At 36.0% G+C, this 72,089-nt stretch overlaps 3 protein-coding genes across 4 annotated transcripts in view; 2 read left to right on the forward strand and 1 right to left on the reverse strand.

The window, feature by feature from the left end:
- The first annotated feature begins 10,542 nt into the window (after window positions 1–10,542).
- Window positions 10,543–27,214, forward strand: LOC117914729. 2 transcript variants are annotated; one of them, XR_004651313.1, is made up of 12 exons: window positions 10,543–10,696; window positions 10,795–10,878; window positions 13,722–13,817; window positions 13,930–14,005; window positions 14,097–14,195; window positions 14,350–14,438; window positions 14,551–14,658; window positions 14,762–14,899; window positions 22,966–23,071; window positions 23,512–23,720; window positions 26,698–26,819; window positions 26,898–27,214. XR_004651313.1 is itself a non-coding variant. In XM_034830185.1 (11 exons), the coding sequence occupies exons 1-11, from the start codon at window positions 10,628–10,630 to the stop codon at window positions 26,764–26,766; spliced, it is 1,143 nt and encodes a 380-aa protein (XP_034686076.1). In that variant the 5' UTR covers window positions 10,543–10,627; the 3' UTR covers window positions 26,767–27,214. The 2 variants fall into 2 exon arrangements, 1 of the variants encoding a protein (XP_034686076.1); XM_034830185.1 differs by having other exon boundaries at window positions 26,698–27,214.
- Window positions 27,215–50,591: 23,377 nt separating this feature from the next.
- Window positions 50,592–51,032, forward strand: LOC117915189 (vegetative cell wall protein gp1-like). Its single transcript, XM_034830756.1, has one exon. The coding sequence runs from the start codon at window positions 50,592–50,594 to the stop codon at window positions 51,030–51,032; it is 441 nt and encodes a 146-aa protein (XP_034686647.1).
- An 18,897-nt stretch (window positions 51,033–69,929) lies between these two features.
- Window positions 69,930–72,089, reverse strand: part of LOC117915049 (60S ribosomal protein L13a-4) — a 2,912-nt gene continuing 752 nt past the window's right edge. The window contains exons 3-4 of the mRNA XM_034830602.1: window positions 72,064–72,089; window positions 69,930–70,327 (exon numbers count right to left, since the gene is read on the reverse strand). The exon at window positions 72,064–72,089 is cut by the window's right edge and continues 62 nt beyond it. Coding sequence (XP_034686493.1) covers window positions 70,184–70,327; window positions 72,064–72,089 — 170 coding nt within the window. The 3' untranslated portion in view covers window positions 69,930–70,183. The remainder of the gene's footprint in view (window positions 70,328–72,063) is intronic.

Consider the following 72,089-nt stretch of genomic DNA (forward strand, 5'->3'; position numbering starts at 1 on the left):
ATGATCCATAACTGTATATAATTATTCTTGAAATCTTTAATTTAAAACTTTTATTTAAATCTTTAGTTTTGACTTTTGATGATCCACTATATAATTTTTCTCGAAATCATTTGTTTCTTATAATACTTGACTAATCCACGTTAGTGAAAAATTTTATTTAAATCATTTGATCTGAGTCGTGATGATCCATGATTGTGTAAAATTTTACTTGAAATAATCATTTGTTTCTTTTTACTTTTAACTAATTCATTAGTTAAAAAATTCATTTAAATATTTAGTTTTAACTTTTGATCTTCCACGACTATATATAATTTTTCTCAAAATCATTTGTTGCTTATAACTCTTAATTAATCCATATTATTTAAAAATTTTATTTAAATATTTAGTTTTGATTCATGATGATCTATGATTGTATATAATTATTCTTAAAATCATTTGTTGCCTATAACTCTTGATTAATCCATGTAATTTAAAATTTTTATTTAAATCTTTAGTTTTATTTCTTAATGATCCATGATTGTATGTACTTTTACTCAAAATCATTTGTTGTTTATTACTTTTGATTAAGGACTCAATTTAATTATTATTGCAAACTAATTTACAAAATATTGTAGACTTGGTAATAAAATTAAGCTTGGTTGTGTATTTCTATTCTACTGGATGACATATATGACTAAATTAGCAGAGAAGTAGCTTTTTTTAAAAGTATATCATGAAGAAAATTATTTACAAAATAATAGAATATGGTGAAGAGTATTATTTGAAACCTCATAGTTTCCAAACATGTTATTCTTTCTTTAATATATAAGTAGGGTTAAAAAAACAAAGGAGACATAAATTTGTTTATCACTTTTTAATTTCCGAGTGAAGACACAAGGAATAAAAATTATAAGTGAATAGAAATATAAGAAGAATAACACAAAAATAAAAAAAAATTAAAATTTTACTTTGTGTAATTCTTTTATTATGACTAAAATGTATGGATACTACTTTTATTGTATGAAATTTATGTGTATAATTAATATATATATATATATATATATATATATATATATATATATATATATATATATATATATATATATATATATATATATATATATATGTTATACATTGAACAAGCGTTGTTACTAATTTCTCATAATTTAGAATCTTGTTTAAGTACTAAGTATAAAAATTTATTCTAATTTAATAGAATTAAGAAAAGAAAATGAAAAGGTTGTATTTCACTTTTTTTTAATTAATCTATATATTAGAAATAAAATTCATGAACCTAAGACATTTTTCTAATAATGTTTTCTCTTAATTCTTTTCATTCATATACAGAGAGGGAAAAGGTAAATTCAAATTTTGAAATCAAAAAACGATTACAACGGTAATATTTGTTTACCTATCTCTGGCTCTTTTTCTCTCTCTTTTAAGAGAACTCTCATGCTCTCATTCTCATTTTTCTCTCTTTTCAAGGTTTGGGAATGGAGCAATCCAAGATTTCCTAAGAACTTAATCCTAGTAAGAAGCCTATAAATACTCCTCTTAGTGTTGTACCAACAAAAGTTTTGATGCAAACAAGGCTAATTCAAGAACACAAGGATAAAACAACCACACACATGGTACACAAGGTTTTAACGTGGTTCAGCCAACCATGCCTACATCCACATATGAGAGAGAATCATTTCACTATACAATAGAGAATATTATAAGGAAAATTATGTTTTGGGCCCAACTAGCCAAAAAATTAAGCTATGGTCCATATATGTTCCATATTTAAGCACAACACCCAATGAAAGAGTAAAAATTGAGAGTAAGGATATTGTCTTTAAAAAAATCCCTAAAATACCTTAACCATTAAATGAAAAAACTAACAAATCACCTCACCTTTCTCATTCTCTCTTTGACTCTTTTGTCCTTCTCTCACCTATTTAATAGTGGAACTAACTTGAATCATTTTTCTTCATCAAATATGAAATATGGTTAAAATTATTATTACCAAATGTATTTTTGAAGTGAATAACTTTTAAATACCTCATCAAATATTATTCTTTTTTTTCAAACTTACATAATATATAATAAATATTTTTTAAATATATTGAAAACTTACATAATATATAATAAATATTATTCTTTATTTCAAACTTATATTATTTCTCGTATATATTAAATAATTTTTAAACACCTCATAAAATATTAATATTATTTGTTTGTTCTAACTTGTAAATTAGATATCATCAAATATTATATTTTTTCAAATTTATAGAACATATAATAAATACTTTTTAAATATCTCATAAAATATTATTAATTTTTTTTTTCTAACTTACAAATTAAACACATGGTGTTTATTATTTTTTCGTAAATAATGTAAACACTCACATGCATATATATATATATATATATATATATATATATATATATATATATATATATATATAATATTAATCAAGAAGATAATATTTCTAAGACAAATTTACCAACCTTCCAATAATTTTGAAAGTGTAAATAGGGTAATTGGCCAAATTAAGGTCTTCAAAATGTTCAAAATTTCTCAATTCCAAAATTACTCTTCACACTAATCCTAAATATTTTTCAATAAAGATTTAAATATTTAAAACCATTAAAATAAATACTTTCTTATTAAAGCAATTTTTCAAAGTAATAAGATAAAAATCATGAAATCTTCAAAACTATAATTACAACAAAAAAATTTAACTTTAAAACTAATTTCATAATTTAAATTAATGATTTTAAAAAATAAAAATGTTATAAAAATAATTTTAGTTTATTTTTAATGCCATTTAAATATGATTTTTTTAATCTATATTGATAACAATGAAATTATATTTATAAAGGCAAAATAGTAAAAATATATATTTCATTTAGTTTACTTATAATGAACAATTCAAACATGATTGATTTTAATTTTATTTCCTATGTGTTAATTTTTGTAGAGAATGTCTTAATGACATAGTTTGGTAAAAAAAAAAAAAAAAAACTATCAATAATAGTCTTAATGTCAAATTCAAGTTGTTTAAAAATCGTACAAAACATATTAGAAGTCTTGTACACCCTTGTACACTTAGCACATTTCCCTTGTACAGTTAGTGTAATATCCTTGTACAATTAGTATAATACCCTTATACAATGACACAAATTTCATATATCTCTTAATTTATATGTCCATGTAAGTGTATTAATCATATTTTCAATGGTTTGGTTGAGAAAATGGTGGATAACTTAGGGTCAATTTTTTTTCTCCAAATATCATTATTGGGAAAAATATTGGAATTTTCATGTCAGAGTTAAATAAAGTGCATGACATAGGTGTACAATCATTGGGTGACAAGAAAAATAAAAAAGTAGTTTAGAATCAATTAAAATCATTCACAAAGGGTAATTTTGTACACCTTTGTACAATTAGCACATTTCCCTTGTACAATTAGTGTAATACTCTTATACAATGACACAAATTTTATATCTCTCCTAAGTTATGTATCCACGTAGGAGTGTTTAACCATATTTCCAATGATTTAGTTGAGAAAAAAATATATATAATTTAGGTTGCCAACCATAAAACTACACAATTAAGGATTAGGATAGTTTCCATTTTGTTCATTTTAGAAATTTAACATTGGTAATGTAATTTCTTTATTTTCTAATCTACTTACTCTAATCATTGTGATTCTTCCTAAGCCTAATTAATTAGCCTGCACAAATTGTACAAATAAGCCCAATAGATTATATTATTCATCAACCTATTTATTATTATTTCAAGCTATCTTTAGATTTTACTAATCAAATAAAACTAAATAAGCAAGGTTTCTTATTCTTCCTCTAAAAGATAGTTAAATTGAAATCAATAAAACAACAATCTAATCAACATTATTATCTTTAATTTAGAAAGAAAAAAAAACATAGTTTTAACTATTTAGAATTAGTTTTCAAACAAACTTTACCATTTTTTATTTTTTGCTTTAAGAGGTTATTTAGAATTCAAATATACCAAAACCACTTAGCTTTTGTTTTTCATCTTGTTTTCTACACTTTCTCTCTCTAATCCCACCATTTTTCTTGTAGAGATTGAGGGTTGCAAATAAAGCTTAGGAGCCCTTATATATGGTGGAAAGAAAACATGAGGTGGCAATCTTTAAGGCTACCGCCAATCAATATTTACGAATTTGCAATTTAATCCTCTTAATTGTAATTTTTATATCTTAATCCTATCAATTAGTCTCTTAACTCCTCTCAATCATAATCCCATAGGAGCTAATACACATACTCAAGTGACTATTAATCATAGTTAACATATAATTAAACTTGATTAGTATTAAACTAGTTTTAACCTCTAATTAAACATGTTTAATGTTAAGTGTGAACATATTTAATGAAAATAAAAATTCATTTCCTTGAAAAAACATTTGATTACATCTTTTAGGTTGTGTTTCGTACTTGAAAAGAGTGAGGAAAAGTGAGAGGAAAAAAAATTGATTTAAAATTATTGGAAAGTGTTTTAAATTCCTATGTAGAATATACTTCTTTTTTATAAAATGACTATTATATTAAATATTTCCTAATTTTATACATAATTATAACTAGATTTCTTATAAAATAAGGAAAGTTAGTGGGAATATTTCAATACATAGTTTAGGTCATGAGAAGAAAAGTTATGAGATATAAGAAAGAGTAAGGTGATGTTTGTTTTTTTTGGCTTTTTGCTTAAAGTAATTTGTTTTCATAATTTAGGTTGTTTGTTTTTCTACTTTTTCATGACTTATTATAAACTTTTTACTAAATAGAAAAAGTCAAAATATATAGCTTTTTCTAAATAGAAAAAATAATATATTGGATTTTTTTTTACTTTTTAATACTTAATAAAAATAAAATACTATAAAAACAAACAACCTAATATTTAACACTATTAAGTATTAAGGTTCTATTTAGAATTAAGTAAAAAAACAAACATCGCCTAAAAGATACTTCGATGGAGTGAGAGGGTTCACTATGGTGTAAATGTGAGGAGAGTGAGAAATATGCGGAGATACAAAGAAAACCAATCGTTGTATTTAATTGTTGTCCTCTATAATATTCTTTATTATATAGTAAAATGTTCTTTTTTATTCCTAAAGGTACGTATGATCGACCAAATCATATTAAAACCTGCATACCTTTTGCGTAGTTTGCTTTATTTTTATGTTCTCCCTATAATATGTTTGCATTAACGCTTCTGTGGACCTCGCATTTCGGCTCATGCGTTTCCCACTCGATGGCGAACTCGATTTTAATTTGAAAAATGAATTTTATTGATTAAGAAAAATTGACTTGGAGTCGCCACTTATTTTTGTTTTATTTTTAAAGGGTAAACAAAATAAGAAAAAAAACCTTAAGTGCGACTCCTTATTTTGGAAAAGGTGATCTACGAAAAACCGGATCGGGCTCGGGGGTCAGGTTACTTATTGGGAAGGTACGGTAAAGGACCATAGCACCCCTTTAAGTCCCTAAAGTCGGGTATCTACTAATAAAATGAAGCTGACGTGGCAATTGACGAGTAAATCAATGAATATCCTGAATGATCATGCACACATAAGAGTCGAGACATGTATAGACAACAATTAGAAGGAAAATGGGTACATACCTGGGCAACGAGCCGCCATGCGCTATCAAGAAGTGAGGTCAGTGCACAATTAAGTAATATTTTCGGGCATTCCATAGAACAAAATAAAATCAATCATGCATGACAAATAAATTAACCAATCAATCAATCAATCATCAAAATCACGTATGTAGGGCCCCCACCAAAACCCGTTCATTTTCACGTGAATTAATTCCATAAATTCCATTATTCGGAATTACGGAATTGAATTTATGCTTATTTTTGAAATATTCTTCTTTAAAAAGGAAATCAGAAGGGTTGTGATAAATGCTCGCCCGAAAGAAAAATGGCAGCAAAATCTTATTAACAAATGGGACCCTCGGGTGATTCTAAAAAAGAAACCTAAAGATGAAAATTAAAAATAAATAAATAAATAAGTAGGGAATTTGGAAAATTAAAAAGAAAACTAGAATCATGAGACTATATGGAAAACGAGAATTTTAGGATCAAAAAATGAATCTAAGGATGAGAACTTGAAAAGTAAAAATTGTTTGAAGGACTTAGGAATTGGAAAATTATTTAAGAAAACAAGAATTAAAAATAAGTAAATAAATAAATACTTGAGAACTAGGAAGGTGAGGAAATAATTTAGAAAACAGAACATGAATGAAGAATTTGGAAATTTAGAAATCGGAAAATTATTAAAGGAAATGAGAATTAAAAAAAGAATAAATAAATACTTGAGGACTACAATGTGAGAAATCAATTTAGGAAACGGAACAGGGATGAAGAGTTTAGTAATTTGACATTATTAAAAAGAAGAAAAAAAAACGGAGGAATTATTAATAATATATTAAAAAAATTACTGGAGGAAGAAGTGGGCGATAACGCGCGGCCTCAAGTTCACTGCCACTGCCACTATGCCCGCCATAATCACCAAGCTTAGTCAATGCCCCCTAGCCCTTTTTCTTTATCTGAAGGTTGCTTTTAAGAGACACACTCCTCAAAATTCCCATCGACCACAATCCTAAAAAAAATATCCCCTACGTCTCCTCACCGTGAACCACCACTGCCCCGAAGGCCCCACTTCCGATGCCACAGATCACGAGATACACGAATACCGGGGCTGCTGCCATCCCAGTCTTCCCCTTCAACAACTCATGGATCTTCTTCATCGCCGCGAACCTGTACATCGGCTTTGGTGTTCCTTCTCGGCTTCTAAAGCACCGCGGCAAGTTACACTTCCTCATATCAGTGCAAAAAACGAACCCTCACAGCACGAGGACGAATTTCACAGGGCACTCGATACAAAAACACTTTGGGTTGCCTTGTCCTTTAGGCAGCATTTCTTATAATTTGGGCAGAGAATGAACTCGGCAAATCCATAGCCATGTTCATCGCGGATGCCGTTTTTGCATTTGAACGTCATGACTACTAGGTTTCTGGATCTTTAGAGACCGAAGCTTGATCAGAGACCCTGAGACCCTCAACATAGCTTCCGGCGCTTTTTCGAGTAGCCATGCATTTTTACCTTACTCAAGTTGATGCCTAAGGAGGGCCAAACAGAAGTGAAAGAAGGTAGTAATGGAAAATCTGGCAATCACGGCTACAAAAGAGGCCTCCAGAGAATTCTTTTCAGATTTCTTATTCCATCACCTCGGCTGAATTTGTTATCACAGGTAGCTTTCCTCGGTTCTGCTCTTTGTGAGGATGTCTTGGTGGGCATAGTGGGTGGCAATGGGTATGATGGAGCATGATGAAGCACGGAGGTTATTAGAATGAGCGAAATAGTGGAACGAGCTGCCGGCTGGAGGATGACCGATGAGGAGTTATTAGGTTGACCTAGTGATAGGTGCGTTGGGCACTTAGAAAGGTGGTGAGCATGAGGGCATGAAGGGTGAGCACGGATGGTTAGATGATGAGTATGGGTATTATGAAAGTGGGCACGAGAGATGGGTACGTATGCATGTGGATAGATGGGGAAGGTGAGTAATGAGGTGATGAGGTGCATGAAGTGTAGAAAATGGGTATGAATAAGTCTAGAGAGAGAAAGGGGTGTATAGGTGTGGAATGGAAGAGGTTTAATGGACTTAGAAAGAAGTGGCGACGTGCATGGCATGGGAGATGGGTATATACGTGGGCAGGGGTGACATGAGTGAGGACGTGATGATGAACGATAGATGTGATATGGTAATGGGTATGTGGTGGTGTAACAACCATGGACGAAATGAAGCTTGCTTTGGCCACTTCAACGACAATTGAGAGGGAAGGACTCATCACCTTAAACAAGACGTAGTACCACTCTTTTGCAGGAACTGACCCAACCATACCTGCACCGATGAGGGTAAGCTTTCCGGGAGGGAGAACCACCGCCAGATATGCGTTCGCGCAGGCCGCCGCTGCATGCGGCTGCAACTAGGGCTGATCCGAGCCACTTCTGGACGCCGTTGCCACCACCCCTGTTTGTTTCCTAAGTATCGGAATCTGACATATAAGCCAATGAGAGAGAGAGCACTGAAATAAAAAATGATTGAGAGAAATTTTGGAGAGAAATAAAGTGGAAATGAAGGAGGGCATTAGAAAATAAATGGGTTCGGGTGACAGTAGAGACCCTAAGGGAGAGAGAGAGATGAGGCAGTCGCGGGTCTGTGAGGATGGAATGAGGTGGGAGTGGTCATACACACGTGGTTCATGTGCATACAAATATGAAATAGATGCGGTGGTTAGAGAGAGAAAATGGGTATCGGATTAATGGGACAGGTGGTGGTATGAATCTTACAAGGAGACTTGAGAAGGATGATAGGGGTTATATGCATGAACTACATGTATACAGGAGGATATAGGATGGTTGAATGGGGGACGAATGGTAGAGGATGAATGGCATTAGATCTTGTTCATGGGTACCGACGGTTGGAAAAGAGTGGTGAGGAAAAAGTGGCCATGCAAATAACAACTATACATGCGGGCCCGCGATTGCAAAACTGGACTGCATTACTACATCTCTTGCTGAACCCTCATCTGTATTTCGCCTCCTTGGCATGCCTTCTGAAGGGACGACAATCTTATGGTCTAACATTAGATCCTTGTTGCCCACTATGATTTCTTGGGAGCGGACAAAGGTTTTCATGCTATGCCCAGTAACGAAGATAAAACTGTTGGCTTCTGACTAAGTGTGATTCACTTCATCTATTCCGAATTTCTCAGCATGTCCTACAATGGCTTAGGCTAATGGGTGCTCATTGTCCACGTCAGTAGCTGCCATCAAATTCATGGAATTCTTGGAGTGCCATATCTCTCAAGAGCATTGTGTTAACAAGCTTCGGCTCCGCGACCAGAGGTCAACTGGGCGAAAGCTTGTCCGGGCCTCTCACTTTCATGAGCTTCTCAGCAGCCACGAACTCCTTCAAATGAATGTACAAAATGCTTCTCGAAAATACGTCAAATAAGATATCCAACCAGCAAACTATCAATCTCAATAAGCAGTCGAACCAACCGTGAATACTCAACCCCGGATCCAAAATGGCAAACTCCTCTTCACATCATTATCATTCTCCATCATCCAATCTCCTTATATTCCCAGTCTTAAAGCTTGAAAGTCTCTTTCAAAGGAAAACAGAGGAGCGAGGGGAACAAAAAAAGGAGCAGAGCAAGGAACCTTTTGACAAAATATTGCTAACCTCATTTTATTCTTTTATCCGTGAGTTTAGCAATCAGTGGGTCAAAAAGGAAGAGGTTCGCTTGGGTAAAACACGAAAACACAACCAGCTTTCCAAATATTAAACTAACAATCATAGAAACAAAGCAAATCATCAAGCCAAGCTGGAATCACCAGGGATAAGATTAGATAAATATTAAAAGATGAGGATATGCAGAAAGAAAAACCTCCATGGTCATACCTGAAAACGCACTAAATATCCTCTTTAGCTTTCTTTCTCAGCTTTTTCCTCATCTCCTCTCCATATCCGCCTCCTTGATCATTTTCTTGCTTATTTAGCTATAGAGTACCCGCTCACCCGGATGCTCTCCGCAACCCTCTGCTCTGGATGTCCCGCTTGAAGAAAAAGCCCCCCCTCCTCTGCTCTCCCCCTAACGCTTGAAGCCAAAAACCTCCTTTTTATCTCCTCCTGTTTCCATCTTCCACAGCAAGCCACTACCTGCCTCCTCCTGCTCCCCTCGTCAGCAAGGATGGCGCCCCTGACCATGAGCATGGCCGTCCATGTCTCTGCAGCTGATTTCCCGGGTATAGGGAAAAGGGGCCCCCACTTATCTCCAGTGTTGCCCTCTGCTGGTGATGAGGAAATAGCATTCCTCCCATGCTATAAAAATCCTAAAAAACTAATAGTCTTCTGGTTTCCTGAGGGGGGTCTACAGCTTCCATTAACATAACAAGTGGTATTAAAACCAATAAAAATCAATAAATTAGTTTATTTGTTTGTTCAAATTTATTTAACTTATTTTCCTTGATTATATAAAGATTAAATAATTTTAAAATGTATAAATTTCTAATTAATTTTAATTATATTTGATTTTTTTTATATATTTTTTATAATAAAACCAAATATTAGAACATTATTCTCTTTTATGTTTTTTTATTTCTTTAATACTTTCCAACAGCCAAATATAGCCTTAAATTTTTTTAAATTTTTTATAATGATCATGAGTTAGTTTTAAAAGATGTTTAACAGTGTTACTTTTGACTTGCGAAAACATTTTATAGACGGTGTATCCGTTTATTGGGCTCGGCTTGTTTTCTCCAGCAGCCTAAGTTAGGCCCGAGCCAAACCTCAACCGGAAAGGTTAGGTCTTCAAGCCCGGCCTGATGCTGTTTGTTCTAGAATGGGCCTAGTTTGGCTTGGACTGGTTTGGCCACACCTGACCGTGGCGCGTCATGTGTTATAGCTTAAACTGCACGCTCATACTGAGAGACGAAACGCCGTCGTTTAAATGAAATAACAAAACGACGTTGCTCTCTTCTTCGACCTCATTTCCTAGCCCCTTCTCCCCAGTCCCCAGAAAGCACAGATCCATCTCTTCCTATATTCAATGGATTGTTGTATCTCAAAGGGTTTCTCACTTCTTCTGATCTTCTCGCTTCTCTGTATACAATCTAGGGTATGCTCTTTCTCACTATCTAGTTATCTGTGTGTCTGGATGTTGTAAATGTGGATCTGACGATTGTGCTTTGAAATTATGTTAATTTTTATACACAGGCGGGGGCTAGCGGCTCCATTTTTTTCCTTGATTCTCCAACTCATCCGTTTCTTCGGCCTCGTTCTTCTGATGACGCCATGAAGGTAATTTTCATCATTTTCTAATGCAATTCTATTTTGAGTTAAACTATTTATTAAGTTTGATACGCATTTTTTGTACAATTGGATCCCATTTTATCCATTAGCTTCCGTATGGTTGGCCATTAAACGAAAACTTGAACTCAGATTTTCATCAAACTAACCTAATATACTGTTTGGCTTAGGCTCTTAGCTGTGGAATATTTATTTATTCTTTAATGTAAGTTTGTAGATCTTGTTTATGGAATTACTAAAGGAGGATGAATAGCTATTTAATCTTTTTAAGTCCAAATTTTTATTTGTTAATTTCTCTTTAAGAATTATAGAAGAACAAGAGAAATCAATCAAACAAGACACAACAATTTTATGTGGAAAATCACCTACAAAGTCTCTCAAAGACTTTGGGGATGTGAATACCATGTGGTCAGAGACCGGAAAGATATAATCCACTAAATATGAAGAAGTACACAGATTTACCTAGAAGTTGCTACTCCCTAGGGCTTACATCTAAGAACCTACATCTAATCTCATATCCTCGAGGTAGCACCACCATACTCCTTAGTGGACTCCTTAATGTCTTGAGAGGATGCACATCTCTCTCATGAACTCGAGAAAAGAATCATGAACTTGTTGAAAGTTTTAGGTTAAACATGAAGAGTAATGATTTAAAGCTTAGGCGCATAAGTTCCTTAGAGAATTCTCCTAATAGGCATATAGTAGAACTGTAGAATAAACATATATTAGAGAAAACCTAGCGGAGTTGGAATCAATTTGAAAATCATATTTTACTAAAAAACAATTTAGAAACTTAAGAATTTTGAAAACATTTAGAAAAATTTCATATTTTAAGTTTAAAAAGATTTGGAAAGATTTTCTTTTAAAATTCTTAATTTAAATTCCTTTCCAAACTTTTGAAGAGATTTGGGAATATTCTCTTTTCTAAATTCTCAATTATCATTTTTTCCAAATTAATTTTATTATTTGGAAAGATTTTTCTTTTTAAATTCTCAATTTAAAATTCTTTCCAAATTAATTTTATTCCTAATTTTCATGTGTCCATTCTATGTCTTTTACGTTATTATTCTCACTTAGCCATACTTATCTGTTTAATCCTAGGTTGATCTTGGGGCAACCTTAAATCTTCCAAAGAGTGTATGTAAATAACAAGAAAGTACATAGAGTTCTAAACTAGGATAGATGGAACAATATCAATTTAATCTAAATAGCCTAATGCTCTAACAATCTCCCCCTTTGACAATTTTGTGACAAAATCATGATTTCATAAACCCCCTAATACTCTTAAATGGAATTTACAAATTGCTCAATGTCACTCATCTAAACCACGCATCCTATAAACTAATTTTGAATATTTGCAACTTGTTTGGGAAATTCTTGAAGTCTAGAGCTGTGATTCTACACATACACACTTAAACAACAATACTCGTGAAAAGCAATGGACTTGAAGCTTCTTGAGAGTTTAGGGTTAAGTGCAAAGAATGACTTAAAGCTTAGGCCCATGAGCTCTTGAAAGAACTCTTCCAATGGACATACATTAGAGAAAACCTAGTGGACTCATAATCAATTTGAAATATTTTATCAAAAAACAATTTTGAAACTTAAGAACTTTAGATTCTGGATTTTATTCCTAATTTCCATAAGTACACTATGCCTTTTATGTCATTATTCTCACTTAAACTCAACTATACTCACCTGTTTAATCTTAGGTTGATTGTGTTGCAACCTTGAATCTTCAAAAGAGTGTAAATCACTGGAAAGTATGTAGAGTCTAAACTACGATGGATGAAACAAAATTGCCAACTTAATCTAAATAGCCTAATGCACTAACACTCGACGTTCTTCATGACTCAGTGGAAGGTTAGGGATTGCTTTTGCGGTCTTGTCTTGTTCAATAATGTAAGAAAATTAAAAATTGATGGATATAATTTAATATAATTGGGGTGGACGTCGATGAATATTGTGTTCTAAATAGCATTGGATTAGATATGGACTCAGCTTGTTTTCTCATGTAATTTCATTTGAAATTTCCAATTGTAAATCCTTGTTTTAGTCTTTTAACATCATATGTGGTGATGGTACCATTTCACTTAATTCCTTCTTTGTGGAGGTTGCTGCGTCATTGGATTTTACCGAAAATAATACGAGCTGATTCAATTTCTGAAGAACGCCAAACTTGGTTAGTTTTTGGCTGTTCTCCAATGACTGAAGGCCTTCCCTTTTTGAGTTTAATATTGGAAAATGCAATGCAAAATGTCAATTTGGTGGGAAATTGGAATGATGCAGACTGCCCTTCACAGTTCCAAAAGTGAAACAAGGCTAGAGTGGGACTGCGATTTTAAAACATGACTGCTTAATCATTTTATGAGTCATTATGGAGTTAATCACAAGCCCAAAGCAGTGGAATGATGAATTCTGCAATTTAGACAAAAATAGACCATTTTGGAATGAGAAAATGGATACTGTTGCCTCTTGGTTGCTTTGATATTAGCATATTCTACTGAAAGGGAAGCACAGCTTGATTCTAAAAACTAAATGGCCAACAAAACATGTTTGCATATACCAGATTGGCTAATGCTTCCTGGTTGATGTGATATTCCATGTATTGATGGGAATCTTGATTATTGGTATACTGGTTGGGCCAGTGAAAATTGAAGTATGAGCCACAAAGATGAACAGAAACTCCTTTTCACATCAAGTTCAGATAAAGGGGGCTTTTCAATCTGGTCACGTTATGGCTTGGTTTATTTGATTTTGAATGCATTGCCTGCTTTATTTATTTATTTTTGATAAGTGAGTGCATAGTTTTCTGAATCTACTTTTCATTTTCACAGGTAGATTCAGTGTTGCTCCCTGAAGTTGGTGCAGCTGTCTCAGTCTTGCTTGGTTTTGCACCATCAGCTACGCTTTCAGCTGCTAGTTCATCTAAGTTAAGTCAGATGGATCATAAGTGATGCAAAATTACCTTGTTCTAGTATTTTCTGGCTTCTGCAATTAGGACTTGGGAGGCTCTGATTCGCAGTAATGTTACTCCTTTTGCAGTTAAATGAGATTCTCCTGCCTAATCCATTTGAAAGGCCTCGTTCTGTTCTTATGCTAGAAGTCAGGGGAGTTGAAGGTATCTGAACTTAACTCTGAAATGCCTTGTAAACAAGAACTCCAGTTTCTATACGATATTAAAATGTTAGAAAATTTTATCTTGCATGCAGATCCTGAAGTTGTGGTTGAACATGATAACGCTCTGTTCCGCAGTGCCTTGAAGAGAGATTTTTTTTATGGTACTGATAAAGCAGAAATTCTACTTCCAGGTACTTGGTTTTTAATTCTTTTATTTATTTATTTTTATTACTATAACATGTACAATTGGCTGAATTGTTATATGGGCATGATAATTTTTTGCATCAAAATTTTTATCCATTACAATTTTTTTTGAGGCTTCTTTGTTATATGAGTCTGTTGCAGGTGATGACAAAGTCTCTGTGGTTTCTTTGGATGAACGCTTAAGCTTTGATTCAGACACAAATTGCACCGACAAAGAAATTAGTGATTTTGTGAGTCGTTCATGACTCATGTTATTCTTTTTCGTGGATTATTTCCTTGTTAATCTCTTTTCTATCTTTCATTTTTATCCATGTTATTGACTGGATCTTTTTAATTATTCAGGCATCTTGGATGGGTGGATTATATGTTGCTAACGCCCTAAAGCCATTGAATGGCGAGTTGACCATCCCCCTAGCTGGTGGTGCCAATTTGAATCTTCATATGTCTAAGGTTTTGGTTAAAAGATTAACCATTGATCTGAAATTATTTTTAATCATGAACTGGTCTCTCTAGTTCTCAAGTTCTTATTGGAAGAATTACATTTTATTTGCAGAAAGCAGACAGAGAATTTATAGCTAGTCTTCTGTCTCTTATCCACAATATAAAGAGGGTAATAGAGATGCGTCAAGATTTATCTGGAAGTATGCAGAGTGCAGCTGAGCTATTGACAGGTTGTTTTGATGGCATTAAGGTGATTATATCCTATTCTTAAGTCTTATTTCCTAAATTGTCTGACATGATCAGCCTCAAAAAAAGGGTTTAATTAAAAATGGAACCAGGATGGAATTATACTTCTTAATTAGATGGCAGGTCACATAAATAGAAAATAGACATACGTTGCTGACACAGTTATAAAATGAGTGTCCTGATAAAGCCCCAGAAAATGAAATACTATTTAAGTATAGCAGCAGTTACTGGTACCAGTATCAATATTTAGTTTCCTCATTAAAATCTTATATAGTCCTTTGTTCATAAAGTTCCATCACATGCTTTACAAGCAATCCATTTGTTAAGGCTATACTCAACTGAGGATATAATCCAAAAGGATCAATGTGCAAAACATTTTTTTAATAAGATTTTAAATGGCTCAAATGAGCAAGACTTCTGCTAGAGGATATGATCTGAAAGGATCAATGTCCAAAACATTCTTTTAATTAGATTTTTCATGAAGATAAAGGAATCATTCTGTTGCAAGCAGTGGATATAGCAGATGCTTGAAGTGGCTCAAACGAGCAAGACTTCTGCTGGCACATTTAATCATTTATAGGCTGCCTTTGATTTGGCTCCCAGTATTTGCTAGTGATAGTTGAATTGCTATTGGTCAATGTGGTCAAAGGCGAGCAGTTTTGATTATCTGGTTCACTCTTAGTTGTCATTTAATTTGATTGATAAATGACAATTTAATTTGGTGGCTGACCAAGAGTGTTTGGAACACTATACTAAAGTTGTAGATGGGACTCGTCTTAACTTGGTGATTTTTATTTTATTTAACATATTGATGTGAGGAGCAGCTTTTGACTTATTCTTTAAGTGGAACATATTCTGACCGACTTTGAAAACCCTAAACTGTTTATATGTTGTGACCCTGGGTTTGGATTTTGTGTGACAAGGAACCATGTTTTTGGTTTGTTTTAGTTTTCCTGGAATGTCTTAGGCCTCCAATTTGGTGAAGGTAGTAGTCCACATTGTTATTCCAACTACTTGGGGTTGGAAAAAGAAAATTTTCTTCTTGCTTCTTGTTAATTACCAGGTTCGGTTAAAAGTAAGGGAATTTATGTTGGTTTCTGTTGTTGTGGTAATCATTGGATAAAAAGTAAGTCATCAATAATTCCCCAGAAAATCCATCTCAGTGACAGCTTCTACCCCTGTCAAATTAGCTCCCATGCAATGAAAAATGATGAAATATGAATCTTTCATAGTGTTATTTGTTCCATAGGGAACAATGTTTTGTTCTGTTTTATTGTTCTTAGGGTGTCTGATTATTCTAACCATATTGGGTCAATGACATGAATCCTTCTCCATGCTTCTAGCTTGATAAAGTTTGGCATTTAATCATCATAAGATATTAGATTTTCTTGTTCTAATTTGTCCATGTCATTTTTAACTGTCTCCTTGTAGCACCTTTATCTCATAGTGATATCACAATACTAATAGGCATACAAATTGTGGTTCATGACATCTAGAATCTGATTCTAGTAATTTGTAGGCTTCATCAAACAAATTCACATCATTAGCAAATAAATTGTAAAACTATATTGCCATGGATGCTTCCTAATGAGTGCATTACCCTAGTAAAATATATTGAACATATTTTTGATAAAAAAGAAAATCTATTGAACATATCGTGACCTAAATTTCAGAGGTCCATCTATAATAATACCAATAAATTTTTTTCTTTTTGGTCTATGTTTTGCACTTACTTATATGAAGCATTGTTGGATCTATTATGCCTATGCTCTTGCATATATAAGATGCAACTTCTTGAGAAGTCAAAACTAATCCAACCTAATTATATATCCAAGTCGGGCAGTGGACTGAGCGTTGATCAAATTTTAATTGATGCTAAAAAATTAATGCAATTGTAAAACTTGAATGCAATTGCCATAAATTGAAAGACAATACAATAAGATAAGAGAAAGAGACAAACCAAAACAGAAAAGTAGTGGTTCAACAACCGCCTTTATCCTCTTTCTCTAGCTCCTTCCCAAGCTTGACGCTTTTCCACTAATCCAAGAGCTTCCTCAATTAAAGCTCTTCAAGTCTTGTACACTTGGATTTGAGGTTCTAACAGGCCTTTACAATCTTTTAAGTGTTTTCTCAAATATTTAAACAACTTCTCACAAGGCATATAGTCAATATATGTCAATAAATACAACAAGTAGCTTAGGATTGTCTATAAGAACAAATGTAGCTAGACTCAAGTTGCACTACGTGGGATTTGCAAATTTTTAAATAAATTTTTTGATAGATAAACTTTTTTTGGTCCTCATCGAGACTTGAGCTTGGAACCTCCCACAACCTTACCCCAACCACTTACCACTTGAGCAAGGTCTCTAGGGCTCTGCAAATTTTTAAATGCACTTGAGGAGTTCAAGCTCTCTTTTTAATGGTATGATTGATATGCAACAATTAGAAAGCTAATGAATGAAATCCATGAGCTTTAAGTAGGAGTTCCTTGCACGAATTAGCTGTTGGACACAAGTTCATGCACAATCAGTTGATCGTGCGGTTGACCAGAGAACTAGTCATTAAGGTTTGTAGGTGACCATTTGAGGCAAACTAGTCAACCAATTGCTCTACCTATTAACCAACCAGTCAATTGATAGGTTAATTGTTAGCCACTCCCTAGAGCACCTCATTCTAACTTGACACCCTAAGGGAATTGGTTGATTGGCCTCCCAAGCAGGGAATGCTAACTTATGTGTAGTTTTTCTCCCTTACTCCAAAAAAACTAAGGCAGTTGTAATGCCTTTTGTGCAATTTTGAGAACCCTTTTTATTTTTGAAAAATCATACGTTTTCCATTAATTTGATATTAACATCACTTTGTCCAATTTTCTTAAAACAAAATCGGAAGATCAAGACTTTTAAAGAAAAGCAAGAATTTCTTAATTCAATGCACCTTGGCCTAACTTTGAGTCCTAAAAAGATATATAATTTTTCTTGAGGATCTTCTTGGGGAATGATATATCTGCCTTTGACTTGAATTTTTTTTTTTTTTTTGATTGGAATACCTTTGACTTGAAATTGAGTCTTCGAAAATGGCATATTTCAATTTTTACCCTACTTAAAAAGGCTTAAAACACGAGATTAAACTATAGTCTCTTGTTTTATGATCATCCAAATTTGTTTTATGAAACCTTGGGGAAACACTTCTAAAATGCAACTTTGTTTGACTTATTCTATGTCTTCTTTTGGCATTAAATTCATAATTTATTATTGTGCTAGCATGTTCCGAACTCAATACTTAATGCTGACATTAGATTCCACCACAAGCTCACACCTTAATGCAACATAGAAATTAGTGCCTTATAATTTGGAGAAAAGACTTCTAAAAATTTTTTGGAGAATAGACATTTCATGGATAATTAAAGAAAATGAAAACAGCTATAGTGACTCTACCTCTTGATATTATTGAATTTTTTTTCATTTGAACAATTAAGGATATTTTTGTTTCGTAGAAAGTATTAAAGAAAGAAGAAAATGTAAAAGAAAATGATTTTTTTCTTACAATTGGACAGTGTGGAAAAATGAAAAAAAAAAAAAATTCAGGAAAAGAGGGGAGCAAATGCTAAAAGATTTTCCTCCCCACTTTCCTTGAAATAATAAATTGAACTTTTTCTTTTAAAAAGAGGTGTGGGATGTGTCGTAAAGAAAATGTGGGAAAAGTCTATTCATCAATAATTTCATCTTTTTTCCTCAACTTTCTATGAACAATTACATAAGAGAAAGTTAATATCTACATTTTTTTTTTGATAGACAAAAAGGCAATATAGATTAAGAGCCAAAAAAGGCTACACTAAGTACACAGGAAGTATACATGTATGCTCTAAAGGAAAAACAAGAAAACCCTCCCCTTATAGGCAACCTAACCAATCGATAAAATCAATCAAAGAGAAGGACTCTTGTCCTAGGCCCCCTTTAGACTAATCTAAAAAGTTACATAGAAAAGGGAATTTTAAGTCTTGATTTGAAAGCTTAACATTTTCAAAAGCTCTTCTATTTCTCTCTTTCTAAATAGTCCAAAACAAACAAAGAGGAGCAACAATACATACAAACACCTTCCTTTTCTTTTCTTTTTTTTTTTTCTCTTTTTTCTTTCCCTCGAACTTTCCAAGAATTAAAAAAAAATGATTTGAATTTCCTCATTCAAGGAATTCCTTTGTATGGTTGCTGAAGGCCCTTACTCTGTGGTGCAGTGGTGCCAAAAGTGGTTACCCTCATTCACATTATAAAGACCAAGCAAATAAGGATGAAGGTGATCTTTTAGAGGCAACTCCTATTGGACTTTCAAAAGTCCCATTCTGCCTTTTTTCTACAATAAAATTGTAACAATATATGTAAATATTGTTTGCTTTGAGCCTATGAACCTTCATAGCTCTAAAACATGTCCACAATTTTTTTTTTTTATAGGTTGTCCACACATATTAGATGAGCTGCTATTAATAAGGTGTAGAAACTTTTCTTCCTTAACTGATGTGAGAAATCACATTCACCCTTTCATACAATTATAATCTTCTTGTCATGGCTCATAGAGTTCACAAGTGGCCAAACACTATATTTTTCGTTTGAGGATTGGTTTTGATATCATTTATAAAACCTATGTAGATAATACCTGCTTTAGGCTTAAAGTTGTTTATGTCATCAATAATAAAAAAATTCCTAATTTTGCATAATTCTTGAGGCAGTTAAAGAATCTATTTAAAATCATCCAAAACTTGACAATCTTATGTATATATTCTTCAAAAGCAATGCACAACAATGTGCTTCTTACTTTCCTTGGACTAAGGTTGTGGTTCAAGCCCCCCTTGGATATTTGTTCGAGAATCTTCAATGTGATGTCTCACATTGTGGAGGGAGAAGTTCTTGATCTTTAAGGGGTGGCTCATGTGGTATACATAGCCCCAAGTGGACAATATTTAGAAAGGCATTAAAACCAATGCCCAGTTAGAAATAAGTGAATTTGACTTCCCATTGACCCCTCATGGACCACAACAAGAACATTGTATCTGCATAGGTGTACAAATGTGATATCCCACATCGTTTAGTGGAGAAGTTTATGACTCTTATAAGAAGCAAAATCATCTAGTATGCATAAGCACTTGCTAAAGTCATGAGAGCCTATAGGCTTAGAGCAAAAAAATCTATATAGGCTATCATGCATGATATGAAAGTCGATCCTTACTTGGAAATGTGCAGAGTTTAACCACCCATGAATTTTATGAACCATGATGACAATGCCATGTCTTCATGGGAGGGTGAATGTGATATCCCATATTGCTTAGGAAAGAGAAGTTCTTGACCCTTATAGGAAGCTACTCATTTGGCATGTGTAGACATGTTTTGAAGTCGTTACACAAATTGTTACAACATAATGGAGCATACTTCAAAGCGTTTCGTGTTCCTTGGTCGTGTGGTTGCTATTCCAACCAATTATTACTACTTAAATTGACTTTGCAAAAAATTAAAAAGGGATTGAAATTTGCTAGCCTAATCATAATGGATGAAGATGTGATTGGTCGACTCTAGCCTTGGTTCAATTGGGTAATTGTGGGTGAGGGTGGGGGAAGCAAATTTAGGGTTAGTGTTGTGTGTGGAACTAGTATTGGTTAGGTATTGTTGTTTCTAAGGTATGTTTAAGATGTTGTGAATTTGTTGTTGCAACATACCATTATAGACTTCTCTTGGTCACCTATAAAAAAAATAAAAAAATAAAATTATAGACTTCTCTTGGTCAAAAATTTATTGCATCATTTTGCATTCATCATTTTGCATTCATCATTTTTTTTCTTCTTTGTGTGTGTACTTCAAGATATTATCAAGCTCAATCATGAAGCATAATCATTTTTCACCGATGAAATTTTTTATTTAATAAATCTGCAATGATAACCTTCTCTTCCTGTGCAAGGAGGATGCAGAGTCTGAATCACCCTGTTTTGCATGTTTCTACGGGGAGGGCTTTGTGAAATCTGTCATTTTCTTCTTAAGAGTTTGTTGCGTTTTTCCTACAGTCTCATGATCCTATTTTTTGTCTTGCAAGACAATTTATTTTGGGACACAACAACCCTTAGGCTTTTTTTTTTTTTTTTTTTTTTTTTTTTGAAGAAGAAAAATTTTGTTCTTATGCTTAAGGATTGTTAAAAGTCATTTTATGTGTTTCTAGGCTCTCTAGCCATGTGAGGTCATTTTGATAAGTATGACTTGGCAAGTTGACAAAAGTTACTATCTGATGTGACCATAGTTGTTAAAAAACTTATGATACACGATATAATACAATGGTTATTTGTTAGTTTAAAAATTGTTTGATCTGACCATAGTTCTTAAAAAACTTATGATACATGATATGATACAATGATACGATATATATATATATATATATATATATATTATGGAAATTGATATATGTCACAATTTGTATCATGTCTTTGCATATCTTATGATCCGTACATGATTCAAAATTTTTAAGAAAAATCAAATTCATTTTTTTTCTTAAGAAATAATTATATTAATTATTTAAATTGTATGATAAGGTCATAAATTGATCATAAAAGGGAGGGGGTTAAAATAATCCTCTATGATTTTTTGTTTTTGTTTTTATTTTTTATTTTTTATCAAAAGCAAACATTTTATTATCATAGAATAAGTATAAAGAAGGATGAGAAATCCTTCCCCCAAACACAATGACCTTATAATTATGGTCAAAAAAGGGGAAAAACTATCAACTCTAGATATTGTTGGAGGTGCATGTCTAAAAATGGTTATATAGTGTTTGTGGCGGTTCCCCAACAAAAGGAATCAACTATTTAGCTCCCTGTTCTGCTAACATATTGGTTACCTGATTAGCTGCTGAAGGAATCCAATAGAATGAACACTTCAACTCTAGAGTAATGCCAAAATTTTGGTGTAGCCATCCGTTAAACCTCTATAAACTTCTCTCCTTATTTACTCAATAAATCTATCACACATATAGGTCTAAAACCAAGATTTAATATGATATCAATGATCAATCCACAATTTTAACACTTGAAGTGTGAATTGAAGAAGTTATAATATTTATGGTTAAATTTTCACATTTAGATGCCTTTGAAACATAGCTCTTTGGATTGGAAAACTTCAAATTTTGTTCTATTTAAAAACTTAGCTGTGCTGAAATTTCAATGAGTATGAGAAATAGACTATTTTTAAAATTTTCTTAATGTAAGATAAAAAGTGGTGGATTTTGTTATTTTCATGTTGGTAAAATTAAAAATAAAATTTCAGGATTTTTATCTTTTCCCTAGCCAGTGAAAAATCCCTAGTAAGATCTCCGTGTTGAATTCCTCCTCCCTTCAGTCTGAACCCATCCCAGCAATGAACACCTTCCTATTGCAAGGTGAGGCTCTACCCTTCCCCTAGAATCCACTCTGGGTTGGAGGAGTAGCTAGTCCAACTTTTTGAGCAGCTGAGATATTGAACAACTAACATTTGGTTGAATTCCTTGCCTCACCTTGAGATCTTCGCTTAAGCAAGCTCCTTGCATAAATTTGTCAATAAAACTTGCCATTTTATGACTAAAATGGAAAACAAATCAAATATTGATTTACTTGGAATTTTGCTTTTGAAACAAATCAGAATTTACTAAAATGGGCTTAGTGCACTAAGAAATGGTGCATCATGGTATCACATCAAGAAGTTGTTTCTGTTAGTTTCTTGGTAATGTGTGAGTCAAGTTAATGGTTTTGACTTGCTTTGGAAAAACTTCAATTGGACCTGGGCTTTATCTCTTTTGTTTGATTCAATAAATTATTTTTTTCTTCACTAAATACTTTTAACACCTAAAAAAATTTAATAATTAAAAAAAAAACCTTATTTACTTTTCTGGTTAAAAGAAGAAAGCTGTTTGGATTTCATTTTCAAAATCAGGAAAAATATTTAATAGGTATTTCCCCCTTGTTGAACTAGCTAGCTGTATGGTTATAGATTTTCAGAAGCAACATATGTGCAAAAACATCAACTTCATGATTCTACTTTCTTCATTAATTTGTGTGATATGTTACAGGTTCTAGATGAGCAATATGGACCTAGTGGTGTTGCTCAGCAAGGAGTGGAGCTGCTGCTTACTACATTATCAAAGATGTTTGGTTCATTGCAGGTGGCATACAAAGGTATCTATCTTGGTTGTTATGGGATATTATGAGTTAATTATCTTAAACTGTACTATGGCCTTTTTCTAAGTACTTTACTTAAATGAGCATAACTTGTCTTACTAGTCTTTGCAATTATCAATACTGATATTGGTTTTTTACCCATCAAAAAAAAAAATAAAATAAAATAAAAATACTGATATTGGTTTTTTTCTATTTTGGCAAGAAAAATTGAGCTTTGTTCTTGATATAACACCCTTTGACTCTGAAACTAGCCTACTTTAAACCCAGGCTTCATCCCAAATAAAAGATGGTGTCATCTTAGATTGTAAGCAATAATCTTGAAAAGTTTCTGCTGTATTTTGGATTTTTACAAGTACATATTGTTTTAGCCTCATGATTTAATTGAAAATCTGTTCATTTTGCAACTTCTAAATTAGTGACATTTGTCAATTGAACAGGTCAAATTGTTGGAGTTATTTCCTTTACTGGGACACCTCCATCATCTGAAAAAATGTTGAATGTGATGTTTACTTCTCAGCCATCTGCACGATGGCTGGCAGAAACGGAAGATTCTCCTGATTTGACTGCAATCATGAAAATAGCATTGGTTAGAAAGACCCTTGCTTGGATAACGGGAATCATTCTAGTCGCTTCGACTCTTTTAGGGGTAAGTTTACATATCAGTTAAGACCTTTTACTGACCTCTGCTTGAATTAAGCTATCACAGATATGATCTTTGAAAAAAAAAAAAAAAAAACATAACCTAGTCATCTGCAATGCGAATCATGTACTCCAATGCATGATACATTTTTGTTTGGAACAATAAATCTGGAGATCTTTGAAATATTTGCTTATTCTTTGTCTTGTAATTGATATGGAGAATGTGAAAATGATAAAAGAAGACCTGATAAAATAGAGAGCTGCATTAAAAAATAATTGTTGATTTTCTTGTATTAGTTGAAAAGAAAACCAATCTTTCATTGGGGAATAGTAACTTATCATCCTCCAATTGTTAAATCTAAGTCAATCCCCAATGAACTATGTACAGGGTAAGCTGTACGGAATATGCCCATTCTCAATTTTATGTATCATATCCATCTATTTTCTTCGTAATATTGCTAAAAAAATAGGAAAACTAGACAATGCATGCAAATAAAAAAGCTCCATTGAGATTGTTGGCAAAATGCATTGTGCATTATCAGCTTTGTTTAGAACATCAAGTCTTTAATATACAAATTGCTACTTGAAAACTCTTAAGTTTATTTTGTTAGTGTTTGGGCAAATTTCTGGGCTTAAGGTCAATCTTGACAAGAGTAACCTTTTTGGTATCAACCTTGATCAGGATCTTCTCACTAGGTTGGCTTTGATGCTTGATTGCAAAGCTTCTGATTAGCCTATGCTCTACTTGGGTCTTCCCTTGGGGAGGGAACCCAAAGACTTGTGGCTTCTGGGATCCAGTGATTGAGAGAATCTCGCAGATATTAGATAGGTGGAAAAAGACTTATTTATCTTTAGGAGGTAGGATAACTCTTATCTACTCATGCCTATCCCACATTCCTAACTACTTTTTATCCTTGTTCAAGATTCCCGCTACAATGGCTACAAAAATTGAGAGATTGCAAAGGGATTTCCTTTGGTCAGGGGTTGGGGAATGTAAAAGAAACCATCTTATTAGTTGGGATGTAGTGTGTAAGCCGAAGGCAAATGGGGGATTGGGGTTTGGGAAGATTTCCCTAAGAAATTACGCTCTTTTAGGGAAATGGTTGTGGAGGTTTCCTAGGGAGAGTTTAGCTCTGTGGCATTAGGTCATTCTAAGCATTTATGGGACACATACTAATGGTTGGAATGCCAACACTATAGTCAGATGGTCACATCGTTGCCCTTGGAAGGCTATTGCACAGTTTTTAAGGATTTTTTCAGGTATACTTGGTTTGTGGTAGGAGATGGGGAAAAAAATCCGTTTTTAGGAAGACTTGTGGTGGAGGGACCAACCTTTGGGATCCCAATATCCAAGACTATTCAGAATAGTCAAAGCTAAAAATCTTCCCATATCATCAATTCTTGGTTCCACTCGTCCCTTCTCTTGGAACTTAAATTTTCGTCGTAACCTTTCCGATTCTGAGATAGAAGAATTAGAAAGCCTCATGTCTTCTATTACTTGTTTGCACTTATCCCCATTAGCTTCAAATGCGAGACCTTGGTCTTTATCTTCTTTAGGGTTATTTATAGTAAAGTCTTTTTTTCTAGCCTTGTCCCACCTTTTTTATTCATCTCTAGTTTTTCCTAGTAATTTTGTTTGGAAATCTCAAGTCCCTTTTAAGATCAAGTCCTTTGTCTGGTTAGTGACATACAAAAAGTTAAATACTAATGACTTGCTACAATTGAGAAGACCCTACAAAGCTTTTAGTTCTGACATCTATAAGTTGTGTATGAAGCATGGAGAATCAGCAGATCATCTTTTCTTACTCTATTCTTTGACGATGGGGTTGTGGCACATATTATTTCAGATAGCTAAGACGGATTAGGTCTCCCCGAGGAGCATTTTTGACATGATGATCATCAACTATAAGGGTTTTGGAAAATCCAAGAGAGGCATAGTTTTGTGGCAAACTTCGTGTATTGCTTTAATTTGGGTTGTGTGGCGGGAAAGAAATGTTAAGATATTTAAGGATAAGGCAAGGAATTCAAAGGTTCTATGGGGATACCATTCACTTCCTTGCTTCTTTTTGGGCTTTTTGCTCCACGGTTTTTAAGGGCATTCCCCTTAATGTGATGCAACTAGATTGACTAGCGGTGTGTAGCTCCAATGGTGTGGTCTAGCATGGAGAGTTTGCTTTTTGTAATTACCAAATAGCTTATTGTTTTTGTATTCTTGTTGTTTAGTTTTCTTTTGTAGGAGGATTCCTCATCCTTCTTTTGTACTCTTCTTAATTCCTTCTTCAATATAATTTATTGTTGTTTCCTATAAATAAAAATAAAAAAATTGCTACTTGAAAAGACTATATCATCTTAATCATCTTTAAACATGGTTTTACCTATGGTCCGCCATGCTTCAACAAGGCATGCAACAAAGAATAGAAGTTTATTTCATCTATTCAAGGCAATGTAACAAACAGGGTAAAATTGTCTGGATCATAGATGACTTAATTGATGTTGTTTGTTTTCTGCATTCATAAGTTAAATATTATTATAAGCATAGAGTTTACATGTTGACTGTTTTAACTAGTATTCATATCTGGTTTAAATTAGAACTCTATATCTTGATAATATTTATCATTGACATTGTAAATCTTAGAATTCAAAAGATCTTCATTGGGTTTCTGTTGAAGAAGATTTGTCCATGGGATTCACTTGGTTTGATTAAGACAACTTGTATTTCAAGTCATACTTTATAGGATTGAACAACCATGCCATTTGCTTAATGTTTTTCTTTTTCTCTTCTGTTTTTTGGAGATCTCTGATTCTTTTGTTGTGTTTACCTATGGATGTTGCCAGTAATTGATGGCCTATAGGATTAAACAGTTAGACTATGATAGGGTCTTGCTGTATTTTGGATTAGAATAAGGTGAAGGGTGGGTTGCATTCTTTGTCAAGAGTTGTGGCAAGATAATCATCATTTATTGGTTTGTTGTTTTCCTCTGCAGATCTACTTTCTTCTGAATATGCCACTGACGAGGGACACCCTGTTGTATTCTAATGTCAAGCTTGACTAAGAATTAATCGGAGCATTTATCGTATCTTTCAAATACCCTGGCTACCTTTGAAGGTTCTGATTGTCAGACATTTGTAGATGTGCATTCCCTATTTGCTGTTTACATTTTTATTCTTCTGTGGTATTCAACAGGTTGCTCTTGATTCTTAGATGCTACTCTTTTAGGCATTAGTAGATGGAGAAGGTTCTGGGAGCTAGCCACTAGAGAGTGGGAGAGGAGGAAAGTTGTGATACTAAAGTGATTCTGTTATGATGTGTATTTGGTGGTTTTATGTTTGATTTCGCACTCTTTTGGATTTCTAAGATTCTGAATAATGAAAGATTCAGGGATTCCAAACCTTTTTTCTCCCTTGCTTGGAGGAAGAATTGAATCTGGCTTGAGTCAAGGCATTTTTTTCATATTGTGTATATGCGTCTCTTTATACTAATAAAAATACGTTGCACCTTAATTATCGTCTTTGTATCTGACAGGATTGTTAGGATTGTAAGATTTAACGATTTAAAGATGGGCTGCAGTTCTTTTATACCGAAGTAAAGATACTACCTGGCCCTAACTTGTGCAAATGCAGTGTCCTCCGATTAACAGAAAGTTGGCCAGAGGTTTTCAGAACTGGTTCATGTTGGTTGGATTTATCATTTATGCTCGTTTATTCTACTGATGGACTCGAATTATTTAGTCTTGCCGTCATTCATCATTCTACATTTTCATGTTTAATCTTTGGAAGTGGTCAGGTGGGATTCGTCAGACGTTGACTGATTTTTGCGTAATCGCGGAACTCATCCTGTTTGGTAGAGGTTGGCTGGAAGGTCTTGGACAGGTATCCAGGCTAGGTTAGGGTCCATGCAGGTTCGTTGCTTTATCCCAAGCATACCAAGAGCCTTTTAACTGCTAAAAGTTGTGCTTGAAGGTAAAACATAATTTTTACGAGTCCTTAGATAAAATTAACAGGTAAAGAGCCCCATACTCATTGTCTATGCCTTTGGAGAAGCAGCGCTAGCGAGATTTAGGTCCGTTTGGCGATGTTTTTAAAAACTTGTGTTTAAAATAGAGAATAAAAAATAATTTAATTTTTTTTTCTTTTTTATTTATTTAAAAAAGCAAGTGTTTGGTAAGATGTTTTAAAAAATAGTTTTAAAAAATGTGTTTAACATGGGAATGAAGAACATGATTCTTTGAGATATTTATAGCACTAGAGTTATTACAATGAATGTTCATGGTCCTTTGCTCAATTCCATAGTCTTTTAGCATTTGCTTCATCCATTGAAATTGCATATAACAACTTTTAGAAGCAATATATTCAACTTTAGTAGTAGATAAGATGTAATTTTTTGTTTTTTATTAAGTCAAGTCATAAGACAATCACTAATAAAAAACAAGCACTAGTGTGCTTTTTCTATTCTCAACATTTTCGGCCTAATCAATATTGGAATATCTAACAATCATAAGAGAAGAATCATAGGAATATCACAAACCATAATCAAGAGTCCCATTTATATAACGTATAATTCTTTTAACAATACTTAAGTGTGACTCTTTAGGATTTGCTTGGTATCTAACACAAGCTCTAACACTAAATGATATGTTAGGATGATTCACTCTGAGGTATAGTAAGCTTCCTATCATACTTCTATAGAGTATTTGCTTAACATCTTTTCCAGAAGCATCCTCGCTAAGCTTAGTGGTAGTGCTTATAGGTGTCTTAGAGTGTTTAGAGGATTCTAGACTGAATTTCTTAACTAATTCCTCAACATACTTGGATTGAGAAAGAAAGATTCTAACCTTTAGATGCCTAATCTCCAATACTAGGAAGAAGGCTAGTTATCCTATCATACTCATTTTGAATTTAGTCTTCATTTCCTTGGCAAAACTAAGGGCAAGTGTAGACCTTCCATTTTGTTCCCTTCGCACATGCCTTTTTAGGTGTGCTTTTAGTACTTTACAGCAGTTCCTTGGCGGTCCATTTCTACTCATACAACTTACCTTTTTTTAGCCACCTTGGAGACTTTGGTGAAGGGATTTATGTGGTACCTCATTGTGACCATTGATAATCTCGAGTTAGATCTAGTTTATTTATTTATTTATTATTATTTATTTATTTTTAATTTTTTAATTTTCTTCTTTTAGGTCAGCCCTTTTAGGTGCACTTTCCCTTTTAGGACATCATACTTAGGCATTTCCTAGGACACCATGTCCACTTAGGCACATTTAGGCCCACTTAAGCCCATTTAGACACCTCCTTAGGTTAGATTCCACTTAGTTCATTGAGAGATTTTTCCATTTAGGTCACTTAGGCACATTTTAGGTAAGTCCACTCAACCCACTTAGGTTCACTTAGATTCTTTAGACTTAGTGTACTTAAGTTTGTTTCTTGAGTTGTGATTGCATGATCCTGAATTTGGCTAGATTTTTTTTTCTTTTTGTTTTCTTTTTGTTTTTTTTTTATTGCTTGGATTGAATTCTCAATATTTAGTTGTAGGATTTCAACGTTTCATTTTTTTGTTATTATTAATTACACTAGAATAGAATTTGAATTTTGATTTCAATGTTTAGTGTCAATATTATTATTATTATTATTATTTTAATCCGGTTATGAGTATTAATTAGGCTTGGGTTAGTTTATTTTAATTGGGTTGTGGGTATTTAAATTTTAAGTTGTGGGTTTGGGTTATTTATTTTAATTAGATCGTGAGTATTTAGATTTTAAGTTGTGGGCTTGAGTTTTATTTTTTATTTTTTATTTTAATTGGCCTTAGATTATTAATCCTCATTTTGGGGCTTTACTTGTTTTGCATGGGCTCATGAGATTTATGAGAGTGGAATACAAGCCCTAGGCAAAAGTGGAGGACAACTAAAGAGAGAAGATGTGTTACTACTTTGTTTTTTGTTTTTTGTTTTTTTTTTTTTTGGTGTGTTCTTCTCTTATTTTTCTTGGGGTTTTTTTCTTTCTTTATTGATATAGTTGGTGAGAGAGTTTTTCCTTATTGTGTATCTATTGTGAGATTGTCCATTTGTTTTTTGATATTGTATTCGTATCTTGGAGTTGCCTTTGGAGGTTTGGAGAGTCATATTGATTTAGGGTTGCATTCATGTAAGTTATTTCTTCCTCATTTTTTTTTATTTGTATTCTATTTTTGTTCTTTTTAGAATTTCTTAGATTTATCTTGTTTTATATTTATTATATTTGTGAACATTTTGCTAAATGAATATTTTATCCATATATTTTATTTAGTTCTCTACCTATTTGATTTATTTGTTCATTATATTCTTCATTTTGTATGTATGCATATTTATCTAAATTTTTTTGTTCATCTATATGTTTGTCATTTTTATTTATTATTTTGTTGATATGTGTTATTATACATATTGTATTTTGTTTCAAGTTTTCCATATTTGTGTAAATACTTATATTCTATATTTTCTATAATTCTGTTAATGTTAGTCTTGTTATATCATATTTCATTAGTTTTAAATTTTTTGTAATTCTATTTATGTTAATATTGTTGCTTCATATTTCATTGTCTTAAATTTTATGTAATTTTGTTTATGCTAGTCTTTTTGCCTTATATTTCATTTTCTGCCATATTTGAATTTGGATTTATCTTTCTTACTTTAGTTTTTTATTTATTTTATTCAATAGATCATAGAAAATTTGTTTTAATAAAATTATCTAGAATAACCATTTTTACTAAATTTAAGAATTTGGTTTAATATAAAAAATTCAAAAAATCATTTTTTATTGAATTCATAAAATTCTTTTTTTTTTAAAAAAACAATTGAATAAATTTGTTTTTTAATATATTAAAAAAATGGATATTTTTTTAAATTTAATAATCCAAAAATTCATTTTTTTAATGAATCTATATATATTTTTTTTTAATAAAAATCTTTAAAGTTAAATAAAGTCCTAAAAGTTTGTTCAACGAAAATTCCGAAAATTATGTTTTAATAAATGTTTCTTAGAAATTGTTTTTTAATAAGTTTGTTTATTGAAAATCATGTTTTAATAAATGGTCCTTAATTTTTTTTAATAAGTTTGTTTACTAAAATTGTGTTTTAATAAATGTTCTTTAAAAAATAATTTTTTTAACATAAGGTTTGTTTAATGAAAATGATTAAAATAAGTGTTTAAATAAATATTCTCAAAGTTTAATTTCATAAAAGGCGTAAAAGTCACAAAAGTTCTCAAATTTGGTTTAATTAAAATTTTCAAAATAAATGTTTTAATAATTGCTCTCAAAGTTTGAAAATTTTAAATTTATTTAAAGTTTGTTTCCATAAAAGTGTTAAAAGTTTTAATAAGTGTCTTAGTAAATTCTCAAAATAAGTGTTTTAATTTTAAAAATTCTTAAAATTTGTTCATAATAAATTCTCAAAGTTTGTTTTAATAAATTCTAAAAGTTGTTTAATAAAAACCATCAAGGTTAGTATAAAAAATCCTCAAAGTGTTTTAATAAAATTTTCCCAAAGTTAGTGTTTTAATCAAAGTCCTTAAAATTTGTTTTAAATTAAAGTTCTCAAAAATTTGTTTTAAATTAAGGTTCTCTAAGTTTGTGTTTGATAAAATGTCCAAAAGTTTGCTTAATAAAAGTTCTAAGATTTTTTTTTTAATAAAAAAAAATTCAAAATAGTTTTAATAAAGTTCCAAATTTTTATTTAATAAAAAAAAATCCTGAAAATTTGTTTTAATAAAAATGTAAAGGAAATAAAAGTTGTAAAAATTTGTTTTCTTAGTAAATTGAAATTTGGTTCCTATAATTAAAATAAGTAAACCCATTTTTCCTAATAAAAATCATTTTTCCAAAAATAGAATTGATGTTTCTTTATAATTGTGGAGTATTTTTTTTTTAAATAAAGTGTAAACCAAAATAATTTCTTTATGAATAGAAAATCAAATTGAAACTTTTCTCTTTAATATATTCAAATTCAATAAAAAATCTTTTAATAAAATCAAGAAAAGTCTTTTTTTTTTTAAATTAATTTTGGATGTGAATAAAAATCAAATCTTGTGTAAATAAATTGAAACTTTGTGAGTAAATAAGTTTGAAATCTTTAATTCGGAATTGTTCCTAGTCTAAATAAATTTCTTTCGAACTTCCTTTGAAATGTTGCAATTTTAACAAATAATTAAATTCTATTTTGTGCATTTCACATTCATTAATTATGTACATTCATGTGTACTTTTTTTCTTCACCTCATGACTTATACTTGTTGTCTTGTTATTGGTGTTCTCAATTAATTAATCAATTGTCATGATTTCCTTCATTCACTTAGTAGAGATTGTAGGTATACGGGTTTAGAGGGGTGCTATGGCTTAATAATCGTACTTTCCTAATAGGTAACTTGATCCTCGAACCTAGACTTGGGTTTTTCAAAGATAGGCTTTTTCAAAACTTAAGGAGTCATTTTTCTTAGGGTTTTAGTTTCTTATTTTATTTTCCCTTAAAAAAAATGGTGACTCTAGTTTTTACAAAATACAAATTTTCATTAAAAGAAAGCGAGTCTCACCAATCAAATGGGGGACGCATGTGAAAAATGCAGGACCATAAGGGCTTCAATTCCAACAAACTCCCATTAGCCCTAAATGCAAATTGGGTACTACATAAAGAATCTACTTCATAGTCACATCACTTCTCTATACTATCTCATAACAAGGTATCACTTACTCTTTATGTGTTTCCACTTCTAATTGTACTTTAGTTCTTTAGACTATGTCATCATCCCACTGTTATCACATAAGTGTATCTTAGATGATATAGCCAAGGGAACTACCCATAAGCCAAAAGGCTTCCTTTGTTGCTATAAAAGCAACAAGAACCACTTCGAGTATATACATACCTAGATGTAAACCTACGAGAGTTAGACTAAAAGTCCAATTCCTAGTACTAAAAGAGTACTAACTCATTGCAAAAACTCACAAACATATAACCCCTCGTTCTTCAAAGATACTTGAGTATATGCTTGACATATGTGTAAAACTCTAATAAGGAAATAGACCAATATCCATTCATTATTCCTACAACAAAGCAAATATCTAGTCTACCACAGTACATCGCATACTTAAGACTATCCATTGTAGAGTCATAGGATACCGCCTTAATGCGATCTCTTTCCATGGATGTCCAAGGACAACCCCAAACCTAAAGGGTAACAAACCCTTGTTGGAGTTTTGCATCATGTACTTGACTAAGTGCTCATCAATGTAGGTGACATGACACAATTTTCCTATTCTTGCGGTCCTAAAGGACCTTAACCCTAAGAATATTGCGTCTTTTTCTAGATTTTTATCTAGAATTGAGTAGACTACTAGATCTTGACTGATGACAATATCCCTACATTATATTCAATGAGTAGATTGTCATCTACCTACAAGACATTAGAGCCTCACCACGTTTCCTTGTGTCTTCTTGTACACACAAGGCCCTTTGCTATGAAAATGTTTGGTTGTTGTATTTTATAAATGAGACATTGCAATAGATAGGAATAATATCATGGATTTGAGTATGAACACTATTGAAAAGGTTTTCCATAGTTGAAACAAAGTTTCAAACTATAACCTTTATCTACCAGATCTTGATTGATGACAATGTCCTTACATCATATTCAATGAGTAGATTGTCATCTACCTACAAGATCTTAGAGCATCACCACGCTTCTTTGTGCCTTCTTGTACACATAAGGCCTTTTGCTATGAAAATGTTTGGTTGTTGTATCTTATAAATGAGACACACTGCAATAGATAAGAGCAATATAATGGATTTGAGTATGACCATTGTCGAAAAGGTTTTCCGTAGTTAAAACAAAGTTTCAAACTATAACCTTTAGCTACAGTTTTAGCCACATAAAACTCAAGTTTTCCATCTACTCCTATGTTCCTATTGTAGATCAACTTACACCTATGAGTTTTATTCTTTTAGGTGCTTCTACAGGAACCCAAACTATGTTAGAGTACAAAGATTCTAACTACCTCTTGATAGCTCCTTGCCTTAAGTGAGCACAAACATTGCTTACTACTTCATCATAATTTGTGGGATATAAATCACCCACTACGATAAGGCATTGGTGTACTAGACATATCATAGGAATTATATACCTTTAACCCTTTGGATCCATAGTATCCTATGCAATGTGGGACTATCTTCTAATATATCCTATAATCTATAATTGGGAAATAACTAGGAAATAATCTCATGCTCCAACGGAAAGAATCAAACTTACTAGACATATCACCTTGATCTAATCGAAGTGACTTGGTATGTATACCTAATAGGTTATCTGATCCAACTTTAAATTCAATGAATGTATCCAAGGCATTGGATTTCCTATGTGCATATCCAAACCTAGAGTAATCATCACTAAAAGTGATGAAATACCCATACCTTTCCTATGCATAGACACTTAAAATTCCATACATGTTAGTATGCACTAACTGCAAATATTTCTTGGCTCTAATCCTCTTGGTCATTTTACCATCTATACAGGAGTCATAGACTGGAAGATTTTCTGGAATCAAAGAGTCTAGACTTTACTAGTCTTTGGATCTTATTTAGATTAATATGACTAGGTTTAGAAACCAAATGTTAATTAGTGCTAGGTTTAATCTTGAGAACTAACCATTCTTATCACTTGACAAAGTTATAATGGAATACATATAAAATAAGGGATATGACCTCCCACTAACATGCATAACTAACCTTGCATTTGAGGTTAATTTAAATATAATCCCATCATTTAACCTTCTCATTTGTTGGATATCCTATAAGGACTTACAAACAGTGGGCTTGGAATCTATCCACCATAAATGGTGAAATCCACTACTAAATACTCAACAATGAGAAAATCCACCACTTTTTTAGTGTCCTAAAAGGTCATAAAGGAATCACCTGCCCTTGAACTTGCTCCCTTATTCTTTCTCTTAAACTTTCCTTATTTGGTGTTGTTGTTCTTCTTTGTGGAAGAACTTGAAGAACCTTTGACTTCCATATGAATACCCTAAAATCTTTAAGAATCCCCTTAACCATCCTGAAGGAAAATGACAAGGTCTCTAAAATCATATGAATTAACAGTCCTAAGAGTAGCATGTCAAAGCTGACCTACCCTTATCACCAAATAACCATTGCAAACTAAAAAGAGAATATCAAAGTCTATAGTAATATACATGTGTTGCTATCGCAACACATTATCCAAAGATCCAATCATTAGACACTTGATCTTTTGATCCATCTAATATCACCTTGATATACCGCTATTTCCTTTTGTTAGGTTAGTTCATGAGGAATAGTTGACTCTTCCTAAACTAGCTTCTATGCAATGAGTTACTACATCCAGAATAAAATTAGTCCAATTGATTAGTTAGATTTGGTCTATTGTGAGAAACATAGTGATAATAAAACCAACATGATATCTGTAACAAAGAATATAACCAAGCATATGACATAATTGAACATTCAAGGCATCAGATAATTAATTTAGCAAAAATGTAGTGCTTTCAAACTACATAGATTTTTTTTGCAAGTTATTTTAGTATCATAAGAATCAAGCCTACGGTGGACAGGTAATGACCTTATTGCTAGACACTCTCAGATTGATCTCCTTGCCTTAACCATGAAATGTATCTAAAGGCAAGATCAACATACCTTTTATTTGAGTGGTAATCTTGATAAGTGATAGCACTACCTTGTTAGATTACAGACACCAGTTCATGGGGAGTTTGCATGTAGTGGATAGTAGGTTATGGACCCAAACATTTGGTGTCTCATTGTAATATACATAAGGTACTAGAGTGTAGTTGACTCTTTATAGTGGGATGTTGAGTCAATTTTAAAATTTGATTATGAGTGAGTCAGTACTCTTATGGGTCCCAATGGTCCCTGCTTTGAGCTCATATTCCTTAATGACATGGTTTATGAAGGTTGGATGAGTTTTTAGTTCACTTTTGTGCATAAAGGCATTTTGGTAATTATGCAAGGTTACATAAGCATGAATGAGTGGTATCTCTAGACTGGGTTAATTGATTAATTAGGGCCTTATATGGTTAGTTAATCAATTAACAACCTTTTTTGGGTTAGATGAAGTGACCTAAGCCCATGGTGGGCTTAAATCACTTAAACCTAGTAGGAAGCCTATAAATACCCCTTTAGGGGTTAGGGTTTCCATGTCTTGCTATTTTCTCCCTATATTCCAAAGAGAGAGAACCCTATTCTCTACCCTTGTGATCTTCACCATTCAGTACCTAGACACAAGAAAAAGTCATTGGGCGAAAGATCATGGTGTTTACGAGATCCATTATGATTTTGGAGTTATCTATATCGATTGGAATCAATCCGGGAACATCCAAATCAAAGGTATGTGACTTTATTCTCTAAATTTATGATTTTGTGGTATTCATATTGTTTTTTAATACCTTTTATCCATTGTGATATATTTAGAGGACCTAGGATATATTTGCAAGTACCCTACACTATTTAGGGCATGGGAACAGAGTTATCCAAGGTTCCCAATAGTTAGCTCTTCTCGAGCAATTCATGTTGCATCGACTTCGACTGACTCGATTGCTAGAGAGATGTTAGACTCCATGACCTGTCTTCACCTGAAGATGGATTCACAGGACACTTAGCTTCATGAGATCCAGGGTCAGCTCACATATATTATCTAATGGATCCACTCTCAAGGCACCTTGAGCTCCCTTCCTTCTTCAGCTCCTTCAATTGCTTAGTTTTGTTATCTTTTTATATTTGTTGATCTAGATTGTTCTCTCATTGTATATTTCTTGTATCTAGAGTCACCTTGACCTTATAAGTTGAGTTTAAACACTTTTCTTAGGATTTCCTTCCTATACATGGGTGCATTTGTGGACCTTCTACTAGGAACCTTGGATCTTATAAGTGTATGCAAAACTACCCTAAACTTCTAGATCCCATGTAGCAGAAGCAAAAATCAACATTTTAACATTCTAGGATCAAGAGGAAATTTATTAGAGAACTTTACTTACGATTTGGATGTTCCCAAATCAATTTTGCATGGTGAAGATGAAGAACAATAAGTCTGGAAGTCTCGTACACCAAATATCTTCTGACCGATGACTCAAACCACGATCTTGGCACTCCAAAGTGTGGGCTTTGGAATGAAGGATCTTTTGGCTCTCACTTTCTCTTTCTTTCTTTGGAGATGGAAGACAAAGTCATTCGGAAACCCTAACCCATAAGGAGTATTTATAGAGTTGCACATTAGGCTTAAGTGACTTAAGCCCTTCAAGGCTTGGGTGACTTAATCTAGCCCAAAGCGAATCCTAATTGATTAATTAACCACATAGGACCATCTAATTAATCAATTAACCCAATTTAGAGACCTTGTTCATTATCCCTTATGCAACATTGTATAATTACCAAAAATGCCCTTTTGCACAAGAATGAACCTAAAGTCAATCCAACCATCATAAACCGTGTCATCATGGTATATTTGTAGACCCTCAATTTTGTCTTCTTAGCACATGTAATGCTAGTTACTACCCTGCGTTTCCCTTTTACCTTGTGATCGTTCCTTGGTAACCCATTGATACTCATACAACTTTTTTTTCTAAGCCATCTTCGGAGACTCTTTTGTAAAGGGGCTCATTAGGGCCCTCACTATGAACTTGGCTACTCTTCATGCCTAGTTTAGGTCACATAGACGCACCCTAACTCATTCTGACACACTTGGCCCATTTGGACACACTTAAATCCACTTAGGCATCTTTTACGCAAACTCACTTAGTTACACTTCAAATCATTTCAATCCACTTAATTACACTTTAACTTAGTCCACTTGGTTGCATTGTAGGTGCACTTCAAATTAATTAATTTAGATACATATTCACTTTAACTTGATTTTTTGTAAGCTAATTTTTATTTTATTTATTTATTTATTTATTTATTTATTATTATTATTTGGTTATTTACTTTATGTTTTTATTTTTTATTTTATTTTCATTTCTTTTTTTAATGTTTATTTAATTTTATTTTATACATGTAAAAAAAAATGGAGAAACATGGGAATCGGTGGGCTGCATGGAAAAGAGGCTGGATTTTTGAAAAACAAAGGGTGAAGAAAATGATGCTTGGAAAAAAGGGTTAGTGAGGAGTTTCGAAGAGTTTTGCATGGGAAAAGCAAAGAAAGGAAGTCTTGGAGAAGAAGGAAAAGATCGACAGAAAAAGAGAGACCGACTGGTTATTCTGTAGAAGAAAATAGAGAACTGAGGGGGATTTGAGATTCTTTTGGAGAGATTTCTGTGGGGGGACAACATGTTTTGGGCAGACTGTTTGGAGACACCACGTTTTTTTTTATTTATGGGTAGAGAGAGAGAGAGAGAGAGAGAGAGAGAGAGAGTGGCAGTAGAGACAGGATTATCTGGGGGCTATTTGAAGAGAAAATGAGGATTTTTGAAAAAAACAAATAACAGAGGAAGGAGGCTAGAAGACGAAGCCAGAAGAGAGGAAGGAGAAAAGAAATTGACTGACCTGCTTTCTCTTGGGAGGTAAGTTCTTCACAATAAAACCCATGTTCCTTCATTTTCTTCTTTCGTCTATTTCTACCAGGATTTGTTTGATGATTGGATGCGGCTTTCAGAGGCCATATGTCTGCTGTTGATTTTTTATATTTATTGGATTTGTCATAGTTTGTGGTTCTTCTATTGCTTTTTATTTATATTAGAGAATGATCCGACTCTGTTAGTTTCATTTTAATATCTAGGAAAACTTATTCTTCCTTCCATATTCAAGCATGTTGAAAGTGCATGTATGATACATGACTTTGAATGATTGCCCCATCTATGTGTTTCACTTCCTTCACGCCTTCCTTGTGCCCTATTTTGTTGCTTTTGTCCATGGCCTGTGGGTTGGGTTGTACGAGTGTCCTATTGTTCGCAATGTCTAGTGCTTGAACTATGATGCCTTTTGGCTGACCGATGTCATTAGGGAGTTTCTGGAAGAGAGATAATAACTCTCGGTATAACAGGTGGTATGCTAGTATTTGCGGGTTTCGTCGAAGGCGTTTAAGTTCAGATCGAAACTACTCATTAGAGGTTTTCGGTGACAGGATCCATCCCGCCTTAGTCATTCATAAGATAGACAAATTTTCCCTTGGGCGATAGGTGATGGTGAAGATGGTTGGGCTTTATGCATGGAGTTTGTTAGGAGAGCCACATGCACCGTAGTATGAGTTGCTACTACTTTACTGTTTACGGAGTTGTTGAGTTCTGTCTTGCTAATTTTGGTGGACCGTGAAATATTCATGAATCTCCCCTCAAATGTAATGATTCATGTAGCTAGGGTCTCGAACCTAGACTGAAGATTGTGAAGTTTCTGGCACTTTTTTTTTTCTTAGCATGTGAGGTTAAGATACATTATATTATTGTGCACGCTACTTGGTCATGCATAGCCACTAGTCAAAGCCTATATCATGAATTGTTTGGTTAGTCAAACAAAGGAAAACCCTAGTTGTTGAAGACGACAAGGTTGGTGGCAAGAATGATAAGTCTGAGGATACTTTGAAAAAGAATTGGTGGTCAAGAGGTTGTTCACAGAGAATATAATACAAAACAATGATCCATTTCAAGTTCATGGGCTTCGAACCCAATTCCAAAATTAATGGTAGTGAAGTGATATTTGAACTGGAGCTAGGGAAGTTTATGCCTAGCTCAGACCCATTGTCAACATCTCGGAAAAATTCTCCTCCAGATGCAGATTTTGCTCCCCTAGGTCCCACACCACCATCATCACATGCGGATTAGTGTCTGGTTTGAAACTTGTAGACACCCAGAGTTGGGGTCCACTTAGAAATTGGGAGATTTGAATAATGGTAGAATAATTTATGGGTTTGCCATGAAAATGGGGTGTGATTCAGGTGTTGTTGTTTCAAACTCATTAATTGATATGTCTGGGAAATGCAAGTGCGTTGAAGATGCAGTGGAGATTTTTGAGATGATGAGAGGGGAGGATATATTCTCATGGAACTCGATTGTATCTATTCATGAAGAGTGTGGTGATCATGATGGAACTCTAAGGCCTCTTGATAGGATGATGGGTGCAGGGATTCAACCTGATTAGGTCACAGTCACAACTGTCCTTCCAACTTGCTCTCATTTAGCAAGTATTGATGCATGGTAGAGAGATCCATGGGTACATGATCATTAGTGGGTTGGGGAAGGATGGTAAATATATTGATGATGTTTTACTGAGGATGCATCTAATGCACAGTCACTGTCTTCAGAATCCACTGGTATATGTGATGCCTTTGGGAATCCTGAGGTGCTTCCTCAAACTAGAGGTCAATATCAAGTTAACTTTCAAAACTTTTCCTTGCTGCCAGTTTTCACTCAACCACTGACCCTTTAACTTTAAAATTCGTTTTAGAAACTTTAGAATATTTAAAAAAAAAAAAATCCAAAACTTGTATGTTATTCCCCACTTCTTGAACTTGAATTTAAAATTTCGTTTGAGTTAGAAAGCAATTCTGGAATAGAAGATATAAATCAACCTTTCTGAAGGTTCAGTTTTCACTCTGTTTTTGACACTCAGTCTTGTTTTACAAAATTAAATTACTAAACAATCTCTTTTATTTCTTTGAAAATTTTTATTTTAATCTAGACTTCTTAAATTTAATTTTTGATGTATAAAATATTAATAAATAATTTCTGAAATAAAAGATATAATTTTTATTCTTGCACCCACTGCATGAGTGCTCTTCTATAGCTGAGATATGTTTATTTATTTTTAAATATGTTATGAATGTGTTATCTCATGAGATTATTTTTAATATAAAATAAACACATTAAAATAGTTGTGTGAATTTTTGCATGATTTTAGGACTATAAGTTAATTTTAAAAATCAATTGTTGAATACATTTAAAAGATGCTCTGTTCTGGACTTATTATCATCATCATGAAATCTAGTACTAAATGAGGGCTGGTTAATTAATTTGGTCACTTAGATGATAAACTAGACATATAGGAGATGTTCTCTAAAAATTTTCTTGATAAAACTTATCCAGGTATTTTTTTTTTTAGATTTATTTTGTATAGTCTTTTATTCTAATTGTTTGTTGACTTTTTTTTTTTTTTTTTAAAGTAACCCATTTGTGAATAAATTTTTTATTGATTGGAATATAATCGATTAATTTGGCCTATTGGATGTTTATCTAGACATGTTAAAGATGTTACCTAATTTTTATTTTGTTGAGATAACCTTTCTTGATATTTAGTTGGATTTTATTTTGTGAACTGATATTCTACCATTTTAATAATATTTCCTTGGCTTTTGGTAATTTAGTCACTTTTGATCATACTTATGAACTTTCCTTGACTTGAGACATGCTAAGTGTATATATATAGGTTTAGTTATTTTATTTATTTATTATTCTTTAATCTTATCATTGTTATTAGTGAATTAACCTCATTTTTATAGAATCACTGACGCTCGCTACACAAGTACGCTCTCTATCTTCCCATTCTAAAGTATATATATAGGTTTAGTTATTTATTTATTTATTTATTATTTAATATTATCATTATTATTGGTGAATTAACCTCATTCTTATAGAATCACTGACGCTCGCTACACAGGTACGCTCTCTATCTTCCCATTCTAAGTGTATATATATATATATGTTTAGTTTAGTTTTTTTTTTTTTATTATCTATTATTCTTTAATCTTATCATTATTATTGGTGAATTAACCTCATTTTTATATAATCACTGACGCTTTCTACACAGGTACGCTCTCTATCTTCTCATTTTAAAGTTCCTTGAATATGTATGTCATTAAGAACTATATCCTCGTTTGATATTGACTTTGGGTGCCTTGATGTTCATTTGATTTCCTTTGATAAAATGCATGTTGAGTAATATAATACTTGAACTAACTTTGGTGTTTTATGATAGCATTTAAGTTATAGATCTAGGTATGCATATTATCCTTTCTTTATGATAGTGGTTTGAATCCTTGTTTGGCATGTTAGAATTAGTAGAGTTTTTAAGTTCACCTTAACTTATCTAGGTATTCATAGTCAACTAATTAATTTTCATATTTCCCTCAACTAAGCTAGTAGAGACCTTATTAGGGCTTAGAGGGGTGCTACCTCTTTAAAGGTACCTTCCTGATAGGTAACCTGATCCTCGAACCCAGACTTAGGTTTTTTGCAGACAACTTTTCAAAAAAATATCAAGAGTCCTTTTAGAGGTTTTATTTTTACTTGTTTTCCCCTTTAAAAATAAATAAAAGTAAGTGGCGACTCCAACTTTTTATAAAATCAGTTTTTCACTTTAATCCAAAGTGAGCCTCACCAATCGAGTGAGAATGCATCGTGAAAAATATGGGGTCCACATATGAGTTCAGAGTAGGGACCACTAGAACCCATAGGAGTACTGGTTTCCACATAATCCAATTTTGAAGTTAATTAAACATTTTACTAAAGAAAATAAAATGCACTCTAATACCCTCTGTAAATAACAATGAGACGAAGCTTGGGTCTATGATCTATTATCCACTACATGCAGACTCTCTATGAATTGATGTTCATAATCTAACAAGGTAGTGTTATCACTTATCAAGATTACCTCTCAAATCATTGAGTTATAGATCTCACTTATTATGTAATCAACTAACATACCTTACCTCTAAGGAGCATATGTCAAATTCTATTAAAGGAATTATTGTGGCCACAAATTTCATGATCACATGTCCTTTGGATCACCCAAGAGGACACACCGTCTCAATCTCATGAGATATCATGATGCCTCTATTGAGAATACTTGTTGCCACCAACCTCCATCAACAGTGGCCCAATCTATAAGGATATATGACAACTTTAGGGTCTCACCCATAGGTTAAAGCCTCTTATTGATTTTAGCACAATCTTAATATCCTCTCAAGGTTGAGAGTGCATGTAGTATAGTAGCTTGATAAATCATGACAATTGATAGCCTTGCGTCATGATTCATTATAAGTCTTATCTAGTGTGCATCACATACACTAGTGCACTCTTTATAGGAAACTCATCCTGATAACCAAGACAAGTCATTCCTCCAATTAGGAGGTGATGCACTACAGTCTTTACTAGATTGCCTAAATCCATGAACCGGCTATGGACAACTTATCTACTTAGAAAAACCTATGACTTGTATGTTTTATGCAACTCCTAATGCACACAAGTCATGTACAATGTAAAAGACATGGGTTGAATGCTCAAATCAATGTTAATACACCAAAATGATAATAAAGGGACAGTTAAGTCTAATTTTGTTACATTATGTCTTGCTTTTAGGAGCTCAATCCCAGCAAACTCTCACTAGCCTCAAAAAGTGACTGGGCATCGCAAAAAGATTATGCTTCATAATCACATCACCTTCCTATACTATCTCACAATAAGATAACACTTCCTTTTTATATGTTTGCTATTCTAATGGTACTTTTGTTCTTTAGACCATGCCACTGTCCCACTGTTATCACATAACATGATCTTAGACAATATAGCTAAGGGAATTACCCGTAATCCAAAAGGCTTTATTGTTATAGAAGCAATAAAAACCACTTAGAGTGTACTGCTATCCATTATATACAGTCTCCCCATGAATTAACATTTGTAATTCATTAAGGTGGATGCTATTAGCATCTTAAGATTACCTCTACCATCCTTGAGTTACAAATCCTCCTATTGTGTGATCAATTGACATGTTTTAGCTCACTAAGAGAACTTAAGGAACTATTAGGGTCATAGTTTACCTAAACACACTTTCTTAGGATCACCCAATAGGACACATTGTCTCAAAGTCCATGAGATATCATAGTGTCTCTATTGAGAATACTTGTTGCTATCAACTTCCATCAACAGTGACTCAATCCATATGGAATGTATGATCACTTTAAGATCTCACCTATAGGTCAAAGTCACTACAAACTTTAGCACAAACTTAACATTCTTTTAGGGTTAAGACACAATACAGTATAGCAACTTGGTGAAGTCATGACCACCCAATAATATTATGTCATGACCAACCGTAGGTATTATCTAATGTACATGTAGCCATATATACTAATGCACTCATGATGGGAACCCCATCCTGATGGCTAAGATCAGTCATCTCTCCAATTATGAAGTAGTTCACTAAAACCTCAAATGGATTGTCTAAATCCATGAATCAACTGTAAACAAATCATCTATTTGCAAGGAACCCATGATTTAGATCTTCTAAGTAACTCCTAATGTACCTAAATCATGTACAATACAAAAAATGTCAGACCAAAATACTCATAAGGTATAATGCATGGAATATGATAAATAAAAGTGAAACTAGAATCATATTAAATAATATTTTTTTTTTTTTTACATCATGTCATACTGTTGAGAGCTCTATCGTAACATGTGATACATAGTTACATTGATGGTATGGCCTAACTCAATAATTGGAGTGGTTGATCTTACAACCTATGCATCCATGCTTAGTGGGTTGGACAAAGATCGCCTACTAGATACCTTTACTGCATTGTTGTCATAAAATGTAAAGATTGATTGTTCTATTAGATAGAAAATGCTCATACCTTTAAAGAATCAATGGGTTTAGCTCTCCCATTGTGTATTTTGATTTATACATGCATATGATCCTAAGATCTGTAGTTCGAATACCTTGAGTGCATAATTTATCAAGATTATGGGTTTATTAGTTCAATAAGACATTCATGTAGAACACATGCTATTGGTAAGCTACGTGTGATCACAAAAAGTTAAGCTTAGTGTTTTCATCCAAAGAAATAATGTAAAATTTTGTTTTCTATAATATTATTATATATTATAAAAGCATTTTAGTTGTAAAAGGATTTTATGTCTTTTAGTTAATGATCATCTATGGATGGGGAGAGCATACATAGTTCAATATACATAAGGATAGGTTGAAACTTTGATGAGGTCAATAGGGAGCCAAGAAATAGGATAATCATCATATCCCAACAATTCTCACTAACCAACCTTTTGTATACCTATAGTTTTGGCTTTAGAAAGGTAATTTTCAATAGAAAAGGACTTGAATGATTGATTGAAGAAGCTAGAGATTGTATTGGAATCAAAATAGGAATTATTTGCAAAGCACATGTAGAATTTGTCCTAGGAGCAGTTTTGGTATTTCATATGTTCCAATGATTCTAAATATGAATGTGGGATTCATTTAGATCATTATTTCATTCCAATTCTATTAATGCAAGCTTAGTCTTTGATATGATTTAAACATCAGAGAAATTATTTAAGATTAGTTACTTCCAATTATGAAAAGATTAATTTAATCATTAACTTATTGTATAAAATGAGTTTTTAATTTTGTAGAGCTTAGACTTAAGCATATTTAATAAGTTATTCTAACTTAAAGAATAAGTTAGATATTTATATTTATTTTATATTAAAGTCCTATTAATGTTTTTCCAAGTTTCATTTTATAAACATTCTAAAATTTGTATGCATATAAGAAAATACTTTAGGACAATAATATAGAAAGGAATAGTTAACTTAAGATACTAGGGTTTAAAGGTTTCCTCTCATTCTTTAGATGAAGGGATTTGATGAAGAAAATTATGAAAAAAGGCTTTAAGGTTATATTTGGTTGCTGGAAAGTAGTGAGGAAAGAAAATAAATGTTAAAAAAATTATTTTTTTCATGTTTGATTTCAACATAGAAAATATGAAAGAAATATCAAATCAAATTAAAATTACTTAAAATTTTATATAATTTAAAATCATTTAATCTTTATATAAAAGAGAAAAAAAAAATGAAATAAGTTTGAAGTAACATATAAAATAATTCTTGATTTCAAATCTACTTTTTATTTTTTTTCACTTTTTCTTTTCTTCCACTTTTCCTTTCTATTTTTTTTCCCTATTATTTTCCCTCACATTTTCCAAGAACCAAACATAGCCTAAAACTCTAAGCACTCTTTCTTTCATTGGTATACAAGCTAGATTACTCTTTTTTGGTCCCTTAAAAAAGCTGCTTCTTTTAAGGACAGTTAAGAAACCTACATTCTTAAGTACACAAGGCAGAAAAAAACTATTAAAGATTTATCAGATCTTAGACGAGTACAAAGACTGACTTAAATACATCATGAATGTCTCAATTACATTGAGTAAAAATCAACTCAATTACTTTTCAAATACAATCTGAATTCACATTTTCCCCAAGCTGCCATTTGCCTACACATCACAACATAAGTCGTGCATTAGTAACTAAATGAGATGACGTGCAACACTGCATGAATGCATATGTACCGCTCACTAGATTATATTATTTATTTATTTTAATGCTATAATATCCTTGAAGGTCCTATGATCACATTCCCTTGTAATTAGATGATATTTAGCAAGTTCACCCAGTCCATTAACCTAAGTTGGTTTGATTGGGAAAACCTAGTGGTATTTGAGAACGAACGTAGATTTTGGGAAGTATAATTTGGTCCCATTTGTTGGTGTCGAGCCAATTGGATTCAAGTCCGTCCAGCTTCACCGGAGTTAGACGGACTTCTTCTCTTGTTTTGATTCTTGAAGAGTTCGTCCAACTTCACTAGAATCAAACGGACTTCTTCCTTGCATAAAAGGATGTCCAGATGAGTGGTTTAGGCACTCCCCTTCGACGCTTAAGTAAAAAATCAACGAGGATAGCTCTAACTATCTTTTGGGAGAGAATGAGTGTATGTGTGTACCTTGTTCATGTTTCTTGAGGGGTTTATATAGAGCTAATGGCAGTGTCATTATCTTTCTTGTAATGACGATTGCCCAGCGGAAATCGAGCCTTGATAAGACAGTCAATGCCATTATTGCAGTGTAGACTGGGCAATTACATCAAGTAAGGACGGTTGACTATCGTGCCAAAATCTTGGACCATGCAACTGACTGTCCATTTAGGTTGCTAATGTCTGGAATTGTGTGTAACAATTAATTGACATTAACTTTTGGGTGTAAATGACATCTAGTCCGCTGCTCAAATGTCAAGCGTCTAATTCGACGCTCAGGCATCAGGCGTCTAGTCTGACGCTTAGACATTAAGCGTCTAGGCTGGCACTCAGACATCATGCGTGGTTGACCACGCATGCTAGAAATCCTGAGGACTTCATTAGATTGATTTGCTCATCTGAAAAGTCTAACCGACTTGGTCTATCCATTCCGTCTGGCATTGTGAGCCTGTCTAAAAGGTTAGTCGACTTGGTCTGTCCATTTCGTCTGGCATTGTGGAGGAAGGAAAACTTCTCATTTTTGGTGCTAGATGAAGTTTGTCTTAGTCCATACGGAGTGATCCTAAACAAGTTATATTTCTGCCTTGGTCAACCAAAGGGTCTTAAGTCTAGGAAGGACACGTGGAGGGAAGCCCTCCACAATACCCCCTAATTCACTTGCCTTTATCCGATAGGGTAGCTGTTGGGTTGAGGCAAAATGGAGTATCCGTTTTCAAGTTTTTGGGCCCCAAGGGGCTTGTGCCATTTCGGCATGGCTTTCGTACAGTACTCTAGATACTATTATTGCATGCATTCTCCATATGTAGGACTACATAGAAGGATTTTCGGACAACAGAAGCGGTAGGTTGTTTCCTACCTTTTCGCTTATTTTGCCTTAGTTTCTCGTTTTATAACGATTTCTTTGTTGCCTCCTAAGTGGTAGTCGGAGTTCGAAACCTTATGCGGCAGCGCACTCACCTTTTCCATTGGCTAGAAGCAGCCGAGACCATGAGGGCATAGGTTGCCCATAACGTGGACAAGAATGAGGATTTCCTTGCCAACTTGGAGATGACGAGGAGTGAGGTTGCTACCGCCTAGGAGCTGATTGAAGAAAGTGTATGTTTGATGAGGAAATTCGAGAAGGAGAAAGAGATGTCTCAAACAGAAGCTCACCAATTGGCTAAGAAAAAGACGTCTATGGCGGCTAAGAAAGAGAAGGCTGAAGAAAAAGTTGTCCAATTGAGGCAAGAATTGCAAGATCTTCAGGCAGAGTTTGATTTTACTCTGGTCGGTTGAAGCCTAGTCTTCCATACTTGTAATAAGCAATTTTACTAATAATATTACTTTAGGTTGGTCACATTCCATGGGCAGAGAAGGGGTACTCCATTTAGAGTTTGGAGATGGTATGCCCCCAAGTCTCTTGTCTTAGTTACAACATATGGCCCTTCCCAATTAGATTGCAGCTTTCTGGCTCCTACTTCAGCTATATTCTTGAAGATTCTTCTAAGGACTAAAGATCCTGGCCGAAAAAACCATGATTGTGCCATTTTGTTGTACTGAGCAATTGTCCTCTGATGGTATGAAGCTATTTGGATAGTCGTGTTTCCTTATAATTCGTTTTCCCAATCTAGTTGTCTTATGAGTTCTTCATCATTGTCCCTTTGGTCTTGCACGACTATTTTGGTAGTAATTCTAATCTCAGTTGGAATAATGGCCTCCATCCTATAAGCAAGGGCGAAAGGTGTGACCCTCGTTGGCCATCTAGATGTTGTCCGGTAAGCTCATAAGCCTCCAGGTAGCTCATCCACCCACTTTCATTTTTCCATTTCCAACATTTTCTTTAGTGCATTCAATAGGGTTTTGTTTTTCGCCTCAACTTGTCTGTTGCTTTGTGGATAGCGAAGTGCTGAGTATAGGTTCTTGATGTTTAACTCCAAGTAGAACGTTCGAAAGACAATACTATCAAACTATGGCCCATTGTCCGTAACAATCGCTTGTGGAACTTTGAATTGGCATATGATGTTTTTCCATACGAACTTGGAGACATCTTTGTCTTTGATGCTAGCATAGGCTTCTACCTTCACCCAATTGCTGAAGTAGTCGGTTACAATGAGCAAAAACTTATTTTGTGTTGTTGCAATGGGCAGGGACCCGACTATGTCCATCATTCCTTGTGCAAACGACCAAGGACTTGTGACCGGTTTGAGCACTTCTAAAGGTACATGGGGAATGGGAGCATATCTTTGACTCTGATCACATTTATTAACATAGTTTTCAGCATCCTGCTTCATGGTGGGCTAGTACCCTTGCATGTAAGCACAATGTGCCAAAGTTCATTCGCCTAGGTGATTGCCACATACGCCTTCATGGAGTTCGGACAAAATATATTTGGCATTTGGCTTGCTCAAACATTTTAGGTATGGACCTCCAAATGACAATCTATACAGTTGGTCATTAATTAGAGCGAAGTGTGTTGCTTGTATTCGGAGTTTGTGTGCTTGCTTCTCGTCTCTTGGTATCTCTCTCGTCTAAAGGTATTTCACAATGTTAAGCATCCAACCTAAGACTGTTTCATTGGTGTTGCACACTAGCTCAGGTGTGATTGAGGAAGCAACTTTGAGGTAAATGGGTAGCATCACCGCCTCTTTCATGGGAAGAGTGGCAGCTATTCCAGCTTGTGCATCTGTCTTCCCGTTCTCCTCACATGGCACCCGTTTAATGACCCATTCGTCTAGATTTTCCAAGCGACTTTCCACCATGGCGAGGTAGAAAGCCATGCGTTCATCCGTTGTTTCATACTCTCGTTGAATATGTCTGACAATTAGCTGAGAGTCATTTCTGATTTCCAACTTGTTTGCTATTAATACTAGGGCAAAATCTAGCCCGACTAGAACAACTTCATATTCTGCTTCGTTATTGGAGGCAGAAAAGTTGAGATAGATAGCTTGCTCAATTAGTTTCCCAGTTGGTGATTGTAGGATCAATCCTACTCCATATCTGGACACTTTGGACGCTTCATCTACATGAAATGTTGATTACTACTCAAAAAGTGCTATTTCATAGCTTGTAATTAACTTTTTTAAACACTTTTGAGTAGTAGTTATCACCTTTTAACCCAATTAACATATTAAGGACCTTTGCAATCAATTCTAATCAAATTGTGTTAAGCTTTGGTGTTTTGATAGCTTTTTGATCACCAAAGCAATCCAAGATTGAGGAGAGTTCTTTGGAATCCATGGCAAAGCAATGGGAAGCTCAGAAACATGAAGAGCCGAAGCTTTGAAGTCCTTTGCCATAAGCAAATCCGGAATGCAAGGAGCAAAAGATGTCCGGACAGGGCGTCTGGACACACCATCGGATGGCGGCGGAACATGGTCTGTGGCAGGCTGTCCGAATGATGTAGCAAGGCTTGCTCACTTTAGTCAATGATCCGGACAACATATCCAGATAGGATATGCTATCGTCCGGGTGTGATGTTCACGAGTGTCGTGTGCTTCTCCTTGAGGAAGTCCAGATAAGGGAGTGCGCCACATGTTCTCTTGGGGAATCTGGATGGAGTTGATCCGGATGGCCTTGCGCGCTCCGTGTCATCAGGGGGAGGGGTCCCTACACCTTGCACATGCAAACGGTCCCCCTTGCGACATAGCTCATTCCACTCGGGGAGGAATTCTATCTGGCCGACTTTCCACCTTCTACGGATATTTCACATTCGGAATTCCGTCCGTCGACATTCAACCTCCGCCGACATTTCACATTCGGATATCTCACAGCTGGATGGGAGAGGAGGACGTTTCAACTTCCCCGGTCAGATATGTCCGGATCCTTTGATCGGATATTTCACATCTGGATATCTCACAGCCGGATGGGAGAGGAGGACGTTTCAACTTCCCCGGTCAGACATGTCCAAATCCTCTGATAGCGCTTATCCGAATCCTTTAATATTCTGTTATTCTTTATAAATACCGGTCATTTGAGCTGTGAAAGCATTTCAAAAAGGGGAAAAGTCACATCAACCGTCCGTTCGCCTCCTCTCCATAGCCCGACGCTGCGTGCATCTCCGTTCATCCCTTCCAATCATCACTGTTGGCTAAACCTCGTCATTCTGAAATGGCACGAACCAGAGGCGCTAAGTTTTCCTCTCCTTCTAGCCGAAAGCAAACGCCGCGCGATGAACCTGTTCAAGCATCTACCTCTGAGCCTCCACGGCCGGAAGTTGTTTCGCCTCCTGTGAAGCCCACACCAAAGAAACGCCAGGCCAAGCCGACATTGCAGACGCCTCCGGCGAGGCACTATCTTACCAGGTCAGGGGGCCGTCCCCTGCAAAAACGAGCCAGAGTGGAAAGCTCGGAACCCATCGACTTGACAGGGCAGTCCCCTGTTCCTTCTCCAGAGCCCTCTCCGGTGCCATCTCCGGCACCGCCGGCAAAGCCTCAAACAAGCCAACCGCCACCTTCTGAGCCCCAAATTCCGTCTGGGACAGCTCCTAAAGCAATAATCAGGCGTCCAATGCTCACTCAGCCGCCAATTGAAGGCAATTTGGACTGCTGAGCTCGACCATTTCATTCTGAGCTGCGCTTTGACACAGCCGCCTTCTAATTACGGCCAGAGCTTGAAGGGTCATTCCAATTGCTGCGCAGATATCGAATGGAGCAGCTGCTGACCCCACGAGACTTCTTCTATCCCAGAGTAGCCTTGGATTTTTATCAGTCCATGACTACTCAGTAGGTCAGAGATCCCACCTTAATCCATTTTACCATTGATGGTAGACATGGCATTCTAGGAGCTCGTCATATAGCTGAGGCCCTGCATATCCCATATGAGCCAAGCCATTTTGATGATTTCCGAGCATGGGCTAGCCCTTCTCAGCTGGAGATGGTGCATATCCTATCCAGGGGAGCTTCTACAAATCCTCATCTATTAAGGGGAGAACTTCTTCCAAGGATGTTCCTCATTGATGCACTTTTGCGTCATAATATTTATCCCCTGCAGCATTGGACCCAGAGGAGAGGAGTTCTTTTGGAGGCTTTATTCAGGATTTCTGAGGGGCACTTTTTTGGCCCTCACCACTTAATCATGGCTGCCCTTCTCTACTTTGAAGAGAAGGTGCATAAAAAGAAGTTGCCGCGAGCTGATGCCATTCCACTTCTCTTCCCGCGGCTGCTATGTCAGATTCTACAGCATTTGGGTATCCATCAGAGCCTCAGCTGGAGCGCAAGAGGATATGTCGAGAGGTTTTTACTTTCGACTAGTGGAGCAACATGACAGCATATAGGATGGAGTAGCCAGAGCTCCCACAGCCAGCTCAGATACCAGCTGCTAGGAGAGCATTTCCACGTCTTATACCTGAAGGTATACCTGTTGCTTCTCCTACCATAGCCAGAGCCCCTCCAGTTGTCCCAGCTTCATCGCAGCCCTCCACTTCAGCTGAGCCAAGGATGACCATTCCTATCTCTGAGTATAGGGATTTATGCCAGGCACTGCAGACCTTGACAACATCTCAGAGCAGCCTTGCTCAGGAGATGGCAGCTTTGAGAGCTCGCCAGGAGCAGATGATGACCACTCAAGCTCAGCACACTGCCATTTTGAGCCAGCTCCAGCAGCATTTTGGTCTCCCAACAGCTGATGAGCATCTCACTCCTACCACTGCGGTGCCACATTCTCAGGCCACAAAGCCTCAGGCCCCTCATGAGTCAGCTAATGAAGAGGCAGAGCCATCCGCCTAGGCCATCAGCTCCAGCATCACCCTCCTATCTGAACATATATATATATATATCTATTATATATTTCCTTTATGTATTTTGTTTTAGTTAGTCATATATGAAATCCCCCACATTTTGATATCATATATGGGGATAACTTGGATTACTTGTATTACTTATTTTCCAACTGTACTCAAATGATTAAAGTAATACAAAGTCTAGTTTTTTGTTAACTCTTAGCATTAATTTATTCTTATTTCCTTTGCTCACACCTTTTATTCTTTTTGAAACATGTGGTTTCTTCAATCAGTATTCGAAATTGATATAGTATTCGAAATTTATTCTTATTTCCTTCACTTTGAATTCACTTTGAACGATCCTAGAGCCACTATGCTATAGTAGCTTTTTCTTTGCTAGCCTAGTTCATGGTGTAATAGGTTATAAATTTTGTTGATTACTCCCGCCATCAAGGAGCACTAGCTGGATACGAATCAGCTGAGACACCAATTAGGCATGAATCAAATGGGCAAGGCTAAAATATCAAAATAACTTAGCATACTTCCTTTAACTTTGCAAACTTCCTTCCTCATTTCTCATCTAAATCTCCCCCCAACCGAGCTGAGCATTGTCCTCAATGTGATATGGGTGATTGAAATTAAAGGGAGGAAGTGGTACCTCCTGAGTGATATCAATTTCGAATACTGATTGGAGAAACCACATGTTTCAAAAAGAATAAAAGGTGTGAGCAAAGGAAATAAGAATAAATTAATGCTAAGAGTTAACAAAAAACTAGACTTTGTATTACTTTAATCATTTGAGTACAGTTGGAAAAGAAGTAATACAAGTAATCCAAGTTATCCCCATATATGATATCAAAATGTGGGGGATTTCATATATGACTAACTAAAACAAAATACATAAAGGAAATATATAATAGATATATATATGTTCAGATAGGAGGGTGATGCTGGAGCTGATGGCCTAGGCGGATGGCTCTGCCTCTTCATTAGCTGACTCATGAGGGGCCTGAGGCTCTGTGGCCTGAGAATGTGGCACCACAGTGGTAGGAGTGAGATGCTCATCAGCTGTTGGGAGACCAAGATGCTGCTGGAGCTGGCTCAAGATGGCAGTGTGCTGAGCCTGAGTGGTCATCATCTGCTCCTGGCAAGCTCTCAAAGCTGCCATCTCCTGAGCAAGGCTGCTCTGAGATGCTGTCAAGGTCTGCAGTGCCTGGCATAAATCCCTATACTCAGAGATAGGAATGGCCATCCTTGGCTCAGCTGAAGTGGAGGGCTGCGATGAAGCTGGGACAACTGGAGGGGCTCTGGCTATGGTAGGAGAAGCAACAGGTATACCTTCAGGTATAAGACGTGGAGATGCTCTCCTAGCAACTGGTATCTGAGCTCGCTGTGGGAGCTCTGGCTGCTCCATCCTATATGCTGTCATGTTGCTCCACTAGTCGAAAGTAAAAACCTCTCGACATATCCTCTTGCGCTCCAGCTGAGGCTCTGATGGATACCCAGATGCTCAAGAATCTGACATAGCAGCCGCGGGAAGAGAAGTGGAATGGCATCAGCTCGCGGCAGCTTCTTTTTATGCACCTTCTCTTCAAAGTAGAGAAGGGCAGCCATGATTAAGTGGTGAGGGCCAAAAAAGTGCCCTTCAGAAATCCTGAATAAGGCCTCCAAAAGAACTCATCTCCTCTGGGTCCAATGCTGCAGGGGATAAATATTATGACGCAAGAGTGCATTAATGAGGAACATCCTTGGAGGAAGTTCTCTCCTTAATAGATGAGGATTTGTAGAAGCTCCCCTGGACAGGATATGCACCATCTCCAGCTGAGAAGGGCTAGCCCATGCTCGGAAATCATCAAAATGGCTTAGCTCATATGGGATATGCAGGACCTCAGCTATATGACGAGCTCCTAGAATGCCATGTCTACCATCAATGGTAAAATGGATTAAGGTGGGATCTCTGACCTGCTGAGTAGTCATGGACTGATAAAAATCCAAGGCTACTCTGGGATAGAAGAAGTCTCGTGGGGTCAGCAGCTGTTCCATTCGATATCTGCGCAGCAATTGGAATGACCCTTCAAGCTCTGGCCGTAATTGGAAGGCGGCTGTGTCAAAGCGCAGCTCAGAATGAAATGGCCGAGCTCAGCAGTCCAAATTGCCTTCAATTGGCGGCTGAGTGAGCATTAGACGCCTGATTATCGCTTCAGGAGCTGTCCCAAACAGAATTTGGGGCTCAGAAGGTGGCGGCTGGCTTGTTTGAGGCTTTGCCGGCGGTGCCGGAGATGGCACCAGAGAGGGCTCTGGAGAAGGAACAGGGGACTGCCCTGTCAAGTCGATGGGTTCCGAGCTTTCCACTCTGGCTCGTTTTTGCAGGGGACGGCCCCCTGACCTGGTAAGATAGCGCCTCGCCGGAGGCGTCTGCAATGTCGGCTTGGCCTGGCGTTTCTTTGGCGTGGGCTTCACAGGAGGCGAAACAACTTCCGGCCGTGGAGGCTCAGAGGTAGATGCTTGAACAGGTTCCTCGCGCGGTGTTCGCTTTCGGCTAAAAGGAGAGGAAGACTTAGCGCCTCTGGTTCGTGCCATTTCAGAATGACGAGGTTTAGCCGGCGGTGATGATTGGAAGGGATGAACGGAGATGCACGCAGCGTCGGGCTATGGAGAGGAGGCGAACGAACGGTTGCTGTGACTTTTCCCCTTTTTGAAATGTTTTCGCAGCTCAAATGACCGGTATTTATAAAGAATAACAGAATATTAAAGGTCATCTTGGGTTTCGCAGAAGAAAGCCGCTTTCGCAGCAAAATTGGGGGTTTCGCAGGAGAAAATCACTTTCGCAGCTCACTTCGTAGCTACGAAATTGGGGTCACTGTACTGCGGAATGGCGCTCGTTTGCCAAAAATCGGGTTCGCAGTTGCGAAACACCCTTCGAAATGGAGTTATTGCTACGGAATTGGGGTTTTTCACGCCTTAGAGCTTCGCAGACGCTTTCGCAGCTACGAAATTGGGGCTCTTGTGCTGCGGAGTGGCACTCGTGTGCCATTCGTGGATTCGCAGCTGCGAAAATTTTCGCAGAGGATTCAAAAGTGTTGCAAAGTGATTTCGCAACAAATGACCATTTTCGCAGAGAATTCCTCTTTGGCTGCGAAATCTCGTAGAACTCTTTTTCTCCTCTGTTTTTGCTCTGTTTTCGCTCTGTTTTTGCTCCGATTTCTTCCTTTCAATTTCTTTGCATTTTCTTCCACCTGAGATCATCCAAAAAGATGAAAATACATATAAATACACAGTTTAAGATAAAAAAACTAAGATCAAAAGTATGGATAAAACTTTAAAATTTACAAAATTTACAAAAATTTTGGACTTTGGTGAAACCAATTCCATCAAACCCTTATTTGCTTAGGCTTTTTGTGGCTCAAGGAGGTTGATTTCCTCCTTTTCTGGTTTGAACGGCTCCATGAATGGCTTGAGACGATATCCATTGACTTTAAAAGTGTCCTTGCCATTGGAATTCAATAATTCCACTACCCCATTGATATGTACTTAATGGATAATGAATGGACCTATCCACCTTGACTTGAGCTTTCCAGGAAAGATATGGAGTCTTGTGTCATAGAGTAGAACTCTTTGGCCTTTTTGGAATTCCTTGTTGGAAATTAGTTGATCATGCCACTTCTTCATCCTCTGTTTTGCAACTTTGGAATTGATGTAAGCATCATTTCTTAATTCCTCCATCTAATTAAGGTCTAAGCTCCTCTTTGCCTCGGCTCTGATCAAGTCCATATTCAACTTTTTGATTGCCCACCAAGCTTTGTATTCAACTTCCACAGGAAGATGACATGCTTTTCCATATACAAGACGATAGGGGGACATGCCAAGAATAGTCTTATAATTTGTTCTATATGCCCATAATGAATCATGAAGCTTAATAGACCAATCTTTTCTGCTTGAACCCACCACTTTCATCAATATGTTCTTTATCTCCCTGTTTGCTAGTTCAACTTGCCCGGAAGTCTGTGGATGATAAGGTGTAGCTACCTTATGCTTCATTCCATACTTGGCTAATAAACTTTCAAAAGGCTTGTTGCAAAAATGAGAACCTCCATCACTGATTATAGCTTTGGGCACCCCGAATCTTGCAAAAATGTTCTCTTTCAAAAACTTGAGAACCACTCTATGATCATTTTGTTTACAGGGGACTGCCTCAACCCATTTAGAAACATAATCCACCCCCACCAAGATATAGGAATTACCAAAAGACATTGGAAAAGGCCCATAAAGTCAATGCCCCTTACATCAAATAGTTCAACTATTAGTATGGGATTCATCGGCATTTGATTTCTCTTTGTTAGCTTTCCAAGCCTTTGGCATCTATCACAACTTCTACACATGATGTGAGCATCTTTGAAAAGAGATGGCCAAGTAAACCCTGATTGCAACACCTTCATAGGTATTTTCTGAGAGGCAAAGTGACCTCCACATGCATTCTCATGACAATGGTTTAGAATTCCCTGTTGCTCTTCCTCAGGCACACATTTCCTTATAATCTGATCTGCACAATATTTAAAAAGGAAAAGTTCTTCCCAATAATAAGCATGAATTTTTGCAAAGAAGTGCTTCTTGTCCTGTGCATTCCACTCACTTGGAATTTCACCAGTAACTAGATAATTAGCAATGTGAACATACCAAGGAGTTTTGACTAGAAACATAAGTGATTCCTCAGGAAAATCATCATTAATAGGCAAGGCGTGAGAATTATGTGCTATAGCTAACCTTGAGAGGTGGTCTGCTACCACATTCTCCACTCCTTTCTTATCTCTGATTTGGAGATCGAATTCTTGTAACAAAAGAATCCATCTTATCAACCTTGCTTTTGCATCTTGCTTTGTCAATAAATACTTCAAGGCTGAATGGTCAGTGAAAACAATGATGAAAGACCCTACCAAATAAGCACGAAATTTGTCCAAGGCAAATACCACAACTAACAATTCTTTCTTTGTAGTTGTGTAGTTCCTTTGGGCTTCGTTCAATGTTTTGCTTGCATAGTAGATCACATAGGGCTTCCCATCTTCTCTTTGACCAAGCACAGCTCCTATAGCAAAGTCACTGGCATCACACATTAGTTCAAAAGGTAATTGCCAGTTAGGGGCCCTCACTATTGGAGTTGTTATCAAAAATTTCTTCAGTTGATCAAAGTTATTTTGACATCTTTCATCCCATATAAACTTAGCATCCTTAGCTAACAGCTCACAAAGAGGTTTTGAAAGCTTTGAAAAATCTTTGATGAACCTCCTATAGAAACCGGCATGGCCAAGGAACTGCCTTACTCCTTTTACAGTTGAAGGGGAGGGCAATTTGGAAATAAGCTCCACCTTTGCCTTATCAACTTCAATGCCCTTTTCGGAGATGATATGGCCAAGGACAATTCCTTGACGTACCATAAAATGGCATTTCTCCCAATTGAGTACCAAATCTTTTTCAATGCATCTGTGAAGAACCGCTTCCAAATTGACTAAGCATTCCTCAAATGTACCTCCATATACGGTGATGTCATCCATGAAAACCTCCATAATTCGCTCCACCATATCACTGAAGATACTCAACATACACCTTTGGAATGTTGTAGGTGCATTACATAAACCAAAAGGCATTCTTCTGTAAGCATATGTTCCAAATGGACATGTAAAAGTGGTCTTTTCCTGATCTTCCACAGCAATCTCAATTTGAAAATACCCTGAATACCCGTCCAAAAAACAGTAGAACGGATGGCCAGAGACTCTCTCCAACACTTGATCGATAAATGACAATGGAAAATGATCTTTCCTGGTTACTGCATTCAACTTTCTATAATCAATACACACCCTCCACTCTGAAGTGAGGCGCGTAGTGATTTCTTCTCCTTCTTCATTCTGAACCACAGTAATCCCTGAATTCTTTGGTACCACTTGAGTAGGACTCACCCAAGAGCTATCAGAAATAGGGTAAATGATACCTGCTTGAAGTAGCTTCAGCACCTCAGCTCGCACAACCTCTTGTAAATGAGGATTCAATCTTCTTTGAAATTGACGAATTGGCTTAGCCTCCTCCTCCATATATATATGATGCGTGCAGACTAAAGGACTAATGCCTTTCAAATCAGATATTTGCCATCCTATTGCTTTCTTACACCTCTTGAGAACTTCCAGTAAACATTTCTCTTAATGATTGGTCAGAGATGAAGATATTACGACATGACATTGATTATTTTCTTCAAGGTATGTATATTTCAGCTCTGCGGGTAGAGGCTTCAAATTGAGTTTTGGGACCCCTTTTTCAGCATCTGCTCCTTCTTCTTTATTGAACAAAGGTAGAATCTCTTCTATCTTCCTCCAACTTTGTAAAGTAGCTAGCATATTAAGGGGTTCAGACAAACATTCCTCACAATCTGCAAAACTTTCATTCAGCTTGTCTTGCATATTCTGATTACAGTGCTCCTCCACTAGAGTGTCAATAATACACACCTCTTCTGGACCCTCTTCTTCTTCCGGAGTGATTTGCTTTTTAGACGTATAAAAAATGTTGAGATCAAGTGTCATGTTGCCAAAAGTGAGTTGCATGAGCCCATTCCTACAGTTGATAATTGCATTTGAGGTAGCAAGGAATGGCCTTCCCAGGATGATAGGAACTAAATTAGCTTCCTTTACAGTAGAATCCGTATCAAGAACAATAAAATCCACCGGATAGTAGAAATTATCAACTTGAACTAAGACATCCTCAATTACTCCCCTGGGAATTTTTACTGATCTATCTGCTAGAGATAGAGTGATTGCTGTTGGCTTCAACTCACCAAGTCCCAATTGCTTGTAGACAGTATATGGAAGCAAATTAACACTAGCTCCCAAGTCTAATAAAGCTTTCTCCACTACCTTTCCTCCAATCATGACTGAAATGGTAGGACTTCCCGGATCTTTGTACTTCAAAGGAGACTTACATTGTAAGATTGCACTTACTTGCTCAATCAAGAAGGCTTTCTTATTTACAGTCAACCCTTTTTTGATAGTACATAAGTCCTTTAGGAATTTTGCATATGTTGGAACTTGTTTAATCATATCCAACAGAGGGATATTGACTTTAACTTGTCTCAATACTTCAAGAATTTCAGATGCATTTCGAATCCCCTTCTTCCCATGCAATGCTTGAGGAAAAGGTAGAGAAGTTGATTTCTTCAGCATTTCTTCCTTCAGAAGTTCCTTCTCTGGATTTGCATTTATTGTTGACTCATTGTCCTCTTTCTTTTCACTGATCTCCCCCTGTTTATCTTCCATTTCCTCTCCTTTCATTGTCTCTTCTTCTTCTTCAACAGGTGGCTTAGGCGGTGGTTGCTCAATTTTTTTATCACTCCTTAGAGTGATCAAAGCTTTGACATCTTTCATCTGTGATGATTCTCCCTCATGGCTTTCCACTTCATGGACACCCTTGGGGTTTTGGTGGGGTTGAGAAGGAAATCTTCCCTTTTCTTGAACTGTATTCAAGTTTGTGAGCCTTGATATTGAGTATTGGAGATTATCTATCCTTTGGGTTATATCATTTTGCATTCCATCCATCCTTTTGTTCAGAGTATTCTCTACTCTGTCAATTCTTTGATCAAGTTGAGCATTGATGGCTTTTTGTTCTCCAACAAAATCTCTCACTACCTTGCTGAGATTCAAAATGGCTTGTTCAAGACTTGAAGATTGTTGAGATGGTTGATCTGGCTGTTGGTACTGAGGTGCTCTAGGCTTCCATGAAAAATTTGGATGATTCCTCCAACTTGAGTTGTAAGTATTTTCATAGGGTGCATTGTTATTGGGCTTGAATTGTCCAACAACATTTGCCTGATCTCCAAACATTTCCCTTTCAGTTGAAATTGTAGGGCATTCCTCCACCAAGTGTTCATATGATTGACAATTAGGATAGAGCTTCATTTGCACTGGTGATTCAGCAACAGCTTGCACTTCATGCACTTTTTTGAGTTCCAGCTCCTCCAATCTTCTTGTCACAGCTGCAAACTTTGCTTTCGTATCATCCTCTTTTTTCAAGGTATACATCCCAGCCTTAGCATTGAAAGCACTAAGTTGAGATTTCATCTTTCCCACTTCTCCTTTGGTTGGTTCATCCCATCCCCTTGAAACTTCAGCTACATAATTCAAGAAATCCATAGTTTCCTCTGGATTTTTACTCATGAAATCTCCTCCACACATTGTTTCCAGGAGTTGCTTCATTGAGGATGACATCCCATCATAAAAATAGCTCACCAATAGCCAAGTATCAAAGCCATGGTGAGGACAAGCATTTATAGCTTCCATATATCTTTCCCAACACTCATAGAATTTCTCATTCTCTTTAGCTGAGAAGTTTGAAATTTGTCTTTTCAAGCCATTTGTTCTATGAGTGGGAAAGAATTTCTTAAGGAATTCAGCTTGTAAGTCAATCCAAGTACGGATACTCCTCGGCCTTAAAGAATTAAGCCAAATTTTGGCTTTATCCTTTAAAGTAAAAGGAAATAGCTTAAGCCTCATCAAATCAATTGAAGCTCCTCCCTCTTGGAATGTATTACAAACATCTTCAAATTCCTTGATATGTGCATAGGGATTCTCACTTTCCATCCCATGGAAAGTTGGTAGAAGTGGAAAAATATACGGTCTGATCACTAGCTGCTCTGTAGGAGGCACAATACATGATGGTGCACTCATACGAGGTGGATGCATGCGGTCCCTCATTGATCTAAATTCATTGAGATTGTCTTGACGACCTTGGTGACTATGCTGATCTTCAGGTGTAGTTTCCATGATATTCAAGCTCAATTCCAATTCCTTAGTATGAGGTGTATCACTTTTAACAAGCCTTCCTCCACTGCCACGTATCCACTTTGGCATATACAACTAGTATCTATCTGAAACTAAAATGAAAACAAAGGACAACAAAAGAAAACAGGGCTACAAAAACAAAATAAAACTAAGCTGAATTTAAAAGCTAAATTTAGATTATGAATCAGTAAAACGAAAAAAAATGAGAATTAGTAAAGCTAAAGAAACGTTACCACACTTGTGATGAAAATCACAAGTACTCTGAAATAGTATCACTATAAACTTGACACCTTCCCCGGCAGCGGCACCATTTGATTCATGCCTAATTGGTGTCTCAGTTGATTCGTGTCCAGTTGGTGCTCCTTGATGGCGGGAGTAATCAACAAAATTTATAACCTATTACACCATGAACTAGGGTAGCAAAGAAAAAGCTACTATAGCATAGTGGCTCTAGGATCGTTCACTGGGAAGGGTTTCCAAGCTGAAAATGATATCAATTCAAAGTGAATTGGTGCTGTTTCATTTTAAGATTAGCTTAAGAAATAAAACACAAACTTTGGTTGAAAAAGGTTTGGACTTAGATTAACAACACAACAAGTGATGGAAATTACTTAAGAAGAAAAGCATTCCTTGGAGATTCAGGTTTACAGGGGAGGTTCCTGATGCAATAGCATAGCTCCGGTCAGTTGGTTCAATTCCTCGTATTAGAGAATTAACATAAAGTCAATTCTCTAACAGGTGCTGCATAAATGCATCCCTCAATTGGATTTCAGCTTTAATTCTCTCACTGATGCAACTTACAATGGTTCGAGCCTCTCACTTAGCCTTTACCATTCAAGGTGATCTTTAACCTTGGACTTTCCTTCAAAAGCTCGCAAGAGATAACTAATGGATGTCTCCTTAGAGTCCAAAAGCTTACCAAGTGTTGGCAATTCTAGAAAATCCTACCTTCAAGTCACCTCCCAGAGGCTCGCAAGGGGTAAACTAGTGCATCTCCATGGATAGAGATCACTTGCCTTACCAAGTGTTGGCTCAGGTGACTCCAAGGCGTTTTAAGTTAACTAAAAACATAGAAACCATTCATGGGACACACTTTCTCTTCATTCATAGCTGAAACCACAAAGCTTCTGATTCTTGCACTTGGAACCTTTCCCGGCAACCTTCACTCCAAGGAACTAAAAGGTTTAGTTACTCATTCTCTGGGGAAAATTCCTCAGAGAGTGCATAACTAAGTAAATAAAAAATACAATCAAAGTGAGAAGGTAAGGTAGAGCTCAAGCTCTGTATTTTACTTTCTTTGAAACTTACAAAAGGTTCATCCCCCTCAGAACAGGCTCCTCGGGCTCTATTTAAATCAAAATTACATTAATAGCTATTACATGGATATTTAGCCATTTTCCTAACTTAAAAGCTAAGGAATCCTATAATTGGTGGCTTACAAGGAGAATTTGGGGATTTAGACAACAAAAATCTAATTAAAAATATCTCCAAGTGTCGGTTACAAATATCGGGAAGCACTAAGGACCATTTCGCAGGTGAAAAAGAGGTCTGCGAAATTTCGCAGACGTACAAAAAGGGCTGCGAAATTACTTCGCAGCAAAAGGCTGATTCCGCAGCGCTGCGAAGTTGGCTTTCATCTTGTGGTATTTGGCTTCCATCGTGTCGTGAAACTTCAGGGGAAATCCATAGCACTGTGCAAAAAGGCTGCGAAATCATTCCGCAACAAAAGGGTGATTTCGCAACACTTTGCTAAATCCTTCCTTCAATTTGGAGCAGTTGTTTTCCAAAGGTTGTAACTTCCTCATTTCAGCTCCAAATCGTACACGGTTTGAAGCATTGGATTGTTGACTTCCTAAGCTTTCAAATGACATATAGCATGCATAAATTGGACGTCAGGAAGTGCTCCAAAAGTGGCTGAAATGACTGTCATCAAGAATGCTTCATGATAGATTTCTCTTTGCTTCCCCTCCTTGCATTTCAACTTTTCTTATGGCAAAGGACTTCAAAGCTTTGGTTCTTCATGCCTCTGAACTTCCCATTGCTTTTCCAAGGATTCCAAATAACTCTCCTCAATTTCATATTGCTTTGGTGATCAAAAAGCTATCAAAACACCAAAACTTAAGACAATTTGATTAAAATTGATTGCAAAAGGTCCTTAACATGTTAATTGGGTTAAAAGGCAATAACTACTACTCAAAAGTGTTTAAAAGGATTAATTACAAGCTATCAAATAACACTTTTTGAGTAGTAATCATATACAGTGCCGCGGTGTTATCCTGAAGCTTCCTGATATTTCCGACCGACATCTTGAGATATTTGTTGTCTAAATCCCCAAACTCTCCTTGTAACCCACCTATCATAGGATTCCTTAGTCTTTAAGTAAGAACAAAGGGTGAATAACCTCATATAGATAGTTTGTAATTTTCTTTACATTGGATTATTATGTAATCAATGGAAGGAAGAAATATATTATACAGAGCACTTGCTCTGTTTTTCCTTCATATATTTGTTTTCTCGTTAGTTTTCTTTCTAGCCAAACAAGCTCTGAGGAAGTTTCCTCAGAGAATGAGTGGCTAGACTTTTAGTTCCTTGGAGCTAAGGTTGCCGGGAAAGGTTCCAAGTGCAAGAATTAGTGGCTTTGTGGTTTCAGCCATTAATGAAGAGAAAGTGTGATCCTTTAATGATTTCTATGTTTTTAGTTAACTTAAAACACCTTCAATTCACTTGAGTCAACACTTGGTAAGGCAAGTGATCTCCGTCCGTGGAGATGCACTAGTTTTCCTCCTGTGAGCTTTTGGGAAGTGACTTGAAGGTAGGATTTTCTAGAATTGCCAACACTTGGTAAGCTTTTGGACTCCAAGGAGACATCCATTAGTTATCTCTTGCGAGCTTGAGAAGGGAAGTCCAAAGTTAAAGATCACCTTGAATGGAAAATGCTAGGTGAGAGGCATGAGCCATTGCAAGTTGCATCAGTGAGAGGGAATTAGAGCTGAAATCCATTTAAAGGATACATCTGTACAACACCGGCTAGAGAATCGACTATATGCTAATTCTCTAATGCGAGGAAATGAACCAAATGACTGGAGCTCTGTTTTTGCATAAGGAACCTCCCCTGTGAACCCAAACATCCAAGGAATGTTTTTCTTCATAAGTCATTTCCGTTACTTTCTTTTTAGTTAGCTTTAAACAAAACCTCATTTAAACAAAGTTTGTGTTTTATTTCTTAAGCTAACCTTGAAATGAAAAAGCACCAATTTAACTTTGAATTGGTATCAGTTGTGAGTTGAAAACCCTTCCCAGTGAACGATCCTAGAGCCACTATGCTATATTAGCTAAAGCTATCCTAATGCGTGGTGATATAGGTTATAAATTTTGTTGATTTCTCCCTCAATCAGAGAGCACCAGCTGGACATGAATCAGTTGAGACACCAATTGGGAACGAATCAAGTGTCCATCATTGCTCTCTAGGACGATCAACCGAATGTGTTTGTTTTTTAGGGAGTTTAGCTATAAAGTTGGCCATAACTTGTCCCTTCAATGATAACCTTGGCTGATACTTGATTCTGTACTCACTTAACTTGATGGCCCATTTCAACATTCGTCCAAATAGATTCGATTTGTGTAGGGTAACTCGGAGTGGCTGGTTTGTGAGTACGGTCACTTGATGAACCTAGAAGTATGGGTAGAGCTTCTGAGCAGCATTCTTTAAGGCTAGAGTCGCCTGCTCCATTCTAGAGTATTGAGTCTCAATGTCTATCATTAGTTTGCTCACATAGTAGACGGGTCTTTGCTATTTGTCTTGTATGTGCCTAAAAGGACGACACTAACAGTATAGTCAGATACAACCAAATACATATAAAGTTGTTTGTTAGACTTGGGGCTGCTTAGAATGAGCAGTTCAGTGAAGTAGTGCTTAACTACTTCAAATGTCTGCCTGCATTCATCTGTCTAGTTGAATGTGCTTGCTCCACTGACCATGAGGAAGAAAAGTCTCAGTTTGTCCGTGAAATGGGCTATGAAATGCCCCAAAGCTACTTAGACGGCCTTTGAGGTGTTGCAACTTTTTTTCTTTTTTCTTTTTTGCTTGGGGCAGGTGTTTCGAGGACAACTTCTATTTGAGTCGGATTAACTTCAATTCCTCTTTGGGTCACCATAAACCCTAGAAACTTTCCTACACTGACATCAAAGGTGCACTTAGCTGGATGAGCTTCATGTTGTATGCCCACATCAGACGAAATGTTTCTTCTAGGTACTGGACGTGCTCAACTCGGGTTTCACTTTTCATAACAATGTCGTCAATGTAGACTTCCACGGTTAGGTTGATCAAGGGCTTGAAGATTTTCATCATTAGTCTCTAATAAGTAGCACCATCATTCTTAAGCCCAAACAACATGACTTTGTAGCAGTACAACCCATGTGGTGTGACAAAGGCTATCTTCTCCTCATTTGGCTAGAATATAGGGATTTGATGATATCCGAAGAAGACATCTAGGAAGAAGAGCATCTCATGCCCGGTGGTGGAATCGACTATTTGATCTATCCAAGGTGAGGGAAAATTATTCTTTGGGCAGACATCATTCAGGTTGGTGTAGTCAACACAAACTCTCCACTTCCCATTCTTTTTTAGAATGACCAGCACGTTTGCCAACTAGTCCGGATATTTGACTTCTCTAATAAATCCGGCTGCCAACAGTTTGTCAATTTTCGTTTGGATGATTTTCTACCTGTCCGGATGAAAACATCGGACCTTTTATCGGACAGGACACGAAGAGGGCATGACGTTAAGTTTATGAGAGGCCACAGATGGATGAATTCCCGACATGTTTGAGTGAGTCCAAGCGAAGATGTCCTTGTTTCATTGAAGCACACTTCCTGTAGTTTCAATTCATCTTGCGTAAGTAGGGAGCTGGTATAGATTATTTGATCTGTGCCATGTGAGAAGCATAATGTTTGGAGTGGATCAGTTGCATATGGATCTTTCTCCATCGAGCTCAGTAATTGCTATTGCACCCTTGTATTTGATGATTCTGGACGTGCCTCCTCGTCGGCTGGGTGTCCGGAGTCTAGCGCCACTTGATAACATTGGCGCGTAGCTAGCTAACTACCAAGGAGATTAACTTGTCCTTCTTTTGTGAGGTAGCTCACCATCTTATGGTATGTAGAGAGAATGTCTTTCATTTTGTGAAGCCATTCATGTCCCATAATGGCATTGCATGGGGACAAATCGTCAACCACTGAGAATTGTATGTTCAGGGTGATTGAGCCAGCTTGGATGGACAGTACATCACCTAGAGAAGTCGTAGCACCATTGAATCCAGACAACAAACGCCCTAAGTTCTCTAGGGTAGATGGTGAGTAGCCTATTTGCTTGAAAACTGGCATTTGCAAGAGGTCAGTTGAGCTACTCGGATCAACCAAGACCCTTCTCACATTGAATCCACCTATCCCTAGTGTTAGGACTAGGTCATCTTCATGCAGTTGCAATACTCGGTTAGCACCTACTAGAAGGAAGGTAATTGTGCAGTCAATGGGGCTCACACTTCCTTTCGAAAAGTTACGCTGAACGGAATTAACCCGCTCTCTTACAGAGGTTGCATAGAGCAACCTTCGCCTTTGTCGCTTAGAATTGTATCTATCGTCTACAGGGCCTCCATGTATGTAGTTGATGAAAGCTTTGGGAGCTACCGGAGATGCAAAGGCTTGGACGACTACCTCTTGTGCCGTTTCTTTTTGCCCACTAGCTGTGCGAACATACTATTTTAGGTGCCCAGCTCTGATTAGTTTCTCCACCAAGTAATGGAGACTCTTGCATTGCTCGATGGTATGGTCGTGATCCTTATGAAATGAACACCTTCTATTCTGATCCCATCTAGCTGGATCTGTCATGATCGGCTTTGGCCATTTGAAGTCGGACAGATCGCGGATCATCGAGAGGAATCTCTCATATGAGATATTGAGGGGGGTCAGTCTCGCCTAATTCTACTGCTGCAGGCCAGCCAGCTCGCCTCTTGCTAGCTTGCCTCGATTGGTTCAAGGGCTTAGAATTTCCTACCTTGTCGTCCTTGGTTGGACGATTGGTGACCAAGACTTGATGAGTAGCTGTCCGGACATAGTCTTTGAGCATGGAGTATTTGTCTACTTACCTAAACAGGTCATCCATCATTGTAGACGACTTCTTTGAGAGAGACTAAAAAAATGGTGTGCTCGGGCTGATGTTGCACTTGAAGATCTGCAGGATGGCATCCATACTGTAGTATTCCACTCAAAGCACAACTTGCCCGAACTACTTCATGAAGTCTCCGAGCGACTCGTTCTCCTGCAACTTGATGTTTTGCAGAGTGCTTATGTTCTTCTTATAGTGAATATAACATAAGTAATGACCCATAAAGGCTTCCGATATATCCCGGAAAGTGTTCACAGAATTCTATGGAAGACAGTGGAACCAAGAAAGAGATTGGTCGTGTAGGCTGGTCAGAAAGACTTTGCATAATAGTGCATCATTCCCTATATCAAGGGTTATGAGTTGCCTGAAGTGCATGATGTGATCGAACAAATCGCTTATTCCGTCATACGTTGTGAATTTTGGCATTATGAACCCTCTAAACGACTCATAGTTAATAATATGAGGGTCAAACAACGTGGAGAGCATGTCATCTAGCTATCAGCTAACAAAGCCAAGCGGAGCTTGGATTGTCGGGGGCCCAACTTATTGTTGCCTTGGCAGTTGAGATGGCCATTCTGACATAACTACTACGACTGGGGGACCTAGATGGGCCTTTAGGGTTTTTGATACGCATAGTTGCCCCTTCACACGTGGTGCTTGAGGTCCCAATCGGGCTCGCATCACTTCTGAAAAACGCGACTTTTTGTCGTGCCTTCTCTTCATTGATGCTTGGGTAGAGTTAGTGTCTTCGTCCAACTGTGTTTGGCTAGTTGGCGAAATCTCCTCCTCAGACCGTGTCATGTAGCTGCTAGAGGAGAACTTTGTGTCCCCGGGAAAGATGCCTCATTAGTTCGTCTTGAAGCTGTTTGTTGGCTTTGAGGGTGTCGACTTTGAAAGGGGCTCGATGCTGACATTTATGCCTGCAACTCTTCATTCTCTTGTTTGAGTCGCTTCATTTGGCGGAGCAGAGACTGCATCTACTGATCATTCTCTTGTTGGCGTCTTTCCACCCTTTCACGCCAGACAAAGTAGTCTTCGCCACCCATAGCTGATGATCGGCTTCTGGAAGGTATTGATATCCTTAGTCATTCCCACAAACGACGCCAATGTTGGTGTCGAGCCAACTGGATTCAGGTTCGTCCAGCTTCATTGGAGTCAGGCGGACCTCTTCCCTTATTCATGCTTCTTGAGGAGTCCGTCCAGCTTCATTAGAGTAAGACGAACTTCTTCCTTGTACAAAAAAATGTCCAGACGGGTGGTCTAGGCATGCCCCTCCGAAGCTTAAGTTATAAATCAATTAGGATAGCTCTAACTATTTTTTGGGAGAGAATGAGCGTATGTGTGTACCTTGTTCGTGCTTCTTAAGGGGTTTATATAAAGTTGATGATATCGTCATTATCTTTCTTGTAATGATGATTATCCAACAAAAATTGAGCCTTGATAGGATAGCCAACGCTGTTATTACGGCGTGGACTGGGCAATCACATCAAGTAAGGGCAGTTGACTGGTGTCATTTGCTGACTGTCGTGCCAAAATCTCGAACCATGTAGCTGACTATCCATTTAACTTGCCAATGTTTGGGATTGTGTGTAATAATTAATTGACATTGACTTTTGGGTGTAAATAGCGTCTAGTCCGGCGCTCAGACGTCAGGCGTCTCGTTCGGCGCTCAAACATCAAGTGTCCAGTCTGGCGCTCAGACATCAAGTGTCTAGTCCGGAGCTCAGACATCAAGCATGGTTGACCACACATGCAAAAAATCTTGAGGACTTGACTAAATTGATTTGTCTATCTGAAAGGTTCAACTAGTTTGGTTTATCAATTTCGTCTAGAATTGTGAGCCCGTCTGAAAGGTTAGTCAGCTTGGTCTGTTCATTCCATCTAACATTGTGAAAGAAGGAAAACTTCACTTTTGGTGCCAGACGGAGCTTCTCTTGGTCCAGACGAAATGATCCCATATGGGTTATATGTTTGCCCTGGTCGGCCGAAGGGTCTTGAGTCCGGGAAGGACACGTGGAGGGAAACCCCCCGCACCATTAATTCTGAATGTAAGCATATATAAATTCAACAGCTAACAAGGGACGTGTGTATGTGTAATTCAATGGCTGAAAATAAAAGACGCCACTACGATGCTATAGCATGATCCATCCTCGAAAGGTCCCCCACATCTATTGAGTAAACACTTGCACCATTTCAAGGACGTGGTCTGCGCTCAAACCCCGTGAAGCCATGGTTTTGTCAGCATAAACTCAGATCCATGGCAAACACCCTGGTTCAGATTGTGGTGCTTAGTTAGTCAAATGGGTCATCATCCTATCCTTCTGGTTCATCCATTGCAAAATGTTCTAGGAGCATGAATGGCTTAATTTTGTAAGGAATTCCCACCAACCGGGTCATCTCGGAAGGTTAGCCTAAAGAAATTGGCATTTTTTTTCTCACTGTCGACGTCAGCTGGAGCAGCACTCACTGACAGAAGAGAAAGGATGCTTGCAGTGTAGCATCGGCTGGCAGTGCACACAGGCATCAAAATTTAAGTGGTGATCGTGCTAGGAGTGTTGCGTCCAGGCATCCTCTAGCTCAGTGCCAATACACTTAACAGGTGGCCAGATACCGAACAGAAAAATGTGTATCTTATATTTCTGAAAAACTAAAACTATAGGAACATTATCAGAGAACAACCATTTCACAATGTGCCTGATTTTTCGACCCTGAGTTTCCATATAATTTATGGCTAAATGACAAGAAAGAGCAAGTACACAGCTAGGCACACCACGACCCAGATAGGAGTTACAGGAACATAAATCAATTCACATCCACATCATAATCATGAAATGATTTAGGTGAAATGGCATAGCGGGGGAATTTGACAATACATGATATCTAACTAAAAATACCACAGCACAGGCAAATGTGTCCTCATAATATCCAGATTATAAACTGCAACACGAAACTCAACAAAATTGTCATTTGAAATAAAAACAATCCAGATTTCTCATGTCTCTAAGAATCAGTATTTGATGGGAGCAATAACATCTAGCTGAGATCCGAGCTTATCCACTGCAGCCTTCTCAGCTTTGACTCTTAGTTTGTTCAATTGCTTCTTCCTCTCATAGGCCAACTCAGCCCTTTCCTTTCTCTTCTTCTCAAGCTCCTGCAACAATAGCAAGAGACAGTGAGAAAACCACAGAAAATGTCATTAAACTCACAGTTTGCTTATCAGTAGTATTAAGAATTATAGAGATTGCATTGTGCAAGCTCCAATTGTACTCCACAAAAGTCAATCACACAAGAAAATAAAGGTCAAATAAAAATACCAAACAGAAAGTAAAGCAACAAATAATGATTTCCAGAGTATACACTTTTAGCAATGAAGAGACACTCATTGCATAGAAAATTTAACTTAGTTCATTCCTATTTACAACTCTACATGCCATTACACGTTCTGACAATTGAAATAGAATAACACACTGGAAGCATAATGCACATTTCCAAATGGACCTAGAATTGGACCAAAAAATGGCACATGGGCACACTGAAAAGTAAGCAATGCATATTGGGCAAAATGTAAAATTCATTTAAGCATGAGATACCAGTTTTAGCACAAAAATATTACTAAATCAGCTCCAACAATCGTATGTATAGAATGTGTCAGGTATATCAATTAAAAAAAAATGATTAATACTAATCATAATATCCATAAAGATGAGGCTATTTTAATGCAAAATAGTTTTATCACCACTGGTAAGCACACTGATTAGTAGTTAAAATCTTTCTTTGATAGTGGCATTATTTAGTAATGCAACAATAGCAGTTGATCATGGTTAGGGTGACAATATTGAAGAAATAGGAAAAATGAGGATTACTGTAGAAGCAGTATAAGAATGGCCGTGATGGTAGGAGAAACGGCTGAGTGGTGATCCAGCAGCAACACTCATTAATTACATTTTATTAAAACTTGCTACTAAATTCAAGGAACATAGAAATTGAGTTGTAATTTAAGTTGTACTGAAAGATTATTAAAAGAATAATTTTTCGAGCAGGGATAACACTAGATGCACACAATTTGTCATTAGAATAACTCCACTTTATTTAGCAGTGTACTGTAGATAATAAAACCTCCCCCTAATAAGAAAACAATCAACAAAAGTTCAACCTGAAAGAGGATCGAATAGAGCCCAAAAACTGAAAAATATAAGCAATGGGTGAAAATTTAAGGGTCCAACCAATGCATCATCTCAAAAGAAACCAATGAAAGCTATTATCATATAGATCCTTGAAACTCTCACAAACTCCCAGCCCAACAAAAAGACACAACAACAAAAAAGAAAGACCAAAATATGAAAATATAACAATCCTAATTTACAAATCATTTCATAAAAATGCCCCATATAAGCAATATTTGCTGTTCACTCACAGACCATAAAGGCCAGAGCAACTAAAAAGATCCATAAAGTTCAGCTGGCAGTTATCATGAGGCAAAAATGCATATCCAGGAAAATTTACTGTGTCCGTAGAAACTGAACCAATAACCCATGTCAGGGGTTTGGATCCCTGCCAATCTAGTTTGGTTTCTTCAACAACAGCTAGACAACATCAAGTTCTCCAAGTTTAAAAAAGGCAGCTTCCAAAGGACCAAAAACCATTTTATAAGAACTCAAACAATAAAATTCATTTCAAAAATAGGAGAGCAAGCAAAAGCATTGGGCATCATGTGAGGCAAGCCATATAACAGCAACATGAACAACCACCCCCGGTCCAATATGATGATTTATGTAGCTTCGTAGTCATGATACTATAGGCTTAAAAACATAGATATCCGAATGGAAACAGCTACTTTAATTCAAAACAATAGACAGTAACATAAGAAATTGTGCGGCAAACTCTGACCTTGATGGTTTCATAGTGGTTCCATC

This window comes from Vitis riparia, chromosome 5, assembly GCF_004353265.1.
Source record: "Vitis riparia cultivar Riparia Gloire de Montpellier isolate 1030 chromosome 5, EGFV_Vit.rip_1.0, whole genome shotgun sequence".
NCBI lineage: Eukaryota > Viridiplantae > Streptophyta > Magnoliopsida > Vitales > Vitaceae > Vitis > Vitis riparia.

What these genes read in the sequence shown, in the direction of transcription:
- LOC117914729 (XM_034830185.1), top strand. Translation starts at nt 10,628, where the DNA reads ATGGATTGTTGTATCTCAAAGGGTTTCTCACTTCTTCTGATCTTCTCG. An exon ending in TTCTCTGTATACAATCTAGG is followed by an intron (nt 10,697 to 10,794) that starts GTATGCTCTTTC and finishes TTTTATACACAG; the next exon opens with GCGGGGGCTAGCGGCTCCAT. An exon ending in CAGCTGCTAGTTCATCTAAG is followed by an intron (nt 13,818 to 13,929) that starts TTAAGTCAGATG and finishes CTCCTTTTGCAG; the next exon opens with TTAAATGAGATTCTCCTGCC.
- LOC117915189 (XM_034830756.1), top strand. Translation starts at nt 50,592, where the DNA reads ATGGCACGAACCAGAGGCGCTAAGTTTTCCTCTCCTTCTAGCCGAAAG.